At 41.8% G+C, this 72,089-nt stretch overlaps 1 protein-coding gene across 4 annotated transcripts; it reads right to left on the bottom strand.

Moving 5' to 3' along the window:
- Positions 1–19,171: 19,171 nt before the first annotated feature.
- Positions 19,172–59,433, bottom strand: NBDY (negative regulator of P-body association). Of its 4 annotated transcripts, none has more exons than XM_060087812.1 (3): positions 59,108–59,433; positions 57,281–57,408; positions 19,172–19,411 (listed from the first exon to the last, which is right to left on the bottom strand). In XM_060087812.1, the coding sequence occupies exon 1, from the start codon at positions 59,341–59,343 to the stop codon at positions 59,137–59,139; it is 207 nt and encodes a 68-aa protein (XP_059943795.1). In that variant the 5' UTR covers positions 59,344–59,433; the 3' UTR covers positions 19,172–19,411; positions 57,281–57,408; positions 59,108–59,136. The 4 variants fall into 4 exon arrangements, with proteins under 4 accessions (XP_059943795.1, XP_059943794.1, XP_059943797.1 ...); XM_060087811.1 differs by lacking the exon at positions 19,172–19,411 and adding an exon at positions 31,374–37,079; XM_060087814.1 differs by lacking the exon at positions 19,172–19,411 and adding an exon at positions 38,391–38,575.
- Positions 59,434–72,089: the final 12,656 nt, after the last annotated feature.

The following is a 72,089-nucleotide window of genomic DNA, read 5'->3' on the forward strand; positions in this document are numbered from 1 at the left end:
CAGCAGCCTGGGCCCACCTGCTGACAGAGGACTATCTAGTGGAACACAGAATGGCTGCGTGTCGCTTTTTGCGAGCCCCTCTGGGAATGCGTGTTTCAGCCATTCTCAGAGTACTTTGCTGCAGGCAGGGGGTGCGGGTGGGGTGGGGGGAGAGTGGTGCGAGGGTATATAGGGAAGCAGAGTTGACAGCACGTGCCAGTATGTTTCTGGTTGTGTGAGGGTGTGCTGTGTGTGGCGGTGTAGGAAGATAGAGTGTGCGCGTCTCTGTGTGTGTGTGTGTCTCTGTGGTGTGTGTGTCTCTGTGTGTTTGTGTACCCGAGCCCATGCTCTCTCACCTGCCTATGGAGCTTCCTGCCCGTGGGCATGTGTTGCCGTGGGTATCCGGCTATGGGTGCTTGATTGCCTGGTTTTGTGCGTGGTGGCCAGCACCAACCTGCCTGGGCTTGGGGACAGGGAGGCGACCGCTCGTAAGTATACAGTGAAATCTATACTCTTCGGATCACGCCATTGGATTGTGAACCAACGGCAAGCAGGGAGCACCTTGAGGAGGCTCCTACTGGCTCATGTCCGGACTTGAAGGGCTTCCATAAGGAGAACAACTGCTCGGAATGGAAAGTCAAGGGATAATTTTGCAAGCCTGGAGTTCGTCATGCTGTTTCATTGCGAAGCAACTCCTGGATCTTCCTTGGGTTGGTTGATGTTTAGTTCTCTGGGTTTTCCCGGAGGATGGCAATGACCTCCACCGCTGGAGAAGGGAAAAGGTGTCGAGGGGGAAGGGGAAGAGTCCAAACTGAACCACACGACTGCCTTCTCCTACACTTGTGCCTCCCCCTGGACCAAAGAGCAGACGTGAAAGGAGGCCGCTGAGGACACTGGGCCAGTGAAGGGAACAGAGGGAAGCAGTAACTGCCCACCACCACCACCACCGTCACCAGCACCAACACCTCAACCACCATGGCCCTGACAACCACCGCGTTGCCGTGGTTCCAGTGCAGGGGCGCTTCACTGTGTATCTCTTGCAACCTGCACAGGGAGTGACAGGGAGACACTAGCTGCCGGGAGACCAAAAGACAGGCAACAAGGTAGCCCCTTGATCTGGGCAGGGGGGCGGGGGCGGGGTGGTCCCTCCTGAGTGCCATCAAGGGCTCCGACTCAGCAGTAGGCCCGCCGGGCCTACACAATGCAAAAGGAGAGTCAAGGCCACGTCTGACACCCTGAGTATGTCATGGGTCCACTGCAAAGGGCCAAAGAGCCCTGGGATGCACTCAGGGCACAGAAAGGTTAGGAAGACCCCTGGGAACTCTAGGTTAATAGGGGGAGGTAAGGGCCATGAGAGGGTTGAGGTAACCCCTGATGGCAATTAAGAGATGGATGTGAGGGAATGCCCCTTACTCTCCCAGTCCAGGGGGGCATTTTCCCTTCCTAAGGGAGACTACATATATTGTCCAGGTTGAGCTTCCCAGGCACGCACCCAACCCTGCCTTTTGTCCAGAGGGAAGAACTGAAAGTAAGGCAGTGAGTGGAAGGCAGGAGCCGAACGTGGAGAGCAAGCTGAAATCAAAAGAAAGAACCATGATGGAGGCGAAGCAGGAAGGCCATCCCCAGGGCACTGTGTCCCAGGGTGGCAGATGGAACCAGCCGAAGCCTCCTGGGGCTTGCTGAGGGAAGAGCCATCAGCCAAGGCTGAGTCTCAGCCCCTCAGGCAAGGGGCAGAACCGTGTCCAGAGAGAGGTCTGTTTGGCGATGCTGCAGTGCCCACCTGGGAAGTGGAAGTACCGATAGAAAAGGGAAGGAAGAAGAACAGGGAACAAGGAAGGTAGGGCAACCGTCGGGTCCACGGAGACGGGCAGAGTGGGTACGAGTGCGAGGGCTTGCGCAGGCGTGCTGTCCTGAATGTAACCATGTGCGGGGTGGTGGGGGTGTGCGTGTGCGAGCCCGAGTGATTTCAGTAACATTAAACCCTGGCGAACACCGGCAAAGTGCGAAGCGATGCTGCGAGTAGGGATTCCACCACTTGCTGCTCCCAATCCCGGCCCTCCTTCCTCCCTGCATTTTTCCCAGATCAGTGACCCATGTACCCTGATGTTTCATGCCTGGGAAAGATGCCCCTTTAGGCCCTACCCGACAGGAAGGTGGTGACTTTTGTTGTCGCGGGATGTTTTCTGTGTGATTGTTTTTTCTCACCAATTTCAAAGGTGGGCTTACTTCCTGGGACAGCTTGGCCTACAAAAAGGGTTCCAAGCAGACAGTCCACTCCTCAATTCTAAGGGTCCTTATGATACTTCAGCGTGTGCGGAATCCCTGGGACGCGGATGGTCTTTCCTTTGGAGCGCCCTCCTGCTCCCTCTACACACCCAGGAAGACTTTAGAAGAACAAAGAAAAGAAACGCTGAGGAAACTGTAAAAGAGCCTCACGGTCACCTTCCACATTGGTCTCGCGCCAGGTTCTGGGTGGCACGGGCATGACATCATTGAACCCTCACGCCACGGTGACCGCCTGCTTTCCTTTGCATCTGCGGACACAGAATGTCACCAGCCTCTTCAGTAAGCAGAGTCTGTAGCCCTGCCATCAGGCCTCAGACACTGCAGCTGACCCCAAGGGTGGTCCCTGAGGGCAATTCAGGATGGAGAAAAGCAGGATACTCGCCCTGGAAAGTTCAGATGCATATCTAGGAATGATTTCAATGGACCAAGACTCTTGTGTCTTCCCATAATCAGAAACGCGCTCAGTTCTCTGAATTCAGATGTCTGGGTGAGGTTTTGGTGGTGGTGGTGGTGCTGCTGATGCTGGCGCTGGTGGTGATGGTGCTCTGTTGATTTCACTGTTTTGGTTTTTGTCTTTGTGATCAGCAGCAATCTTTTGGTATTCCCCAACATGTATCTATGTTTTCCATTTAATTCAACGAAAACTCCTAAACAGCCTGGCTCCTTCCTCCCGTACTTCTTCAGAACCCTTCCACAGCGCTTTGTGAATGGGTGTCGCCGAGTCTGTAGTCTTCAGTAAGATCCCCGAATAAAAGGTTCCTCTCGGCTTTTACGTTGTACCTTTTTCTTCTCTCCACACATCCTAGTAGGCTCTGGATAAAGGCCCAGATCCCTCGTTTTGAGGCTCTTCCTGGAAACGCATCATTCCCTGAAGGTGTTGAGTGGTTCTTCAGAAGTGGTTTCTGAGATGTGTGCATGTGCCTGTATGTGTTTCCGTGCATGAGTGTGTGTGTGTGTGTGTGTGTGTGTGTGTGTGTGTTTACCGGGGACCCATAATTTCCCCTGCAGGATCTCACGGGTCTTACAGGGGGAACACTAGGCTAGTGTCAGGGGTTAGGTTGACAAGCAGAGAGATCTCCATGCCAAGCCAACCCAAGCAGCTCCCTTCCTCCACGTGACCCTCCAAACCCCGAGACCCACTTCCCCTCCCCCTCTGCCCTGTACTCCACCTTCTCCCAAAGGATAAGAATTCACAGGGGCACCTGGAAAATATTGAGCGTGACATGTGCCCGGGCTTCTGGCGCACAACTGAAGCCTGAGAGCCTGGCTAGCGAGGCCTGCGGGAAGAAAGACCCCGGTGGTAGCGAATTTGTGGACAAATGTAGTCGAGGCCAAGTGGCCTTCCCCAAGTAGACCCACCAGTGCGACCCATGCCATCCCCAATAGTCCCAACCCTGCGCACAAAGGATGCTCAGGGGTTCCACGCAGGGTTGCAGTGCGGTGGCCACTTCCGGACCCTTGTGATTCAAGTAAAGAAGGGGTCACAACCTTCGGAACCTTCCCGGAGTGTGCCTGCCACTGACCCACCGGATCTTTGTCCCAGTGAAGCACTCCACTTGAGCAGGACAGAGGTTGCTCCCTAGGAAGAGATGCGGTGCAGACAAGCCACAGGCCAGCAAGAGTCAGAAGATACAAAGAAGGAACTCAAAGCTCACGGCTGGGATCTCTGCGGGTCGTCGGCAGCAGCGTTCACGCTGAACCAGGGCATCAAGGGAATCAAGCACTGCCTAGCTACACTTGCGGGTTTGGTGGAAAGTGGCCAAGTTGGTGAAGAGCCCAGCTGAAGATGAGATGGGTGGTCTGTGAGCTGGACTATGGATGGGGATGAGGATAATGGGATATTGGTGCCAATGTGGCTGCTGCTGTGGATGATGATGAGAATGATGATCATGAGGAGGAGGAGGAGGAGGAGGAAGAGGAGGAGGTTGAGGATGAGAAGGAGGAGGAGGAGGAGGAGGAGGAGGAGGAGGAGGAGGGTGATCTGAAAGTTTCACAGCCACCACTGCACACCGACCACTGTTTGCACGCCAAAGGCAGGCGCGGAAGGCTCGGTGGGGGCAGGGAAAAGGGTGACTGCCATTTCTGTAGCCACAGTGCCATCCAGCGGAAGGCGTTATGTGAAAAGCCCAGGCAGCCGAGCTGTGTCTTCTGCCCTGCGCAGGGAACAGCGAGGCTGTGTTGGGCCGAATGGGTTCTGCCCAAGGCGCAGGAGGTCTCCTCCACTGGGCTTCAGAGGCCTCTGAGGGCCGCGTGGCTGCCAGTGCGACCCTGTGGCGAAAGTCGTGCGCTCTGGGAAGGCCGGACACAGCAGGCAGCTCCCAGACTGTCCAGCCCAGGGAGCGCAGCTCCCCCCGTCAGCCATTTTGGGGGTGGGCCCAGAGGAATTCTGCAACTTCTCCTCCGGTGTCCCTGCTGGGGAGTGCCGGGGCGCCCTGCCTGCGGCTGCACTGGGGTCACGTGGCCCCCTTCCTCACCGGAAGCTGAGGGTCTTCGAGGTTCTGGGGCCGGGGCCATTTGCACCGGGCACTCCCAGGGGCGGCCATCTCGTGCTGCCCCTGGGGTTTCTGAGGGCCTTGCCCAGCTGCAGAACCAGGGTCCAGTCTCCCGCGGAGAGCACACAAGAAGGCACGGCCCGGAGCCCATTGCCCGTGTGCGCCCTCAGGACAACAAACCCACCCCAGCCCCACCCCGCGCCGTCCCCACTGGGCCAGTTGCTTCCAGCCCTGTGGCTGTCTCCATCCTCTTGAGACCTGGTAACGGGCTTTGAGCGAAACCATCTCCGCTTGGTGGCAGTATGGCTCCATCGATGCCAACTCAGCGCCTAACCCTGCCCCCACTACACCATCAGGCCTTAGCTCTCCTCCCCTTCTAATGTAAAACCGAAAGCAAAACCAGAGCAACACAGACAGTCCCGTGAAAGAGGAGAGAAAAGGAAAGGAAGCAACCACCCAGCGGCAACCACGTGGACCACCGAATGCACAGGACAAAAGGACCACTGGCCACGAGGCTGGAGCCCCTGCAGTCCTTTCCTCTTCCTTTCCTCCAGCCCCCTCTTTCTTGACTCCTGCTCTTGGGAGAAGTAAAAGGCAAAGGATACACCAAGCAACCTGCCTGGGTGACATTGCCTGAGGGTCTAAACCACAGGATTTCTCCTGGACCAGGTGGTGGCCACCATGCTGGTGGCGAAAACCTCGCTGGCTTGCAAGTCACTTTGTTGCAGGACTCCGCTTCCTTTTCAAGGCCTGGAGCTTCAGCTTGAGGCCGCCACCTCGGGCTGGCCCAACAGTGCAGCCAGAAGTGGCTGGCCCAACCTGGAGGCGCCCCTAACATGGGGTGCCATGGACTGACTCTGGGCAGGCTGGCCTTGCCCTCACACAGGAACCTTGCAAGGCTAACAAACATCGCCAGTCACAGAGCCCCACACAGGGCCGTGATTCTCTGTAGGATGGGCACAGACTCTGCTCCCACTTGGAGACCCCATTTCCCTGGCTAAACAAGGGAGGCTTCAGGTTTACACCAGCAGCCTGGGCCCACCTGCTGACAGAGGACTATCTAGTGGAACACAGAATGGCTGCGTGTCGCTTTTTGCGAGCCCCTCTGGGAATGCGTGTTTCAGCCATTCTCAGAGTACTTTGCTGCAGGCAGGGGGTGCGGGTGGGGTGGGGGGAGAGTGGTGCGAGGGTATATAGGGAAGCAGAGTTGACAGCACGTGCCAGTATGTTTCTGGTTGTGTGAGGGTGTGCTGTGTGTGGCGGTGTAGGAAGATAGAGTGTGCGCGTCTCTGTGTGTGTGTGTGTCTCTGTGGTGTGTGTGTCTCTGTGTGTTTGTGTACCCGAGCCCATGCTCTCTCACCTGCCTATGGAGCTTCCTGCCCGTGGGCATGTGTTGCCGTGGGTATCCGGCTATGGGTGCTTGATTGCCTGGTTTTGTGCGTGGTGGCCAGCACCAACCTGCCTGGGCTTGGGGACAGGGAGGCGACCGCTCGTAAGTATACAGTGAAATCTATACTCTTCGGATCACGCCATTGGATTGTGAACCAACGGCAAGCAGGGAGCACCTTGAGGAGGCTCCTACTGGCTCATGTCCGGACTTGAAGGGCTTCCATAAGGAGAACAACTGCTCGGAATGGAAAGTCAAGGGATAATTTTGCAAGCCTGGAGTTCGTCATGCTGTTTCATTGCGAAGCAACTCCTGGATCTTCCTTGGGTTGGTTGATGTTTAGTTCTCTGGGTTTTCCCGGAGGATGGCAATGACCTCCACCGCTGGAGAAGGGAAAAGGTGTCGAGGGGGAAGGGGAAGAGTCCAAACTGAACCACACGACTGCCTTCTCCTACACTTGTGCCTCCCCCTGGACCAAAGAGCAGACGTGAAAGGAGGCCGCTGAGGACACTGGGCCAGTGAAGGGAACAGAGGGAAGCAGTAACTGCCCACCACCACCACCACCGTCACCAGCACCAACACCTCAACCACCATGGCCCTGACAACCACCGCGTTGCCGTGGTTCCAGTGCAGGGGCGCTTCACTGTGTATCTCTTGCAACCTGCACAGGGAGTGACAGGGAGACACTAGCTGCCGGGAGACCAAAAGACAGGCAACAAGGTAGCCCCTTGATCTGGGCAGGGGGGCGGGGGCGGGGTGGTCCCTCCTGAGTGCCATCAAGGGCTCCGACTCAGCAGTAGGCCCGCCGGGCCTACACAATGCAAAAGGAGAGTCAAGGCCACGTCTGACACCCTGAGTATGTCATGGGTCCACTGCAAAGGGCCAAAGAGCCCTGGGATGCACTCAGGGCACAGAAAGGTTAGGAAGACCCCTGGGAACTCTAGGTTAATAGGGGGAGGTAAGGGCCATGAGAGGGTTGAGGTAACCCCTGATGGCAATTAAGAGATGGATGTGAGGGAATGCCCCTTACTCTCCCAGTCCAGGGGGGCATTTTCCCTTCCTAAGGGAGACTACATATATTGTCCAGGTTGAGCTTCCCAGGCACGCACCCTTTTGTCCAGAGGGAAGAACTGAAAGTAAGGCAGTGAGTGGAAGGCAGGAGCCGAACGTGGAGAGCAAGCTGAAATCAAAAGAAAGAACCATGATGGAGGCGAAGCAGTAAGGCCATCCCCAGGGCACTGTGTCCCAGGGTGGCAGATGGAACCAGCCGAAGCCTCCTGGGGCTTGCTGAGGGAAGAGCCATCAGCCAAGGCTGAGTCTCAGCCCCTCAGGCAAGGGGCAGAACCGTGTCCAGAGAGAGGTCTGTTTGGCGATGCTGCAGTGCCCACCTGGGAAGTGGAAGTACCGATAGAAAAGGGAAGGAAGAAGAACAGGGAACAAGGAAGGTAGGGCAACCGTCGGGTCCACGGAGACGGGCAGAGTGGGTACGAGTGCGAGGGCTTGCGCAGGCGTGCTGTCCTGAATGCAACCATGTGCGGGGTGGTGGGGGTGTGCGTGTGCGAGCCCGAGTGATTTCAGTAACATTAAACCCTGGCGAACACCGGCAAAGTGCGAAGCGATGCTGCGAGTAGGGATTCCACCACTTGCTGCTCCCAATCCCGGCCCTCCTTCCTCCCTGCATTTTTCCCAGATCAGTGACCCATGTACCCTGATGTTTCATGCCTGGGAAAGATGCCCCTTAGGCCCTACCCGACAGGAAGGTGGTGACTTTTGTTGTCGCGGGATGTTTTCTGTGTGATTGTTTTTTCTCACCAATTTCAAAGGTGGGCCTACTTCCTGGGACAGCTTGGCCTACGAAAAGGGTTCCAAGCAGACAGTCCACTCCTCAATTCTAAGGGTCCTTATGATACTTCAGCGTGTGCGGAATCCCTGGGACGCGGATGGTCTTTCCTTTGGAGCGCCCTCCTGCTCCCTCTACACACCCAGGAAGACTTTAGAAGAACAAAGAAAAGAAACGCTGAGGAAACTGTAAAAGAGCCTCACGGTCACCTTCCACATTGGTCTCGCGCCAGGTTCTGGGTGGCACGGGCATGACATCATTGAACCCTCACGCCACGGTGACCGCCTGCTTTCCTTTGCATCTGCGGACACAGAATGTCACCAGCCTCTTCAGTAAGCAGAGTCTGTAGCCCTGCCATCAGGCCTCAGACACTGCAGCTGACCCCAAGGGTGGTCCCTGAGGGCAATTCAGGATGGAGAAAAGCAGGATACTCGCCCTGGAAAGTTCAGATGCATATCTAGGAATGATTTCAATGGACCAAGACTCTTGTGTCTTCCCATAATCAGAAACGCGCTCAGTTCTCTGAATTCAGATGTCTGGGTGAGGTTTTGGTGGTGGTGGTGGTGCTGCTGATGCTGGCGCTGGTGGTGATGGTGCTCTGTTGATTTCACTGTTTTGGTTTTTGTCTTTGTGATCAGCAGCAATCTTTTGGTATTCCCCAACATGTATCTATGTTTTCCATTTAATTCAACGAAAACTCCTAAACAGCCTGGCTCCTTCCTCCCGTACTTCTTCAGAACCCTTCCACAGCGCTTTGTGAATGGGTGTCGCCGAGTCTGTAGTCTTCAGTAAGATCCCCGAATAAAAGGTTCCTCTCGGCTTTTACGTTGTACCTTTTTCTTCTCTCCACACATCCTAGTAGGCTCTGGATAAAGGCCCAGATCCCTCGTTTTGAGGCTCTTCCTGGAAACGCATCATTCCCTGAAGGTGTTGAGTGGTTCTTCAGAAGTGGTTTCTGAGATGTGTGCATGTGCCTGTATGTGTTTCCGTGCATGAGTGTGTGTGTGTGTGTGTGTGTGTGTGTGACTGTGTGACTGTGTGTGTGTGTGTGTGTGTGTTTACCGGGGACCCATAATTTCCCCTGCAGGATCTCACGGGTCTTACAGGGGGAACACTAGGCTAGTGTCAGGGGTTAGGTTGACAAGCAGAGAGATCTCCATGCCAAGCCAACCCAAGCAGCTCCCTTCCTCCACGTGACCCTCCAAACCCCGAGACCCACTTCCCCTCCCCCTCTGCCCTGTACTCCACCTTCTCCCAAAGGATAAGAATTCACAGGGGCACCTGGAAAATATTGAGCGTGACATGTGCCCGGGCTTCTGGCGCACAACTGAAGCCTGAGAGCCTGGCTAGCGAGGCCTGCGGGAAGAAAGACCCCGGTGGTAGCGAATTTGTGGACAAATGTAGTCGAGGCCAAGTGGCCTTCCCCAAGTAGACCCACCAGTGCGACCCATGCCATCCCCAATAGTCCTAACCCTGCGCACAAAGGATGCTCAGGGGTTCCACGCAGGGTTGCAGTGCGGTGGCCACTTCCGGACCCTTGTGATTCAAGTAAAGAAGGGGTCACAACCTTCGGAACCTTCCCGGAGTGTGCCTGCCACTGACCCACCGGATCTTTGTCCCAGTGAAGCACTCCACTTGAGCAGGACAGAGGTTGCTCCCTAGGAAGAGATGCGGTGCAGACAAGCCACAGGCCAGCAAGAGTCAGAAGATACAAAGAAGGAACTCAAAGCTCACGGCTGGGATCTCTGCGGGTCGTCGGCAGCAGCGTTCACGCTGAACCAGGGCATCAAGGGAATCAAGCACTGCCTAGCTACACTTGCGGGTTTGGTGGAAAGTGGCCAAGTTGGTGAAGAGCCCAGCTGAAGATGAGATGGGTGGTCTGTGAGCTGGACTATGGATGGGGATGAGGATAATGGGATATTGGTGCCAATGTGGCTGCTGCTGTGGATGATGATGAGAATGATGATCATGAGGAGGAGGAGGAGGAGGAGGAAGAGGAGGAGGTTGAGGATGAGAAGGAGGAGGAGGAGGAGGAGGAGGAGGAGGAGGAGGAGGGTGATCTGAAAGTTTCACAGCCACCACTGCACACCGACCACTGTTTGCACGCCAAAGGCAGGCGCGGAAGGCTCGGTGGGGGCAGGGAAAAGGGTGACTGCCATTTCTGTAGCCACAGTGCCATCCAGCGGAAGGCGTTATGTGAAAAGCCCAGGCAGCCGAGCTGTGTCTTCTGCCCTGCGCAGGGAACAGCGAGGCTGTGTTGGGCCGAATGGGTTCTGCCCAAGGCGCAGGAGGTCTCCTCCACTGGGCTTCAGAGGCCTCTGAGGGCCGCGTGGCTGCCAGTGCGACCCTGTGGCGAAAGTCGTGCGCTCTGGGAAGGCCGGACACAGCAGGCAGCTCCCAGACTGTCCAGCCCAGGGAGCGCAGCTCCCCCCGTCAGCCATTTTGGGGGTGGGCCCAGAGGAATTCTGCAACTTCTCCTCCGGTGTCCCTGCTGGGGAGTGCCGGGGCGCCCTGCCTGCGGCTGCACTGGGGTCACGTGGCCCCCTTCCTCACCGGAAGCTGAGGGTCTTCGAGGTTCTGGGGCCGGGGCCATTTGCACCGGGCACTCCCAGGGGCGGCCATCTCGTGCTGCCCCTGGGGTTTCTGAGGGCCTTGCCCAGCTGCAGAACCAGGGTCCAGTCTCCCGCGGAGAGCACACAAGAAGGCACGGCCCGGAGCCCATTGCCCGTGTGCGCCCTCAGGACAACAAACCCACCCCAGCCCCACCCCGCGCCGTCCCCACTGGGCCAGTTGCTTCCAGCCCTGTGGCTGTCTCCATCCTCTTGAGACCTGGTAACGGGCTTTGAGCGAAACCATCTCCGCTTGGTGGCAGTATGGCTCCATCGATGCCAACTCAGCGCCTAACCCTGCCCCCACTACACCATCAGGCCTTAGCTCTCCTCCCCTTCTAATGTAAAACCGAAAGCAAAACCAGAGCAACACAGACAGTCCCGTGAAAGAGGAGAGAAAAGGAAAGGAAGCAACCACCCAGCGGCAACCACGTGGACCACCGAATGCACAGGACAAAAGGACCACTGGCCACGAGGCTGGAGCCCCTGCAGTCCTTTCCTCTTCCTTTCCTCCAGCCCCCTCTTTCTTGACTCCTGCTCTTGGGAGAAGTAAAAGGCAAAGGATACACCAAGCAACCTGCCTGGGTGACATTGCCTGAGGGTCTAAACCACAGGATTTCTCCTGGACCAGGTGGTGGCCACCATGCTGGTGGCGAAAACCTCGCTGGCTTGCAAGTCACTTTGTTGCAGGACTCCGCTTCCTTTTCAAGGCCTGGAGCTTCAGCTTGAGGCCGCCACCTCGGGCTGGCCCAACAGTGCAGCCAGAAGTGGCTGGCCCAACCTGGAGGCGCCCCTAACATGGGGTGCCATGGACTGACTCTGGGCAGGCTGGCCTTGCCCTCACACAGGAACCTTGCAAGGCTAACAAACATCGCCAGTCACAGAGCCCCACACAGGGCCGTGATTCTCTGTAGGATGGGCACAGACTCTGCTCCCACTTGGAGACCCCATTTCCCTGGCTAAACAAGGGAGGCTTCAGGTTTACACCAGCAGCCTGGGCCCACCTGCTGACAGAGGACTATCTAGTGGAACACAGAATGGCTGCGTGTCGCTTTTTGCGAGCCCCTCTGGGAATGCGTGTTTCAGCCATTCTCAGAGTACTTTGCTGCAGGCAGGGGGTGCGGGTGGGGTGGGGGGAGAGTGGTGCGAGGGTATATAGGGAAGCAGAGTTGACAGCACGTGCCAGTATGTTTCTGGTTGTGTGAGGGTGTGCTGTGTGTGGCGGTGTAGGAAGATAGAGTGTGCGCGTCTCTGTGTGTGTGTGTGTCTCTGTGGTGTGTGTGTCTCTGTGTGTTTGTGTACCCGAGCCCATGCTCTCTCACCTGCCTATGGAGCTTCCTGCCCGTGGGCATGTGTTGCCGTGGGTATCCGGCTATGGGTGCTTGATTGCCTGGTTTTGTGCGTGGTGGCCAGCACCAACCTGCCTGGGCTTGGGGACAGGGAGGCGACCGCTCGTAAGTATACAGTGAAATCTATACTCTTCGGATCACGCCATTGGATTGTGAACCAACGGCAAGCAGGGAGCACCTTGAGGAGGCTCCTACTGGCTCATGTCCGGACTTGAAGGGCTTCCATAAGGAGAACAACTGCTCGGAATGGAAAGTCAAGGGATAATTTTGCAAGCCTGGAGTTCGTCATGCTGTTTCATTGCGAAGCAACTCCTGGATCTTCCTTGGGTTGGTTGATGTTTAGTTCTCTGGGTTTTCCCGGAGGATGGCAATGACCTCCACCGCTGGAGAAGGGAAAAGGTGTCGAGGGGGAAGGGGAAGAGTCCAAACTGAACCACACGACTGCCTTCTCCTACACTTGTGCCTCCCCCTGGACCAAAGAGCAGACGTGAAAGGAGGCCGCTGAGGACACTGGGCCAGTGAAGGGAACAGAGGGAAGCAGTAACTGCCCACCACCACCACCACCGTCACCAGCACCAACACCTCAACCACCATGGCCCTGACAACCACCGCGTTGCCGTGGTTCCAGTGCAGGGGCGCTTCACTGTGTATCTCTTGCAACCTGCACAGGGAGTGACAGGGAGACACTAGCTGCCGGGAGACCAAAAGACAGGCAACAAGGTAGCCCCTTGATCTGGGCAGGGGGGCGGGGGCGGGGTGGTCCCTCCTGAGTGCCATCAAGGGCTCCGACTCAGCAGTAGGCCCGCCGGGCCTACACAATGCAAAAGGAGAGTCAAGGCCACGTCTGACACCCTGAGTATGTCATGGGTCCACTGCAAAGGGCCAAAGAGCCCTGGGATGCACTCAGGGCACAGAAAGGTTAGGAAGACCCCTGGGAACTCTAGGTTAATAGGGGGAGGTAAGGGCCATGAGAGGGTTGAGGTAACCCCTGATGGCAATTAAGAGATGGATGTGAGGGAATGCCCCTTACTCTCCCAGTCCAGGGGGGCATTTTCCCTTCCTAAGGGAGACTACATATATTGTCCAGGTTGAGCTTCCCAGGCACGCACCCAACCCTGCCTTTTGTCCAGAGGGAAGAACTGAAAGTAAGGCAGTGAGTGGAAGGCAGGAGCCGAACGTGGAGAGCAAGCTGAAATCAAAAGAAAGAACCATGATGGAGGCGAAGCAGGAAGGCCATCCCCAGGGCACTGTGTCCCAGGGTGGCAGATGGAACCAGCCGAAGCCTCCTGGGGCTTGCTGAGGGAAGAGCCATCAGCCAAGGCTGAGTCTCAGCCCCTCAGGCAAGGGGCAGAACCGTGTCCAGAGAGAGGTCTGTTTGGCGATGCTGCAGTGCCCACCTGGGAAGTGGAAGTACCGATAGAAAAGGGAAGGAAGAAGAACAGGGAACAAGGAAGGTAGGGCAACCGTCGGGTCCACGGAGACGGGCAGAGTGGGTACGAGTGCGAGGGCTTGCGCAGGCGTGCTGTCCTGAATGTAACCATGTGCGGGGTGGTGGGGGTGTGCGTGTGCGAGCCCGAGTGATTTCAGTAACATTAAACCCTGGCGAACACCGGCAAAGTGCGAAGCGATGCTGCGAGTAGGGATTCCACCACTTGCTGCTCCCAATCCCGGCCCTCCTTCCTCCCTGCATTTTTCCCAGATCAGTGACCCATGTACCCTGATGTTTCATGCCTGGGAAAGATGCCCCTTTAGGCCCTACCCGACAGGAAGGTGGTGACTTTTGTTGTCGCGGGATGTTTTCTGTGTGATTGTTTTTTCTCACCAATTTCAAAGGTGGGCCTACTTCCTGGGACAGCTTGGCCTACAAAAAGGGTTCCAAGCAGACAGTCCACTCCTCAATTCTAAGGGTCCTTATGATACTTCAGCGTGTGCGGAATCCCTGGGACGCGGATGGTCTTTCCTTTGGAGCGCCCTCCTGCTCCCTCTACACACCCAGGAAGACTTTAGAAGAACAAAGAAAAGAAACGCTGAGGAAACTGTAAAAGAGCCTCACGGTCACCTTCCACATTGGTCTCGCGCCAGGTTCTGGGTGGCACGGGCATGACATCATTGAACCCTCACGCCACGGTGACCGCCTGCTTTCCTTTGCATCTGCGGACACAGAATGTCACCAGCCTCTTCAGTAAGCAGAGTCTGTAGCCCTGCCATCAGGCCTCAGACACTGCAGCTGACCCCAAGGGTGGTCCCTGAGGGCAATTCAGGATGGAGAAAAGCAGGATACTCGCCCTGGAAAGTTCAGATGCATATCTAGGAATGATTTCAATGGACCAAGACTCTTGTGTCTTCCCATAATCAGAAACGCGCTCAGTTCTCTGAATTCAGATGTCTGGGTGAGGTTTTGGTGGTGGTGGTGGTGCTGCTGATGCTGGCGCTGGTGGTGATGGTGCTCTGTTGATTTCACTGTTTTGGTTTTTGTCTTTGTGATCAGCAGCAATCTTTTGGTATTCCCCAACATGTATCTATGTTTTCCATTTAATTCAACGAAAACTCCTAAACAGCCTGGCTCCTTCCTCCCGTACTTCTTCAGAACCCTTCCACAGCGCTTTGTGAATGGGTGTCGCCGAGTCTGTAGTCTTCAGTAAGATCCCCGAATAAAAGGTTCCTCTCGGCTTTTACGTTGTACCTTTTTCTTCTCTCCACACATCCTAGTAGGCTCTGGATAAAGGCCCAGATCCCTCGTTTTGAGGCTCTTCCTGGAAACGCATCATTCCCTGAAGGTGTTGAGTGGTTCTTCAGAAGTGGTTTCTGAGATGTGTGCATGTGCCTGTATGTGTTTCCGTGCATGAGTGTGTGTGTGTGTGTGTGTGTGTGTGTGTGACTGTGTGACTGTGTGTGTGTGTGACTGTGTGTGTTTACCGGGGACCCATAATTTCCCCTGCAGGATCTCACGGGTCTTACAGGGGGAACACTAGGCTAGTGTCAGGGGTTAGGTTGACAAGCAGAGAGATCTCCATGCCAAGCCAACCCAAGCAGCTCCCTTCCTCCACGTGACCCTCCAAACCCCGAGACCCACTTCCCCTCCCCCTCTGCCCTGTACTCCACCTTCTCCCAAAGGATAAGAATTCACAGGGGCACCTGGAAAATATTGAGTGTGACATGTGCCCGGGCTTCTGGCGCACAACTGAAGCCTGAGAGCCTGGCTAGCGAGGCCTGCGGGAAGAAAGACCCCGGTGGTAGCGAATTTGTGGACAAATGTAGTCGAGGCCAAGTGGCCTTCCCCAAGTAGACCCACCAGTGCGACCCATGCCATCCCCAATAGTCCCAACCCTGCGCACAAAGGATGCTCAGGGGTTCCACGCAGGGTTGCAGTGCGGTGGCCACTTCCGGACCCTTGTGATTCAAGTAAAGAAGGGGTCACAACCTTCGGAACCTTCCCGGAGTGTGCCTGCCACTGACCCACCGGATCTTTGTCCCAGTGAAGCACTCCACTTGAGCAGGACAGAGGTTGCTCCCTAGGAAGAGATGCGGTGCAGACAAGCCACAGGCCAGCAAGAGTCAGAAGATACAAAGAAGGAACTCAAAGCTCACGGCTGGGATCTCTGCGGGTCGTCGGCAGCAGCGTTCACGCTGAACCAGGGCATCAAGGGAATCAAGCACTGCCTAGCTACACTTGCGGGTTTGGTGGAAAGTGGCCAAGTTGGTGAAGAGCCCAGCTGAAGATGAGATGGGTGGTCTGTGAGCTGGACTATGGATGGGGATGAGGATAATGGGATATTGGTGCCAATGTGGCTGCTGCTGTGGATGATGACGAGAATGATGATCATGAGGAGGAGGAGGAGGAGGAGGAAGAGGAGGAGGTTGAGGATGAGAAGGAGGAGGAGGAGGAGGAGGAGGAGGAGGAGGAGGGTGATCTGAAAGTTTCACAGCCACCACTGCACACCGACCACTGTTTGCACGCCAAAGGCAGGCGCGGAAGGCTCGGTGGGGGCAGGGAAAAGGGTGACTGCCATTTCTGTAGCCACAGTGCCATCCAGCGGAAGGCGTTATGTGAAAAGCCCAGGCAGCCGAGCTGTGTCTTCTGCCCTGCGCAGGGAACAGCGAGGCTGTGTTGGGCCGAATGGGTTCTGCCCAAGGGGCAGGAGGTCTCCTCCACTGGGCTTCAGAGGCCTCTGAGGGCCGCGTGGCTGCCAGTGCGACCCTGTGGCGAAAGTCGTGCGCTCTGGGAAGGCCGGACACAGCAGGCAGCTCCCAGACTGTCCAGCCCAGGGAGCGCAGCTCCCCCCGTCAGCCATTTTGGGGGTGGGCCCAGAGGAATTCTGCAACTTCTCCTCCGGTGTCCCTGCTGGGGAGTGCCCGGGTGCCCTGCCTGCGGCCACACTGGAGTCAAGTGACACGTTTTCTCGCTGGTAGTTGCATAGAATTGAAAGTCTATCAATATTTTCACTCATGAAACACAGAAGTGCTGTTGTTCACTTTTGAGCGCCCCTGTTGGAATATGTGTTTCCTATTTGTGCTTGTTTGTTTTGTTTATTGTTGTCTGTGAATTTGTGATACACCTTTTTTTGTGTGAATGGTTTTGTGGGTTTTCAAAAATTAATTTTTTGTTTTAGTTTTTTAGTGGTATGATATGTTTTGTTTTGTTTGTTTTTTTGAGTTCATGTGTTCCTGGTTCTTTTTTGAGAAATAGACTGTGTTTAATTGTGGTTCTTTCTGAATGTAGAGGTCTCATTATGAAATTTTTTCAATGCTTTTACAGTTCTTCATTTCTGGAATGTTCTTTGAATGTTCATAGTGTAAGTTATGTTTTTCTTTTTTTGTTTCTCCCTTATTTTTATCTCCTCACTCTCCTTTAGATGTAGGGAAAGAAAAGTTTGATAAAATATTGTGTTGGCTTAAAATTTGTTCTGGTTTTTCTTTAAGATATACCGGAAAATCTGAAGGAACATTTTGGCCAACCCTATAGCTCATATGTTGTTCAAACAGTTGAAAGAGAATTACCATATTATGCAATAATCCCACTTCTAAGTTTATATCGAAAACAAATTAAATTAGTGTGTATAAGATACATCTCAATTCCCAGGTTCATTGTAGTATTATTGACATTCGTCAAGTATGAAATAACGCATGTGTCAGTTGAATGATTGTTGGATGAAGAAAAGAAAAATTTATATACATTTATAAAATGGAAACTTATTTAGCCTTCAAATAAGGAAAATCCTGTCATCTCTGCTAATGTTGTTAATCTGGAACATGTTATGCTAATTGGAATAATCCAGATACAGAATTATAAATACTGCATGATTTCACTTGTATGTGGAATCAAAAAAAGCTGAACTTATAGATGCAGTGGGTAGAATGGTGGTCATCAGGCACCTTGGTTTTGGGGAAATGGGGATATGTCAGTCACAGGCTATAAGGTTTTCATCTGTAAGGTTAATGATTCTGTATATCTAATATATAGCACCATGACTGTAGTTAATAATCATTGAAATTAATATACTAATATATATATAGTATATTCTTGAAATTTGGTAAGAGAATAGAAGATAAACTTTAAATTAAGTCTGTGAGGTGAAGAATGTGTTAATTGTCTTGATTTTACAATGTATGGAATATTACTCTGCAGTCTTTAAATATATGCAACTTTGATTTGTCAAAATAAGGAAAACATCGAAAAAAATTAATGCAACATGAAATGTTATATACAGTCTTCCTTCGATATTTATAGGACCCCCCAGATGTATAGAAATATGGGGATGTTCACATCCCTTGTATAAAATGGTGTAGTATTTTTCTGTAACTTAAGCATAACCTCAGGAATACCTTATAACATCTCTTAATTACTTAGAATACCAAATACAGTGTAAATGCAATGTAAAAATTTGTTGGTGAGGTGTAAATACAAGTTTTACTTTTTGGAACTTTGTGGAAACTTTTCTCCCCAATATTTTCAGTCCTCAGCTGGTTGAATTCTTGGATGTGGAACCCACCGATACTGAGGGCCGACTGTATCCTAAGTGGACAACAAATTCTAATGTGGGAAAGTTTTAGCATATTACATCCAGTATTTCTTCACCAATGTATTCTCATACTACCCATGTGTGAGAGAGCTATTCTTACTGAAAATTGGTATCATTAATATTTAAAATAATAGTCAGTCTTACAGGGGTCATATGAGGATCTCCTTTTAAAATCATTTTTATCACCCAAGCACTAACATGTGTCTAGAGACAGTCTAGATTCTTTTAAATTTTAACACCTTACATATGGGCTTCCCTGGTGGCGCAGTGGTTAAGAATCTGCCTGCCAATGCAGGGGACACGGGTTCAATCCCTGGTCTGGGAAGATCAATCATGCCGCGGAGCAACTAAGTCCTTGTGCCACAACTACTGATCCTGCTCTCTAGAGCCTGCAAGCCACAACTACTGAAGCCCGCGTGCCTAGATACCATGTTCTGCAACAAGAGAAGCCACGACAACGAGAAGCCCGCGCACCGCAACGAAGAGTAGCTCCCGCTCACTGCAGCTAGAGAAAGCCCTTGCACAGCAACGAAGACCCAACACAGCAAAAAATAGAAACAAATAAATAAATTTATTTTAAAAAATCTTATATATATTTTAATTTTTCCACTTGTCTGTCGTTTTTTTTCACAAACTCCACTAATGTATTGGTTTCTCTTTCACTATGAGATTAATTTCGACATATTTTAACTTTTTTTTTTTTTTTTTTTTTTTGCGGTATGCGGGCCTCTCACTGCTGTGGTCCCCCCTGCCGCGGAGCACAGGCTCCGGACTCGCAGGCCCAGCGGCCAAGGCCCACAGGCCCAGCCGCTCCGCAGCATGTGGGATATTCCCGGACCGGGGCACGAACCCGCGTCCCCTGCATCGGCAGGTGGACTCCCAACCACTGCGCCACCAGGGAAGCCCCATATTTTAACTTTTGACATGACTTTAACTCTTTCCTATTAGTTGGCCTTTTCTTATGGCATTTTGCAGAATAAATATTCTCATATTTTATCTTGTTAATTATGTTATTTTTTGTCTTTTTTGACTTCTGATTTATGTATCAGACTTGAGAGTATTCTTTTCCAAATGAAGAGTTATTATTTTATTTCCTCTTTTATTCAACTGTGGTGAAATTCAAGTATTGTGAAATTAACTATTTTATTTTATTTAAAATATTTATTTATTTATTTATTTATTATTTATTTATTTTTTTTCTGTGTTAGGTCTTCATTGCTGCGTGTGGGCTTTCTCTAGTTGCCGCGAGCGGGGATTACTCTTCATTGCGGTGCACTGGCTTCTCACTGAGGTGCCTTCTCTTGTTGCAGAACACGGGATCTAGGCGCATGGGCTTCAGTAGTTGTGGCTCGCGGGCTCTAGAGTGAAGTCTCAGTAGTTGTGGAGCATGGGCTTAGTTGCCCCGCGGCATGTGGGATCTTCCCGGACCAGGGCTTGAAACCGTGTCCCCTGCATTGGTAGCCAGATTTTTTTTAAAACATCTTTATTGGAGTATAATTGCTTTACAATGGTGTGTTAGTTTCTGCTTTATAAGAAAGTGAATCAGCTATACATATACATATATCCCCATATCTCCTCCCTCTTGCATCTCCCTCCCTCCCATCCTCCCTATCCCACCCCTCTAGGTGGTCACAAAGCACAGAGCTGATCTCCCTGTGCTATGTGGCTGCTTCCCACTAGCTAGCTATTTTACATTTGGTAGTGTATATATGTCCATGCCACTCTCTCACTTCATCCCAGCATACCCTTACCCTTCCCTTGTCCTCAAGTCCGTTCTCTACTTCTGCATCTTTATTCCTGTCCTGCTCCTAGATTTATCAGAACCTTTTTTTTTAGATTCCATATATGTTAGCATATGGTATTTGTTTTTCTCTTTCTGACTTACTTCACTGTGTATTACAGACTCTGGGTCCATCCACTTCACTACAAATAGCTCAATTTCATTTGTTTTTATGGCTGAGTAATATTCCATTGTAAATATATGACACATCTTCCTTATCCTTTTATCTGTCGATGGACACTTAGGTTGCTTCCATGTCCTGGCTATTGTAAATATAGATGCAATGATCATTGCGGTACATGACTCTTTTTTTTTTTTTTTTTTACAGTACGCAGGCCTCTCACTGTTGTGGCCTCTCCCATCGCAGAGCACAGGCTCCGGACACACAGGCTCTGTGGCCATGGCTCACGGGCCCAGCCACTCCGCGGCACGTGGGATCTTCCCGGACCGGGGCACGAACCCGTGTCCCCTTCATCGGCAGGCGGACTCTCAACCACTGCACCACCAGGGAAGCCCCATGACTCTTTTTAAATTGTGGCTTTCTCAGGGTATATGCTCAGTAGTGGGATTGTTGGGTCATATGGTAGTTCTATTTTTAGTTTTTTAAGGAACCTCCATACTGTTCTCCATAGTGGCTGTATCAATTCACATTCCCACCAGCAGTGCAAGAGTGTTCCCTTTTCTCCACACCCTCTCCAGCATTTACTGTTTGCAGATTTTTTTTGATGATGTCCATTCTGACTGCTGTGAGGTTATACCTCCAAATTGACTATTTTAAAGTGAACAGTGGCATCTATCACTTTCACAGTGCTGTGCAACCTCCATCTCTATCAAATTTCAAGATATTTGCAGCAAGCAAAAGGAAATTCTCTACCCATTAAGCAGTTTTCCACTTCCCTACTAACTGCCTGCCTCTGGCTGCTTTTCACCTCTACAGATTTACCTATTCTGGACATCTCATATCAATGGAATTATATAGTATGTGACCTTTTCTGTCTACTTTCTTTCACTTAGAATGTTTTTGTGGTTCATCCATGTTTAGCATGTATCAGGACTTCATTGCTTTCTATGGCTGAATATTATAATAGTTGATTTTATATATATACCACAATTTCTTTATCAATTATTTCTTTGATTTGGGTTGTTTCCACATTTTAGCTATTGTTAAAAGTGCTGCTATGCATAGTAGTGTGTAAGAATTTGTTTCAGTGCCTGTTTCAATTGTTTTGGGTGTATATATAGGAATGGAATTTCTGGGTTGTATGGTAATTCTATGTTAACTTTTTGAGAAACAGCTAAACTCTTTCCATAGCAGCTGCACCGTTTCACATTTCTATCAGCAATTGTACCAGTATTCCAATTTCTCTACATCCTCACCAACACTTATTACCTTTATTTGCCCCCAATTATAGCCATCCTCGTGGGTTTGTAGAGTTCTGGTTAGATTTGCATTTCCTTTATGACCAATGATGTTCAGCATGTTTTCAAGTTCTTATTGACCATTTGTATATCTTCTTTAGAGAAATGTCTATTCAAGCTTCTCCATCCTTCATGGAAGCAACCTAAGCGTCCATCGACAGATGAATGGATAAAGAAGATGTGGCACATATATACAATGGAATATTACTCAGCCATAAAAAGAAACAAAATTGAGTTATTTCTAGTGAGGTAGATGGACTTAACGTCTGTCATACTGAGTGAAATAAGTCAGAAAGAGAAAAACAAATACCATATGCTAACACATATATATGGAATCTAAAAAAAAGTTTCTGAAGAACGTAGGGGCAGGACAGGAATAAAGACATAGATGTAGAGAATGGACTTCAGGACATGGAGAGGGGGAGGGGTGAGCTGGGATGAGGTGAGAGAGTGACATGGACATATATACACTACCAAATGTAGAATGGATGGCTGGTGGGAAGCAGCCGCATAGCACAGGGAGATCAGCTCAGTGCTTTGTGACCACCTAGAGGGGTGGGATACGGAGGTTGCAAGGGAGAAGCAAGAGGGAGGGGATATGGGGATATATGTATATGTGTGGCTGATTGACTTTGTTATACAGCCGGAGCTAATGCACCATTGTAGAGTAATTGTACTCCAATAAAGATGTTGAAAACAAAAACAAAAACAAAACAGTTTCTCTGTCCTTCTTAAATTTGGGCTGTTTGTCTCTTTGTTGTTGAGTTGTAAGAGTTTTTTTCATATTCTGGATATGGGCCCTTACCAGATATATGATTTGCAAATATTTTCTCCCATTCTGTAGGTTGTTTTCCCTTTCTTTATGTCCTTGCTACCCCAAAGTTCTCAATTTTGATGAAATCCACCTATTTTTTTTCTTTCATTGCTCCTGCTTTTGGTGTCATAATCAAACATTCACTATCAAATCCAAAGTAAAGAAGATTTACATTTGCTTCTAAGAGTTTTATGTTTTAGCTCTTGTAATTAGGTCATTGATTCATTTTGAGTTGAATTTCTTATATTATTTTGTGCACGTGGATATCCAGTTTTCCCAACACCATTTGTTGTAGAGACTGTCCTTACTCCATTGAGTGGTCTTGACACCTCTGTTGAAGTTCATTTGACCATATAGGTTTATTTCTGGGCTCACTTGTCTATGCTAGTAGTCTATTTGTCGTTATGCCAATACCACACTGTTTTGATTACTGTAGTTTTGTAATATGTTTTGAAATCAGGAAGTGTGAGTCTTACAATTTTGTTCTTTTCCAAAATTGTTCTATCTATTTGGGGTTCCTTAAGTATCCATATAAATTTTAGGATGAGTTTTTTCTATTTCTGCAAAAAAAAAAAGCCCAAGAATTTGGATAGGGACTGCATTGAATCTGTATATCATTTTCAGTAGTATGGACTTCTTAACAATATTAAGTTTTCCAATCCATGAACATGGAATGTCTTTCCGTTCATTTGTCTTCTTTAATTTCTTTCATCCATATTTTGTAGCTTTCAGTATACAGGTCTTTCACCTACTTGGTTAGATGTATTACTAGGTATTTATTTCTTTTGGATAGTCGTGTAAATAGGACTGTTTTCTTTTTTTAATTAAAAAATTGTTTATTTATTTTAACATATTTATTGGAGAATAATTGCTTTACAGTGGTGTGTTAGATATGGGGATATGTGTATATGTATAGCTGATTCACTTTGTTATAAAGCAGAAACTAGCAGTGAAGTAAGTCAGAAAGAAAAAAACAAATACCGTATGCTAACACATATATATGGAATCTAAAGAAAAAAAATTCTGAAGAACCTAGGGACAGGACAGGAATAAAGACGCAGGTGTAGAGAAGGGACTCTTTTCTTAATTTTCTTTTTGGATTATTCACTGCTGGTGTATAGAACCATAGCTGAATATTGTGTGTTGATTTTGTATCTTGCAACTTTACTGAATTCTTTTATTAGCTCTTGTAGGTTTTTTTGGTATGTGGATCCTTTGGGATTTTAATATATAGGGGATCATGTGATCTGCAAATGGAGATAGTCTTACTTCTTTCTTTCCAATTTGGATGCCTTTTATTTATTTATTTTTCTTCATAACTGCTCTTGTTAAAATTTCCAGTGCAACGTTGAACCACAGTGGTGAAAGAAGGCCTCCTTGCCTTCTTGGTCTCAAGAGGAATGCTTTAACTCAGTTATCATTAAGTATTGTGTTAGCTGTTTGTTGTTCATAGATGTCTTTTATTACATTGAGGAAATTCTCGCTATTCTTAGTTTTCTGATTTTTAAATCATGAAATAGTATTGGATTTTGTCAAATGCTTTTTCTGCATCAATTGAGATTATGTATTTCCTTCCTTCATTTTACTAGTGTGGTGTATTACATTGATTGATTTTCTTATATAGAACCACCATTTTTCATTTCTGAGATAAATCCTACTTGGTCATGGTGTATAATCAATCTATTTCTCCCCCCTCACCCCATATATATAATGCAGTGTTGGATTCACTTTGCTAGTATTTTGTTAAGGATATTTGTATTTATATTCATAAAAGATATTGGTCTGTATTTTTTTTTCCTGTGGTTTCTTGTCTGGCATTTACATCAGGGTAATTCTGGCCTCATAAGTTAACAGGCAGTGTTCCCTCCTCTTCTATTTTTGGAAGAGTTTGTGAAGGATTGGTGTTAATTCTTCTTTAAATATTTGGCAGAATCCATCAGTGAAGATCAGAGAGATTCTTGATTACTGATTCAGATTTTCTGTTTCTTCTTCTTCTTCTTCTTTTTTTTTTTTTTGCAGTACGTGGGCCTCTCACTGTTGTGACCTCTCCCGTTGCGGAGCACAGGCTCCGGATGCGCAGGCTCAGCGGCCATGGCTCACACGCCCAGCCACTCCGTGGCATGCGGGATCCTCCCGGACCGGGGCATGAACCCGCGCCCCCTGCATCAGCAGGCGGACTCCCAACCACTGCGCCACCAGGGAAGCCCCTCTGTTTCTTCTTAAGTAGGTTTCAGTAAGTTGTGTATGTTTAGGAATTTGCCCATTTCATTTAGGTTAACTAACCTGTTTGTATGCAATTATTCACAGTACTCTCTTTATAATCTTTTTTTTTTCTGCAAGGTAGTAATGTCCCCACTCATTTCTGATTTAGTTATTGTTTTAGTTATTTGTGTCTTATCCCTTTTTTCCTTGGTCCAGGGAATGTTTTCTCAATTTTGTTGACCTTTTCAAAGAACCAACTTTTGATTTTGTTTGTGCTATTGTTTTTCTATTCTCTATTTTATTTACACTCTAATTTTTATTATTTCCTTCCTTCTGCTAGCTTTGGGTTTGGTTTTTTTTTTTTCTTGGTTCCTTAAGTTATAAAGTCAGGTTTTGAGATCTTTCTTCTTTTTTAATGTTGACATTTACCAAATGTATACATTTGGTATATTGTGTTTTCATTTTAATTTATCTCACAGTATTATATTATATTTCCCTCATGATTTCTTCTTTGACCCATTTGCTGTTTAAGGATGTGCTATTTAATTCCATCTATTTGTAAATTTTCCAGTTTTCCTGTAATTAATTTCTAACTTCAGTCCATTTTGGTGGGAGAAGATACACTGTATGATTTAAATTTGTGGACTAACACATGGCCTATCCTAGAGAATGTTCCTGGCAGTTGAGAGAAATGTGTACACTACTATATTTGGACGGAGTGTGGTATACTTGTCTGTTAGGTCTACTTGTTTATAGTGTTGTTTAAGTCTGCTATTTCTTTATTGGCCTTCTGTCTACATGTCCTATCCATTATTGAAAGTACAGTATTTGTCTCCAACTATTATTGTCTATTCCTCCCTTCAGTTTCTTCGAAATTCTTGATATTTCATTTTGCATTGTCATAGATAATATATGTGCTACAACATTTTATTTTATTGTGAGGATAACCATCGAAATGGGCATAGACTTTCTGATTTTTCTGACTGAAGAGTTGTTGAAGTCTTTGTTTCCCTCTTGGAACATTACCTTCATGGGCTATTTCAGTATCTTATTTCCTCATAGGCACCATTAGGGTGCCCAAGAGTTCTAAGGTTTTTATAAGGGTTCATACAAAAACCTGTCAGTCAAAAGAGCACATACTCTGTGATTCCATTTATACAAAGTTCAAGAACAGGCCAAATTAACCAATGGTGATAGAAATCACAATAGTGGTTACTTCTTGAGGGTACTGACTTGGAAGGGGCACAAATGGGTCTTTTGAGTTACTGGAAATGTTCTATATTTTGTTTTAAGTGGTGGTAGTTACACAAGTGTATAAATACATATACAAATTCACCGAGCTATATACTTAAGATTTATTACTTTACTATGAGTTATATCTCAATTAATAAGCAAAACAAAGAAAACAAACCAATGAACTTCTGTTGTGTACTTTATTCCTTTTTTTAACAATCCTAATCAACCAGATGGAAAGACACTACACTGAGAATTCAACTCAAATCAATGTGCATCTACCAAGTGTGTATATGATATGTGCAGTAATAGACAAATACCAGGCAGAGAAGAAGCAAAGTGGAAGTAGTCACATCTAGAGACTGAGGACAGGAAATGAGGGAATATTTTTCTGAGACTAGGACAACTGAGAAGGGCTTTGAAGAACAAAATTCATGAGGTAGACAAGGGCCTAAAGATATTAGAGGGAGCCAACTGTACAAAGAAATGGGAATGAAATAACAAAGTTCAAGGAAAGCCTAGTGGAATATAAAATACAAGAACAGGGTTGTAGAAGTCTGGGATGGGGGGTAGGAATTAGAGGCAACAAGCAAGGCTTGAGTAAGAGGATTATCATAGAGAATCTTTTAGGTCATGCTAACATTTTAACATAGAAAACAGGAAGTCATGAAAGGATTTTAAGTAGGTAAAAATATGGTTAGATACTAATTCTAGAGGCTGTACCAAGGGTCAACAGCAGTAGTGGAACAAGCTGGAGATCAGTTAGAAAACTATTATTGTCATTTAGGAGAAAAATGGTAAGGGTCCAAACCAGGGTATGGGAATGGAGATTTGGGAATGGGAAAGAAAACAAATTCATGAGATATTTTGAAGGAATAATAATTGTGATTTTGTGACAGATTAAACTGTGGAAGTGAGAAAGGAGAAATATGACATGGTGACCTAGTTTTTGCCTTGGGAGTATTAATACCAACAAGAAAAAGGTTTGTGGTGCTGCTGGTGGAGCCATGAAAAGTTCAGTTTTAGCTGTGTTCAGTTTGAGGTGCTGGTAAGGCATCTACATAGAAAAAGCCAGCAGGCAGTTGGCTTCATGAGTCTGAAGCCCAGCATAACGACTTGTGTTGGAGATACAGATTTGGGAGTCATTTGCATGTTTAATTTAACTCAAAGAAGTGAGTGACGGCTTCCCTGGTGGCGCAGTGGTTGAGAGTCCGCCTGCCGATGCAGGGGACGCGGGTTCGTGCCCCTGTCCGGGAAGATCCCACATGCCGCGGAGCAGCTAGGCGTGTGAGCCATGGCCGCTGAGCCTGCGCATCCGGAGCCTGTGCTCCGCAACGGGAGAGGTCACAACAGTGAGAGGCCCGTGTACGGCAAAAAAAAAAAAAAAAAAAAAAAAAGGAAGTGAATGAGATTGCCAAGGAGATTCAGGAACCACCAAATCTAAGGATCCAGATAGAGTATTCAGAAAAGGAAAGTGAGAAAACAATGAAAGAGGAGAACTGGAAGAGAAGGGTGTCATAGAAAGGAAGAGAGGAGATAATTTTAAATGTCACAGAAGGTCAAGATAAGGACTGAAAACAGTTCACTAGATTTGTCAATTAGAGTTATGGTAACCTCTACCACAAAGCATAATGCATGGCCATTCTCACAAATTCCTGCATCTCTACATAAAGTTTATTAACATTCTCACCCATTTTTATCTTCTTTCCTCTGGTTAGTTTTCTCAATCCTATCTAGCCCACTTTCTTAAATATTTTAATGCCTATTCTAATATCATGAAATTAAATACACAAAATTTCAAAAATTTGTTATCAATAATATGAAAGAGAAATCCAAATAAAGTAGTTTATAAAGAAATAAGATGTATTTCAATATGTAAATGCTGGGACATAACATTAAAAGACATGCAGAAAAATATACAGAAAATGCCTGTAAATGTGGCAACTACAAATGATGACTGATACAGGTGTGTTATTACTATTATTTCAAATATCCAAGAGCAGCATTTTTGTATGTGACATGATTTTCCAAAATTATGAACATTCTTGGTAACATCATGAACAAAACAAAGTAAGATCTTAAGTTGGTTTACATGGTAGTTGTATACTGGGAAAAGTCAGTGTATATTAAAACTTTCTTCTTTGTATATAAAATGGAGTTCAATTCAAGGCCTAGATCAACATAAACATACTTTTCACCTATATGAATATCCAATGGGATATTCAAGTTGTATGGGATATAGAAAAATTAATTTTTGTGCAGTCTGTCCTGCATATTGCAGGACATTTAGGAATCTTGACCCTGCCCACGATATGCCAGGAAGCCCTCCATCATTATGATATTCTTTTTTTTTTTTTTTTTTTTTTGGCCATGCCACGTGGCATGTGGGATCTTAGTTCCCCGACCAGGGATTGAATCTGCGCCCCCCTACAGTGGAAGCACGGAGTGTTAACCACTGGACTGTTAGGGAAGTCCCCATTATGATATTCTAAAATGCTTCTCACAAATTTTCAAACCATCCTTTGGGTTTATACTACCTTCATTGAGAGTCATTACTCTATTCTTGTCCAAAGAAGAAAACAAGTGCTTCCCCTGGCACTGCATCACCCTCTAACAACTAGGCCTATTTCTTTTCCTTCTCAGTTATTATGAATTGTCTTCTCTCCTAGATCATCAATCTCTCCCTCTTTTCTTGTTACTTTCAGCCAATACACTTTCTCAAATTTCTACCATTTTCTATATCATCTAATTTTTATCTTCCCCTTCTCATCTAAACATCTCCTATGAGTGGTCTACACCAACTAGCTTCAATTTGGCACCTCCTAGTCATTCCTTAACCCGCTGCAATATGACTTTTGTTCTAACAACAACATTGAAACCATTCATGTTAAATTCACTAATGAACTTAATTCACAAATTAATGTTTATATTTCAGCACTAAACTTACTGAACCCTCTACTGCTGTTCACTACATGTTTTCTTAAAACTGGGCATCAAAAACTTCTGGATCCTCCTCTCATCCTGTTTATACTTTAGCTTTTCATCTTTTTCTAGATAATCCCTTAATGTTGGTGGTCCCCAGAATTTCCTCCTCAGCTAGTAACTTTTCCCTATATACACCCTCTACTAGATTATCTATCTTACTCACCTGGTTCAACTATCACCTTTATGCTGATGGTTTCCAAATGTATTTACCTGCTAGTTCTGCAATCTCATAACTTTACAGATATATCTTATTCAAAACGTCCAAAACTTGCTCCTCTTGTATTCTATATCTCGGTTAGAGATTTCACCTAATACTCAAGCCAGAAACTTAAGAATCATTCTTTATTATTCTGTCTCCACTGGCCCCCATCCCATTTGTGATGGTCTTTTAATGTGTAAACTTGGCTAGGTTAGATTTTCCAGTGGTTCAATCAAGCACAGATTTAGGTATTGCTGTGAAACCATTTTGTACAAGTGATTAATGTCTGTAATCTCCTTTAAGTAAAGGAGATTATCCTAGATAATCTGGGTGTACCTGATTCAATCAGTTGATAGGCCTTAAGAGCAGACCTGAGACTTTCCTGGAGAAGAAATATCTCCTATGAACACCAACTTCAGTTTGTGCCAGAGGTCCAGCCTGAAATTCCTGAGAGACTGCTCTGTGGATTTCAGACTTACCTAGCCAGTCCCCAAAATCACATAGGTCAATTCTTTGCAATAAATTTCTTAATATGTATCTCTTACTGTTCTGTTTCTGTTCTGTTTCTGTTTCTCTAGTTTAACCTTGATTGATATGCCATGTATTTAGTAATACTTCATCAACCTTTCTCAAATCAGTTCCTCTGTTATTCATCTCAACTATGATTTTTTTCTTTTTGCGGTACGCGGGCCTCTCACTGTTGTGGCCTCTCCCATTGTGGAGCACAGGCTCCGGATGCGCAGGTTCAGCGGCCATGGCTCACGGGCCCAGTCGCTCCACGGCATGTGGGATCTTCCCAGACCGGGGCACAAACCCGTGTCCCCTGCATCGGCAGGCGGACTCTCAACCACTGCACCACCAGGGAAGCCCATCTCAACTATGATTGACTGAGTTCAGGCCCTCATCATTTCTTGTTAGGATTATCACAAAAGCATCTTAAATGGTCTTCTCACCCCAATCTTTACACCATCCTCCATATGACCACTAGTATGATCTCTATAAAATATAAATGGGAACATAGTACCCTCTTTAAAAATCTTCAATAACTTCTCATTTCCTACAGATTTATCTTAAAACTATCTAGCATGGCACATAAGGTCTTCACGTTCATGCTCTAGCTTGCTAATCTAGTTTCATCTCTCCACTCTAGGAAACCTATTTGACTTGTAGATATGCTTACCATCCACCTCCATCCCCCAACAAGAACAGGCTATATCAAACTTCTGTACCTTTGGTATTCTATTCTCATTGCTTAAAGTTCTTCCATCTATTTGTCTCTCTACCATCCCCCATCCTAACTTAATACTTCTACTCATTTTATTAAGACTCTGCTTAGATATTGATTCACACAGGAGGTCATCCCAGACCTCACTAGTATACGCCCTCCTCTTTTCACTTATAACACTCTATTCCAATTTCTACTTACAGCACTTACCAAATCAGTTTATGAACTCCTTGGGTAAGTTAGGTGTCTTATTTTTGTAACCCTAGCATCTAGAAAAATACCTAGAATTAAAAAGATGCTCAATATATTTTTATTGATTGAATGAAAGGATAGATGGATCATGCTCTGGATATCAGGTTGGTTCCTATGAATTATGGCTATCCAAAGATATTCACAGCCTAGTTCCATGGCAAAAGGAACTTTGCTGATGTGATTAAGAACCTTGAGGTGGGGGAGAATATTCTGGATTACCTAGGTGGTCACACTGTATTTGCATGAGTCCCTTAAAGCAGATAATTTTTCCTCAGGAGAATCAGATAGAGATGGGAAGATAAAAGAAAATGGAGAATTCTGCATATATATCCAAAAGAAATAAAAACAGGACATTGAAAAGATAGCTACACTCCCATATTCATTACAACGTTATTCACAAGAGCCAAGATATGGAAACAACCTAAGTGTCTATCAATGGCTGATATAATAAAGAAGTTATTATATATATATTCTATATATATATTCTAGATATATATATATATATATATATATAGAATATATATATATACTCAGCCATGAAAAAGAAGGAAATTCTGACATTTCTGACATTCTGACATAAGGGATAAATTTTGACATTATGCTGAGTGAAATAAGCCAGAGAGAGAAAGACAAACACTGCATGTTATCAATTATATGTGGAATCTAAAAAAAAAAAAAGTCAAACTATTAGTAACAGAGAGTAGAAAAATAGTTGCTAGGAGCTAGGGTTTAGAGGAAATAGAGAGAGGTTTGTAAAAGGTTACAAATTTTCAACTATAAGATGAAGAAAGTTTGAGGATCAAATGTAAAACATGTTAACTATAGTTGATAACACTGTATTACATAATTGAAATTTGCTAAGAGACTAGAACGTAAATGCTCTCACCAAAAAAAAAAAATGCGAGGTGATAAATGTGCAGATTAACTAGATGATTGGAATCCTTGCACAATGTGTATGTATAACAAATCACCACGACTTACTCTTCAAATATCTTACAATTTTAGTTTTCAATTATACCACAACAGGGAAATCCCTGGCAGTCCAGTGGTTAGGACTCCCTGCCTTCACTGCCAAGGGCCTAGGGTTTGATCCCTGGTCAGGGAAATAAGATCCAACAAGCTGCACAGTTTGGCCAATAAATAAATAAATAAATAACAACAAACATTTTTTTATGACTTCAGATTTTTTTTATTAGTTTCTGCTTTATAACAAAATGAATCAGTTATACATATACATCTGTTCCCATATCGCTTCCCTCTTGCGTCTCCCTCCTGCCCACCCTCCCTATCCCACCCCTCCAGGCGGTCACAAAGCACCGAGCTGATCTCCCTGTGCTATGAGGCTGCTTCCCACTAGCTATCTACCACACGTTTGGTAGTGTATATATGTCCATGCCTCTCTCTCACTTTGTCACAGCTTACCATTCCCCCTCCCCATATCCTCAAGTCCATTCTCAAGTAGGTCTGTGTCTTTATTCCTGTCTTACCCCTAAGTTCTTCATGACATTTTTTCCCTTAAATTCCATATATATGTGTCAGCATATGGTATTTGTCTTTCTCTTTCTGACTTACTTCACTCTGTATGACATACTCTAGGTCCATCCACCTCATTACAAATAGCTCAATTTCGTTTCTTTTTATGGCTGAGTAATATTCCATTGTATATATGTGCCACATCTTCTTTATCCATTCATCCGATGATGGACACTTAGGTTGGTTCCATCTCCTGGCCATTGTAAATAGAGCTGCAATGAACATTTTGTTACATGACTCTTTTTGAATTATGGTTTTCTCAGGGTATATGCCGAGTAGTGGGATTGGTGGGTCATATGGCAGTTCTATTTGTACTTTTTAAAGGAACCTCCATACTGTTCTCCATAGTGGCTGTACCAATTCACATTCCCACCAGCAGTGCAAGAGTGTTCCATTTTCTCCACACCCTCTCCAGCATTTATTGTTTCTAGATTTTTTGATGATGGCCATTCTGACCTGTGTGAGATGATACCTCATTGTAGTTTTGATTTGCATTTCTCTAATGAATAATGATGCTGAGCATTCTTTCATGTGCTTGTTGGCAGTCTGTATATCTACTTTGGAGAAATGTCTATTTAGGTCTTCAGCCCATTTTTGGATTGGGCTGTTTGGTTTTTTGTTATTGAGCTGCATGCACTGCTTATAAATTTTGGAGATTAATTTTTAGTCAGTTGCTTAAGTTGCAAATAATTTCTCCCATCCTGAGGGTTCTCTTTTGGTGTTGTGTATGGTTCCTTTGCTGTATAAAAGCTTTGAAGTTTCATTAGGTCCCATTTGTTTATTTTTGTTTTTATTTCCATTTCTCTAGGACGTGGGTCCAAAAGGATCTTGCTGTGATTTATGTCATAGAGTGTTCTGCCTATGTTTTACTCTAAGACTTTGATAGTTTCTGGCCTTATATTTAGGTCTTTAATCCATTTTGAGCTTACTTTTGTGTATGGTGTTAGGGAGTGATCTAATCTCACACTTTTACATGTAGCTGTCCAGTTTTCCCAGCACCACTTATTGAAGAGGCTGTCCTTTCTCCACTGTACATTCCTGCCTCCTTTATCAAAGATAAGGTGACCATATGTGCGTGAGTTTATCTCTGGGCTTTCTATCCTGTTCCATTGACCTATATTTCTGTTTTTGTGCAAGTACCGTACTGTCTTGATTACTGTAATTTTGTAGTATAGTGTGAAGTCAGGGAGCCTGATTCCTCCAGCTCCGTTTTTTGTTCTCAAATTGCTTTGGCTATTCGGGGTCTTTTGTGTTCCCATACAAATTGTGAAATTTTTTGTTCTAGTTCTGTGAAAAGTGCCAGTGGTAGTTTGATAGGGATTGCATTGAATCTGTAGATTGATTTGGGTGGTAGAGTCATATTCACAATGTTGATTCTTCCAATCCAGGAACATGGTATATCTCTCCATCTATTTGTATTATCTTTAATTTCTTTCATCAGTGTCTTATAATTTTCTGCATACAGTTCTTTTGTCTCCTTAGGTATGTTTATTCCCAGATATTTTATTCTTTTGTTGCAATGGTAAATGGGAGTGTTTTCTTGATTTCACTTTCAGATTTTTCATCATTAGTGTATAGGCCTGCCAGAGATTTCTGTGCATTAATTTTGTTTCCTGCTACTTTACCAAATTCATTGATTAGTTCTAGTAGTTTTCTGGTAGCATCTTTAGGATTCTCCATGTATAGTATCATGTCATCTGCAAACAGTGACAGCTTTACTTCTTCTTTTCCGATTTGGATTCCTTTTATTTCCTTTTCTTCTCTGATTGCTGTGGGTAAAACTTCCAAAACTATGTTGAATAGGAGTGGTGAGAGTGGGCGACCTTTTGCTGTCCCTGATCTTAGTGGAAATTCTTTCAGTTTTTCACCATTGAGGATGATGCTGGCTGTGGATTTGTACTATATGCCCTTTATTATGTTGAGGAATGTTCCCGCTACGCCTACTTTCTGGAGGGTTTTTATCATAAATGGGTGTTGAATTTTGTCAAAAACTTTCTCTGCATCTATTGATATGATCATATGGTTTTTCTCCTTCAATTTGTTAATATGGTGTTTCACAACGATTGATTTGCATATATTGAAGAATCCTTGCATTCCTGGAATAAACCCCACTTGATCATGGTGTATGATCCTTTTAATGTGCTGTTGGATTCTGTTTGCTAGTATTTTGTTGAGGATTTTTGCATCTATGTTCATCAGTGATATTGGCCTGTAGTTTTCTTTCTTTGTGACATCATTTTCTCATTTTGGTATCAGGGTGATGGTGGCCTTGTTGAATGAGTTTGGGAGTGTTCCTCCCTCTGCCATATTTTGGAAGAGTTTGAGAAGGATAGGTGTTAGCTCTTCTCTAAATGTTTGACAGAATTTGCCTGTGAAGCCAACGGGTTCTTGGGTTTTGTTGGAAGATTTTTTTTTTGCGATACGCGGGCCTCTCACTGTTGTGGCCACTCCCGTTGCGGAGCACAGGCTCCGGATGCGCAGGCTTAATGACCATGGCTCACGGGCCCAGCCTCACAGGTCCAGCCACTCCGCGGCATGTGGGATCCTCCCGGACCAGGGCACGAACCCACGTCCCCTGCATCGGCAGGTGGACTCTCAACCACTGCGCCACCAGGGAAGCCCTTGTTGGAAGATTTTTAACCACAGTTTCAATTTTAGTCCTTGTGATTGGTCTGTTCAAATTTTCTATTTCTTCCTGATTCAGTTTTGGCAGGTTGTGCATTTCTAAGAATTTGTCCATTTCTTCCAGGTTGTCCATTTTATTGGCATAGAGTTGCTTGTAGTAACCTCTCATGATCTTTGTATTTCTGCAGTATCTGTTGTTACTTCTCCTTTTTCTTTTGTAATTCTATTGATTTCGGTCTTCTCCCTTTTTTTCTTGATGAGTCTGGCTAATGGTTTATCAATTTTGTTTATCTTCTCAAGGAACCAGCTTTTAGTTTTATTGATCTTTGCTATCGTTTGGTTCATTTCTTTTTCATTTATTTCGAATCTGATTTTTATGATTTCTTTCCTTCTGCTAACTTTGGGTCTTTTTGTTCTTCTTTCTCTAATTGCTTTAGGTGCAAGGTCAGGTTGTTTATTCGAGTTGTTTCATGTTTCTTAAGGTAGTATTGTATTGCTATAAACTTCCCTCTTAGAACTGTTTTGTTGCATCCCATAGGTTTTGGGTCTTCGTGTCTCCATTGTCATTTGTTTCTAGGGATTTTTTGATTTCCTCTTTGATTTCTTCAGTGATCACATAGTTAATAAGTAGTGTATTGTTTAGCCTCCATGTGTTTTTATTTTTTACATATATTTTCCTGTAATTGATATCTAGTCTCATAGCGTTGTGGTCAGAAAAGATACTTGATACAACTTCAATTTTCTTAAATTTACCAAGACTGGATTTGTGACCCAAGATATGATCTATCCTGGAGAATATTCCATGAGCACTTGAGAAAAATGTGTGTTCTGTTGTTTTTGGATGGAATGTCCTATAAATGTCAATTAAGTCCATCTTGTTTAATGTATCATTTAAAGCTTGTGTTTCCTTTTTCATTTTCATTTTGGATGATCTGTCCTTTGGTGAAAGTGGGGTGTTAAAGTCCCCTACTATGAATGTGTTACTGTTGATTTCCCCTTTTATGGCTGTGTTTGCCTTATGTATTGAAGTGCTCCTATGTTGGTTTCATAAATATTTTCAATTAGTATATCTTCTTCTTGGATTGATCCCTTGAACATTATGTATTGTCCTTCTTTATCTCTTCTAATAGTCTTTATTTTAAAGTCTATTTAGTGTGATATGAGAATTGCTACTCCAGCTTTCCTTTGATGTCCATTTGCATGGAATATCTTTTTCCATCCCCTCTCTTTCAGTCTGTACGTGTCCCTAGGTCTTAAGTGGGTCTCTTGTAGACAGCATATACATGAGTCTTGTTTTTGTATCCATTCAGCCAGTCTGTGTCTTTTGGTGGGATCATTTAATCCATTTACATTTAAGGTAATTATTATTTTTTTAAGGTAATTATTGATATGTATGTTCTTATTCCCATTTTCTTAATTGTTTTGTGTTTGTTATTGTAGGTATTTTCCTTCTCTTGTATTTCTTGCCTAGAGAAGTTTCTTTAGCATTTGTTGTAAAGCTAGTTTGGTGGTGCTGATCTCTCTCAGCTTTTCCTTGTCTGTAAAGTTTTTAATTTCTCCATCAAATCTGAATGAGATCCTTGCTGGGTAGAGTATTCTTGGTTGTAGGTTTTTCTCCTTCATCACTTTAAATATGTCTTGCCACTCCTTTCTGGCTTGCAGAGTTTCTGCTGAAAGATCAGCTGTTAACCTTATGGGGATTCCCTTCTGTGTTTTTTGTTGTTTTTCCCTTGCTGCTTTTAATATGTTTTCCTTGTATTTAAGTGTTGATAGTTTGATTAATATGTGTCTTGTCGTGTTTCTCCTTGGATTGATCCTGTATGGGACATTCTGTCCTTCCTGGACTTGATGAACTATTTCTTTTCGCATATTAGGGAAGTTTTCAACTATAATCTCTTCAAATATTTTCTCAGTCCCTTTGTTTTTCTCTTCTTCTTCTGTTATCCCTATAATTTGAATGTTGGTGCATTTAATGTTGTCCCATAGGTCTCTGATACTGTCCTCAGTTGTTTTCATTATTTTTTCTTTATCCGGCTCTGCAGTAGTTATTTCCACTATTTACCTTCCAGGTCACTTATCCGTTCTTCTGCCTCCATTATTCTGCTACTGATCCCTTCTAGAGTATTTTAAATTTCATTTATTGTGTTGTTCATCATTGCTTGTTTCCTCTTTAGTTCTTTTAGGTCCTTGTTAAATGTTTCTTGCATTTTCTCTATTATATTTCCAAGATTTTGGATCATCTTTACTTTCATTATTTTGAATTCTTTTTGAGGTAGACTGCCTATTTCCTCTTCATTTGTTAGGTCTGGTGGGTTTTTATCTTACTCCTTCCTCTGCTGTGTGTTTTTCTGTTTTCTCATTTTGCTTCTCTTCCTGTGTTTGGGGTCGCCTTTTGGCAGCCTGCAGTAGTTCCCTTTGTTTTTGGTGTCTGCTCCCAGTCGCTATGTTTGGTTCAGTGGGTTATGTAGGCTTTCTGGTGGAGGGGACTAGTGCCTGTGTTCTGTTGGATGAGGCAGAATCTTGTCTTTCTTGTGGGCTGGTCCACGTCTGGTGGTGTGATTTGGGGTGTCTGTGGCCTTATTATGATTTTAGGCAGCCTCTCTGCTAATGGGTGGATTTGTGTCCCTGTCTTGCTAGTTGTTTGTCATAGGGTGTACAGCACTGTAGCTTGCCTTTCTTTGAATGAAGCTGGGTGTTGGTGTTGAGATGCAGATCTCTGGGAGATTTTTGCCATTTGATATGTGGAGCTGAGAGGTCTCTTGTGGACCAGTGTCTTGAAGTTGGCTCTCCCACGTCCGAGGCACAGCACTGACTCCTGGCTGCAGCACCTAGAGTCTTTCATCCACATGGCTCAGAATAAAAGAGAGAAAACATAGAAAGAAAGAAAGAGAGAAAGAGGATAAAATAAAATAAAATAAAATAAAATAAAAATAAAATAAAGTTATTAATATAAAACATAATTATTAAGAAAAAATAGTTTTTAAGTAAACAAACAAGGAAAAAAACGGATGGACATAACCCTAGGACAAATGGTGAAGGCAAAGCTATACAGAAAAAATCTCACACAGAAACATACACATACACACTCACAAAAAGTGGAAAAGGGGAAAAAATAATATATCTTGCTCTCAAAGTCCGCCTCCTCAATTTGGGATGATTCTTTGTCTATTCAGGTATTCCACCGATGCCGCGTACATCAAGTTGTTTGTGGGGAGTTAATCCGCTGCTCTTGAGGTTGCTGGGAAAAATTTTCCTCTCTCTTCTTTGTTCGCACAGCCTCCGGTGTTCAGCTTTGGATTTGGCCCCGCGTCTGCCTGTAGGTCGCTGGAGGACGTCTCTTCTTTGCTCAGACAGGACGGTTTTAAAGGAGCAGCTGATTCGGGGGCTCTGGCTCACTGAGGCCGGTGGAAGGGAGGGTCACGGAGTGCGGGGCGAGCCTGGGGCATTAGAGGCCTGCGTGATGTTGCAACAGCCTGAGGCGTGCTGTGCGTTCTCCCGGGGAAATTGTCCCTGGATCCCGGGACCCTGGTAGTTATGGGCTGCACCAGCTCCCAGGAGAGAAGGTGTGGTTATTGACATGTGCTTGCACACAAGCTTCTTGGTGGCTGCAGCAGTGGCCTTAGCATCTCATGCCCGTCTCTGTGTTCCACGGTGATAGCTCTGGCTTGTGCCCATCTCTGGAACTCCTTTAAGCAGCTCTCTTAATCCCCTCTCCTCATGCACCGGGAAGCAAAGAGGGAAGAAAAAGTCTCTTGCCTCTTCGGTAGGTCCAGACTTTTTCCCGGACTCCCTCCTGGCTAGCTGTGGCGCACTAGCCCCTTCAGGCAGTGTTCACACCGCCAACCCCAGTCCTCTCCCTGCACTCCAACCGAAGCCCGAGCCTCAGCTCCCAGCCCCTGCCCGCCCCGCCGAGTGAGGAGAAAAGCCTCTCGGGCTGGTGAGTTCCGGTCGGCACTGATCCTCTGTGCGGGAATCTCTTCACTTTGCCCTCCGCACCCCTGTTGCTGCGCTCTCCTCCGTGGCTCCGAAGCTTCCCCCTCCGCCACCCACCGTCTCCACCTGTGAAGGGGCTTCCTAGTGTGTGGAAACCTTTCCTCCTTCACAGCTCCCTCCTACTGGTGCAGGTCCCATCCCTATTCTTTTTTCTCTGTTTATTCTCTTTCCTTTTGCCCTACCCAGGTAAGTGGGGAGTTTCTTGCCTTTTGGGAGGTCTGAGGTCTTCTGCCAGTGTTCAGTGGGTGTTCTGTAGGAGTTGTTTCACGTGTAGATGTATTTCTGATGTATATGTGGGGAGGAAGGTGATCTCTGTGTCTTTCTCTTCCACCATCTTCCCCAATCTGGATGAACTTTTTAGGAATAATTATGTTTTAGGAATGTGTACTTAAAAATAATATGTCCAGGACTTCCCTGGTGGCGCAGTGGTTGGGAGTCTGCCTGCCGATGCAGGGGACACGAGTTTGTGCCCCGGTCCGGGAAGATCCCACATGCCGTGGAGCGGCTGGGTCCGTGAGCCATGGCTGCTGAGCCTGCACATCTGGAGCTTGTGCTCCACAATGGGAGAGGCCACAACAGTGAGAGGCCTGCGTACCATAAAAAAAAAAATCTGTATAGGGTGTGGAGAAAAGGGAACCCTCCTACACTGTTGGTGGGAATGTAAATTGGTACAGCCACTATGGAGAACAAAACTAAAAACAGAGTTACCATATGATCCAGTCATCCCCTTCTGGGGCATATATTTGGAGAAAAACATAATTCAGAAAGATACATGCACCCCAAGGTTCACTGCAGCACTATTTACAATAGCCAGGACAAGGAAGCAACCTAAGTATCCATCAACAGAGGAATGGGTAAAGAAGACATGGTACATATATACAATGGAATATTACTCAGCCATAAAACGGAATGAAGTAATGCCATTTGCAGCAACATGGGTGGACCTAGAGATTGTCATACTGAGTGAAGTGAGACAGAGAAAGACAAATATCATATGCTATTGCTTATATGTGGAATCTAAAAATATGGTACAAATGAACTTACTTACAAAATAGAAATAGAGTCACAGATATAGAAAACAGATTTATGGTTAACCAGGGGGATGGGGGAGGGATAAATTGGAAGATTGGGATTGACATATACACACTATTATATATGATAGATAACCACCAAGGACGTACTGCATAGCACAGGGAACTCTACTTAATTATCTGTAATTACCTATATGGGAAAAGAATCTAAAAAAGAATGGATATATGTATATGTATACAACTGATCCATTTTGCTGTACAGCAGAAACTAACACAACATTTTAAATCAACTATACTCCATTAAAAATTAATTTAAAAAATCTCTCCAGATATTTGGAAATTTACTTGATATTTAGAGTTATTCTAAATTAAGTGATGGAAGTTTATTGGATAGCTAGGTTATTCCCAAATAAAATAAGATACTGAGATATAAATTACTGAACAGAGAAACTAAAGGTATTTAGCACTAATGATAAATGTTTGGTGCCACCCTGAGATATTCTCTATAAGAAAGCATATGTTTTTAGAAATAATTAGTATTTATGTTTACCAATCTACAAAGTCCTGGTGTAGAACACAGTTTATGGTTGCTTAAGGAAAGTAGGGTGTGTGTTTTAAACAAAGGAATGTATGAGGAAGGGCATTACATTCTCTTAAGCAAAAGAGTAATTTTTGTCCTACAGCTGGTTGCTCCTAAATGGAAAGAAAAGGGACAAAGTAACATTGATACAAAAAGTTATAAAAGGTTTGTGGAAAAGGAAAAGGAAATTTAGTTGGGTAAATGGATTTCTTGGGGGATTGGCCTGGGCAAGAATGGATTTGTATTCTCCCCTCAAAGTTTTCTTAAAATGCTGCTTTCAATAACAGATTGTATGAGTTTCTTTGCCTTTAAGTGATCTGTATTGGCTTTTGAGATCTCTTTTAACTTTGGTTAAGGGATAAGTATTGTCTCTCAGTGACCTATGATCTTATTTGACCAAGTGTTTTGAAAGGTTTTCACAAACTTCCCAAGTAACAAATTTTAATTAAATTTCTTTTGACTTCCAGCTAACTTTGGGATGCTTTAGAGGGCCCCTGAGGTATCTTAACGAAAAATATTTAACTAGTATTATTTGGTATGTTAAAGTACATGGAGAACCTTATCACATGAGCAATAAACCTACTTAAAATACATTGTATGGATGAATGGCATTAATATAGACATTCTAAAAATTATATAAAATTCCTGAAATTTGGATATGTCCTGGTATAATGCTATAGTTCTAGTTGTTATCTTAAAATGTTGTATGTCACAACAGTAACCAAGTTTCTTTATCAATTTCACTGTAATCAGATGTTTAACCATGCATGTTAAAGTCTTTTGTCATTTATAAACAATTATTGTTGTACTGATGCTGTTGCAAAAAGTGCTTCATCTTCAAGAAGATTGATAGGAAGGCTACAGAAGCAGTTACAACAGTTCCACCTCAAGATGTTGGCTACATGAGGATTCCAGGATTCCACTCCTTACTACCCTCTGGCTCAAAACAAGAAGCCACCCTGCCACTGGGGTCCCTAGATCAGGCATCCAGAGAGTTTTACTCCCTGACAGGCAGGGTTTACACCCCTAATCAGCTCTGAAGCAGCTACAGAAGAGGGACCATCACCCCTCTGCTTCCCAGAAGATTATGGGAGTAAAATCTCTGAGGGGGGGAAGGAAACAGGAGAGAAGGAGGCATGGCATAACCTCTAAAAGAATGACATAGCCCTTGAGGATATGACATAAACTGGTTAGAACCACCTAGGTCCAAGATGGCAGAAGATTCAACTTCCAGTAGACCTTGAGCCTCATTATATGCTCATTGTAATACACTAGCATGTTAAAGACACACCCACAGGTGCTATGGCAGTTCTGAGGCTGACCATAAAAGGTGAAAAGTGGGCAGTGGCGCAATTCTTGGAAATCCCCGCCCCTTTGCCAAAATAGTTGGAATAATCCTCCCACTCATTAGCCTATGAAATTATCCAGCCCATAAAAACTAACCACCCCGGGCCTCCCTGGTGGCGCAGTGATTGAGAGTCCGCCTGCCGATGCAGGGGATACGGGTTCGTGCCCCGGTCTGGGAGGATCCCATATGCCGCGGAGCAGCTGGGCCCGTGAGCCATGGCCGCTGAGCCTGCGCATCCGGAGCCTGTGCTCCACAACGGGAGAGGCCACAACAGTGAGAGGCCCGCGTACGGCAAAACAAACAAACAAACAAACAAACAAAAAAAACTAATCACCCCATATTTCGTGGCCTCTTGCCTTCTGAAATGGCCCAAACTCTGTTTATGGAGTGTGCATCTCCTTGAATAAACCTTCTTTCACTTAAAAAACGAAAACGAAAACAAAAAAACAACAGAAAACAAACTAACCTCTTCTGGGAGAGAGAAATGGAAAAACCAACCTCTTCTGGGAGAGAAATGGACAGACAACCAACCAGGCTACTAGATAAATGCTCTGAGGAAGGAAAATATTATGGCAGAATAGACATGAGAACTCCCTTTAATGCTGAGCACTTCTATAAACGTAGACAAGGAATACGATGCTATTTATAAACTATAATTCCACCTGTGTCCAAAAAAGTGTGACTATTTCCCAAGGAGAAAGTAAAAAGTACCCAGATAGCTATTCATAAAGTCACTGAAGGGCATCAAAGCCTTACATTCTGAAGTCTCCTGAACAGCATTCTGTAACAAGAAATTGAAAGTTAAAGAACAATTTGACATTGTGCACCACCTAATATAAAACACTGAGAAGAAAAAAAACCTCATTTCAGTGGTATTCCTTGACAAACGTACATAAGCTGAACTTAACCATGAGGAAACATCAGAAAACTGAAATCGAAGGAAATTCTATAAAATAACTGTGTTATATCTTCAAAAACATTTTTTTCTTAGACAAAGAAAGTCTAAGAAATTATTGCAGATTAAAGAAAACCAAACAGACATGACAACTAAATGCAACATATGATTCTGGAGTGGACCCTGGACCAGATTTTCTTTTCTTTCTCTTTATCTAAAGGACATTTATTGGCATAATTGGTAAAAAATAAATAAGGTCTTTAGGAAACACATACTGAAGTGTTTTTGAGTCATGAGGCAACTTATTGTCTAATGTTTCAAAAAATATGTGTACATATAAAAGAAGAAATAAATGTATAAATATAACTATAAATATAAAATATAAAAAATCATGATTCTTGATGTTTATCCAAAGGAGTTGAAAACTTATATCCACACAAAAACCTGCACATGGCTGTTTATAGCAGCCTCATTCATACTTGCCAAAACTTGGATGCAGGCTTCAGTAGATGAATGGATAAATAAATTGGAACATCCAGACAATGGAATGTTATTCAGCATTGAAAATAAATGAGCTATCAGGTCATGAAAAGACATGGAGGAAGCATAAATGCATATTAGTAAGGGAAAGAGGCCAATCTGAAAAGGCTACATACTGTATGATTCGAACTACATGACATTCTGGCAAAGGTAAAACCATGGAGTCTCTAAAAAAATCAGTGGTTGCCAGGGGTTGAGGGGGTGGGATGAAAAGGTGGAGCACAGAAAATATTCAAGGCACTGAAAATACTCTGTACGATGAATACATGTCATTATACATTTGTGCAAACTCATAAAATGTATAACAGCGAGAATATATATTGTTCAAGAGTAAAAATATAACTACGGACTTTGAAATATAATGATATGTCAATGCACGTTCATCAAATGTGACAAATGTACCACCCTGGTACGAGATGTTAATAATGGAGAAGGCTCTATGCATGTGTAGGGGCAGTGGGCATATGGGAAATCACTGTTCCTTCCTCTCAATTTTGTTGTGAACTTAAAACTGCTCTTAAAAAGTCTTTAAACAAGGTCAACAAACTTTGCATCGTCAATAATGAATGGGACCAAATGACATTTTCTGCCTCCTGATGTGATGCAATAACAAGGACACAGCATCACCTATGTAGACTTCTTACTAAAAATGCTCAAATTAATCTTGGGAAAGCAGACAAGTTTGGATTGTGGGATGACTGTAGGAGAACTGCCTGGACTCATCCAAAATGCCAATGTAATGAAAAATTAAAAGAAAAGGATGGGAAGGTGAGATTTGAGATTTTAAAAGACTAAAGGGGCATGACAGATAAATACAGTGCATGATTCTTGACTGGATCCTGGATCAAAACAAATAAAAAGATATAAAGGATATTGTTAGGACAACTGGAGAACATTGACATGAATAGTATATTAGATAATTGCATCAATGTTGAATTTTTCTGAGTGTGATAATAGTAATGCACTCGTTCCTAGGAGATACACATCAAAGTGTTTAAGGTTGGAGTGTCACAATAGCTGCAAGTTACTTCCAAAAGGTTCAGCAAAAAAAGTGTATATATATATATATATCTACAAAGAGAAAAAAAATATGTAGAAAAATAAACAATTGATGTATCTACATGAAGCATGGCTTTTGATGTTCCTGAAGAGTTGAAGTTTCATAAAATAAAAAATTGGTGAAGAAAATAATGTTTGGAGCTATGAAGTTTATCCTTAATTCTAATTATAAATCCTACTGGTAAATTCAGAAGTAAACCAATGCATTCAATTTTTTTGGCAAAAATTTTTCTGAAAAATAAAAGAAAGGGAAAAAAGAAATTAAGTAAGTAAAACAAATATCATCCAAAACAAAGTCTATCAAACAAAATAGACTTTAAATGCAAAAACGTCAAATGAGTCACTAAAAAAGATAAAAGGTGTATCTATTTTAGACTAGTGTGCACATAATAATAAAGCCTTGAATATATAAAGCAAAAACTTACAGAACTACAAGAATTTGACAAATCTACAATTACAGTGGGATATTTTTAATTGCTTTCAATAATGGATAGATGTGGCAAACAAATAGAATTAATAGTAATATAGAAGACAAACAATACAATTAACAAGTTTAATGGACTTTTATAGAATGCTACATGAAACAATTAGAATATACAAAATATTTTCAGGCACAAATGAAACATTTATAAATTCATCATGTTCTCTAGAATGTAAAGCAAATCTCAACATATACTAACAATCAGTATTATGTAAACCGTGTTGTCTGTACTAAGTGCAATTAAATGGAAAAGAGTAACAAAATATGAAGCTAAAAAATATCCATGTGACCTTCAAGATGGCAGAGCAGTAAGACGTGGAGACCACTTTTCTCCCCAGAAATACATCAGAAATACATCTACACGTGGAACGACTCCTATAAAACACCTACTGAATGCTGGCAGAAGAACTCAGACTTCCTAAAAGGCAAGAAACTCCCCATGTACCTGTGTAGGGCAAAAGAAAAAAGAAAAAACAGAGACAAAAGAATAGGGAACAGACCTGCACCTCTGGGAGGGAGCTGTGAAGGATGAAAAGTTTCCACACACTAGGAAGCCCCTTCACTGGCGGAGAAGGGGGGTGGCAGGGGGAAGCTTCAGAGCCATGGAGGAAAACACAGCAACAAGGGTGCAGAAGGCAAAGCAGAGATTCCCACACAGACGATCAGTGCCGACTAGCACTCATCAGCCTGAGAAAGCCCACCGGGGCGGGTGGAGGCTGGGAGGTGAGGCTCCAGCTTCAGAGGTCAGATCTCAGGGAGAGGACTGGGGTTGGCTGCGTGAACACAGCCTGAAGGGGACTAGTGTGCCACAGCTAGCCAGGAAGGAGTCCGGGGAGAATGTCTGGAACAGCCTATGAGGAAGGAGACCATTATTTCAGGGTGCGCGAGGAGAGGGGATTCAGAGCACCACGTAAATGAGCCCCAGAGACAGGTGTGAGCTGTGGCTATCAGTGCAGACACCAGAGATGGGCATGAAATGCTAAGTCTGCTTGTGCAGCCACCAAGAAGTCTGTGTGCAAGCACAGGTCACTATCCACACCACCCCTCCCAAGAGGCTCTGCAGTCCGCCACTGTCAGGGTCCCGTGATCCAGGGACAAATTCCCTAGGAGAACACATGGCATACCTCAGGCTGTTGCAAGCTCACACCGCCACCTCTGCTGACACAGGCTCGTCCCATATTCCGTACCCCTCCCCCCACCCCCACCCTGAGTGAGCCAGAGCCTCCTAGTCAGCTGTTGCTTTAACCCCATCCTGTCTGAGTGAAGAAAAGACACCCTCAGGCAACCTATACACAGAGATGGTGTCAAATCCAAAGCTGAACCCAAGCAGTGGTGCAAACAAAGAAGAGAAGGGGAAATTTTTCCCAGCAGCCTCAGGAGCAGCAGATTAAATTATCACAATCAACTAAATGTACCCTGCATCTCTGGAATTCCTGAATAGACAACGAATCATCCCAAAGTTGAGGCAGTGGATTTTGGGATCACCTGTAGACTTCGGGTTTGCTTTCTGTATCTAATTTGTTTCTCGTTTTATGTTTATCTTAGTTTATTATTTAGAGTTTATTATCATTGGTAGATTTGTTTATTGATTTGGTTTCTCTCTTCCTTTCTTTTCTTTTCTTTTAATATATATATATTATTTTTTTATTCGTTTTTCTCTTGTTGTGAGTGTGTATGTGTATGCTTCTTGGTGTGATTTTGTCTGTATAGATTTGCTGTTACCATTTGTCCTAGAGTTCTGTCTGTTTTTATTTTTGTTTTTCTTAGTATAGTTTTCAGTGTTTGTTATCATTGGTGGATTTGTTTTTCGGTTTGGTTGCTCTCTACTTCCTTTCCTTTTTTTCATAACTTTTAAATATTTTAAATTGTAATATTAAAAAATATTTTAATAACTTTATTTATTTTTCTTTCTTTCTTTCATTTTTTCTCTTTTCTTCTGAGACGTGTGGCTGGCAGGGTCTTGGTACTCCATCTGGGTGACAGGACTGTGCCTCTGAAGGTGGGAGAGCTGAGTTCAGGACACAGGTCCACCAGAACTTCCGGGCTCCACGTACTATCAAACAGCGAAAGATCTCCCAGAGATCTGCATCTCAACGTGAAGACCCAGATCCACTCAACGACCAGCAAGCTACAGTGCTGGACACCCTATGCTAAACAACTAGCAAGACAAGAATGCAACCCCACTTATTAGCAGAGAGGCTGCCTAAAATCATAATAATGTCACAGACACGCCAAAACACACCACCAGACATGGTCCTGCCCACCAGAAAAAGAGGATCCAGGCTCAGCCACCAGAACACAGGCACCAGTTCCCTCCACCAGGAAGCCTACACAACCTAATGAACCAACCTTAGTCACAGGGGGCAGACACCAAAAACAATGGGAACTATGAATATGCAGCCTGTGAAAAGGAGATCCAAAACACAGTAAGTTAAGTAAGATGAGAAGACAGAGAAACACACAGCAGATGAAGGAGGAAGGTAAAAACACACCACACCAAACATATGAGGAAATAGGCAGACTACCTGAAAAAGAATTCAGAGTAATGATAGTAAAGATGATCCAGAATCTCAGAAATAGAATGGAGAAAATACAAGAAATGCTTCACAAAGACCTAGAAGAAATACAGAGCAAACAAACAATGGTGAACAACACAATAAATGAAATTAAAAATTCCCTAGAAGGAATCAATAGCAGAATAACTGAGGCAGAATAATGGCTAAGTGACCTGGAAGATAATATAGTGGAAAAACTACCATGGAGCAGAATAAAGAGAAAAGAATGAAAAGAATTGAGTCTCAGAGATTCTGGTACAACATTAAACGCACCAACATTCGAATTATAGGGGTCTATGAAGAAGAAGAAAGAAAGGGTGTGAGAAAATATTTGAACAGATTATAGTTGAAAACTTCCTTAATATGGGAAAGGAAATGGTCAGTCAAGAACAGGAAGCACAGAGAGTCCCATATAGGTTAAATCCAAGGAGAAACACACCAAGACAAAAATTAATCAAACTATCAAAAATTAAATACAAAGAAAAAGTATTAAAAGCAGCAAGGGAAAAACAACAAATAACATACAACAGAATCCCCAGAAGGTTAACAGCTGATCTTTCAGCAGAAGCTCTGCAAGACACAAGGGAGTGACAGGACATATTTAAAGTGAGGAAAGGGAAAAACCTACAATCAAGATTACACTAACCAGCAAGGATCTCATTCAGATTTGATGGAGAAATTAAAAGATTTACAGGCAAGCAAAAGCTAAGAGAATTCAGCACCACCAAACCAGCTTTACAACACATGCTAAAGGAACTTCTCCAGGCAGGAAACACAAGAGAAGGAAAAGACCTACAATAACAAACCCAAAACAATTAAGAAAATTTTAATAGGAACATACATATTGATAATTACCTTAAATGCAAATAGGTTAAAGGCTCCTACCAAAAGATATAGACTGGCTGAATGGATACAAAAACAAGATCCATATATATGTTGTCCACAAGAGACCCACTTCAGATGTAAGGACACATATAGACTGAAAGTGAGTGTATGGAAAAAGATATTCCGTGGAAATGGAAATCAAAACAAAATTGGAGTAGCTATTCTCATATCAGACAATAGATTTTAAAATATAGATTATTACAACCCTCAGAATGGGAGAAAATATTTTCAAATGAAGCAACTGACAAAGGATTAATCTCCAAAATTTATAAGCAGCTCATGAAGGTCAATAGCAAAAAAACAAACAACCCAATCCAAAAATGGGCAGAAGACCTAAATAGACATTTCTCCAAAGAAGATATACAGCCTGCCAACAAACACATGAAAGAAAGCTCAACATCATTAATCATCAGAGAAATGCAAATCAAAACTACAATGAGATATCATCTCACACCAGTCAGAATGGCTATCATCAAAAAATCATGGAGGTTCCTTAAAAAACTACAAATAGAATTACCATATGACCCAGCAATCCCACTACTGGGCATATACCCTGAGAAAACCGTAATTCAAAAAGAGTCATGTACCAAAATGTTCATAGCAGCCCTATTTACAATGGCCAGGAGATGGAACCAACCTAAGTGTCCATCATCGGATGAATGGATAAAGAAGATGTGGCACATATATACAATGGAATATTACTCAGCCATAAAAAGAGACGAAACTGAGCTATTTGTAATGAGGTGGATAGACCTAGAGTCTGTCATACAGAGTGAAGTAAGTCAGAAAGAGAAAGACAAATACCGTATGCTAACACATATATACGGAATTAAAAAAAAATGTCATGAAGAACCTAGGGGTAAAACGGGAATAAAGACACAGACCTACTTGAGAATGGACTTGAGGATATGGGGAGGGGGAAGGGTAAGCTGTGACAAAGCGAAAGAGAGGCATGGACATATATACACTACCAAACGTAAGGGAGATAGATAGTGGGAAGCAGCCGCAGAGCACAGGGAGATCAGCTCGGTGCTTTGTGACCGCCTGGAGGGGTGGGATGGGGAGGGTGGGAGGGAGGGAGATGCATGAGGGAAGGGATGTGGGAACAGATGTATATGTATGACTGATTCACTTTGTTATAAAGCAGAAAGTAATGCACCATTGTAAAGCAATTATACTCCAATAAAGATTAAAAAAAAAAAGAGGATGTGGTACATATATACAGTGGAATATTACTCAGCCATATAAAGGAACAAAATTGGGTCACTTGCAGAGACATGGATGGATCGAGAGACTGACATACAGAGTGAAGTAAGTCATAAAGAAGAAAACAAATATCATATATTAATGTGTATATGAGGGACCTAGAAAAATGATACAGATGAAGCATTTTGCAGGGCAGAAATAGAGACAGAGATGTAGAGAAAAAACGTATGGACATCAAAGGGGGAAAGTGGCGGGTGGTGGGATGTTGGTGTGACAAATTGGGAGATTGGGATTGACAAATATACACTAATATGTATAAAATGGATAACTAATAAGAACCTGCTGTATAAAAAAATAAACAAAATAAAATTCAAGAAAAGTGTGAAAAAAGGAAAATAAGTAAGGAAACACAATCTTTAAATGATACGTTAAAGAAGATGGAGTTAATTGATATTTATAGGAGATTCCTCCAAAAATGACAGAATACAGTGTCTTCTCAAGTGCTCATGGAACATTCTCCACAACTGATCATATCCTGGGTCACAAATCAAGCCTCGGTAAATTTAAGAAAATTGAAATCATATCAAGTATCTTTTCCTACTACACCACTATGAAAGTAGATATCAATTACAGGAACAAATCTTTAAAAAATACAAGCACATGGAGGTTAAACAATACATTACTAAATATCCAAGGGATAACTGAAGAAATCAAAGAGGCAATCAGAAAAATACTTAGAAACTAATTACAATGAAAATATGACAACCCAAAACCTATGGGATGCAGCAAAACATTTCTAAGAGGGAAGATCATAGCAATACAATCCTACCTCAGGAAACCAGAAACATCTTAAATACACAACCTAAGCTTATACCTAAAGTATTAGAGAAAGAAGAACAACCCCCCCCCCAAAGTTGGCAGTAGGAAATAAATCATGAAGATCATAACAGAAATAAATGTAAACAAAATGAAGGAAACAGTAACAAAGATCAATGAAATAAAAGGTGGTTCACTGAGAAGATAAGCAAAACTGATAAACCAGTAGCCAGACTCATCAAGAAAAAAAAGGGAGAAGGCTCATATCAATAGAATTATAAATGAAAAAGGGGAAGTAACACATGATACTGAAGAAACACAAAGGATCATGAGAGATTACTACAATCAACTATATGCCAATAAATTGGACAACCTGGAAGAAATGGAAATATTCTTAGAAAAGCACAACTTTCCAAGACTGAATCAGGAAGAAATAGAAAGTATAAACAGAGCAATTCAAGCACTGAAATTGAGACTGTGATTCAGAATCGTCCAACAAACAAAAGCCGAGGACCAGATGGCTTCACAGGTGAATTCTATCAAACATATAGAGAAGAGCTACCACCCATCCTTCTCAAACTCTTCTAAAATATAGCAGATGGAAGAATACTCGCAAACTAATCCTACGAGGTCATATCACCCTGACATCCAAACCAGACAAAGATGTCACAAAGAAAGAAACTGCAGGCCAATATCACTGATGAACATAGATGCAAAAATCCTCAACAGAATACTAGCAAACAGAAACCAAAAACACATGAAAAGTTCATGCACCATGATCAACTGGGGTTTATCTCAGTAATGCAAGAGTTCTTCAATATACGCAAATCAATCAATGTGATAAACCACATTAACAAACTGAAGGAGAAAATCCATATTATCATCTCAATAGATGCAGAAAAAGCTTTTGACACAGTTCAACACCCATTTATGATAAGAACCCTTCAGAAAGTAGGTATAGAGGGAGCTTACATCAACATAATAAAGGCCATATATGACAAACACACAGCCAACATCATTCTCAATGGTGAAAAACTGAAACCATTTCCTCTAAGATCAGGGACATGACAAGGTTTTCCATTCTCACCACTATTATTCAACATAGTTTTGGAAGTTTTAGCCACAGCAATCAGAGATGAAAGAAATAAAAGGAATTCAAATCAGAAGAGAAGAAGTAAAGCTGTCACTGCAAATGACACGATACTGCACATAGAGAATCCTAAAAATGTTACCAGAAAAATAGTAGAGCTAATCAGTGAATTTGGTCAAGTAATTAATGCACAGAAATCTCTTGCATTCCTATACACTAATGATGAAAAATCTGAAAGAGAACTTAAGGAAATACTCCCATTTACCATTGCAACAAAAAGAATAAAATACCTAGGACTAAACCTAGTTAGGGAGGCAAAAGACCTGTACTCCAAAAACTGTAAGACACTAACGAAAGAAATTGAAGACATAAAAACATGGAAAGATATACCATGTTCTTGGATTGGAAAAATCAATATTGTTAAAATGGCCATACTACCCAAGGCAATCTGCAGATTCATTGCATTCCCTATGAAAGTACCAGTGGCATTTTTCACAGAACCTGAAGAAAAAATCATAAAATTTGTATAGAAACACAAAAGACCTCTAATAGCCAAAACATTCTCCAGAAAAAAGAACAGAGGTAGAGGAATCATTCTCCCTGACTTCAGACTATACTACAAAGCTACACTAATCCAAATCATATTGTACTAGAACAAAACAGACATGTAGATCAATGCAACAGGATAGAAAGCCCAGAAATAAACCTACACACTCACAGTCAATTAATCAATGACAAAGGAGGCAAGAATACACAGTGGAGAAAAGACAGTCTCTTCAGTAAGTAGTGCTAGGAAATCTAGACAGCTACATGTAAAAGAATGAAATTACAACATTCTCAAACACCATATACAAAAACAAACTCAAAATGGATTAAAGACCTAAATGTAAGATTGGATACTATAAAACTCCTAGAGGAAAACACAAGAAGAATACTCTTTGACATAAATCACAGCAATATTTTTTTGGATCTGTCTCCTAAAGTAAAGGAAATAAAAGCAAAAATAAACAAATGGGACCTAATCACGTTTAAAAGCTTTTGAAGAACCAAGGAAACCATCGACAAAATGAAAAGACAGCTTAGTGAATGGGAGAAAATATTTGCAAATGGTATGACCTATGAGGGATTAACAACCAAAATATATAAACAGCTCATACAGTTGAACACCATAAAAACAGCCCATCTAAAAAATGGGCAGAAGAACTAAATAGACATTTATTCAAAGAGGAAATGCAGATGGCCAACAGGCACATGAAAACGTGCTCAACATCACTAATCACCAGGGAAATGCAAATCAAAACCACAAGATATCACTTCACACCTATCAGAATGGCTATCATTGTAAAGGGCACAAATAAAAAATGTTGGTGAGCATGCAGAAAAAAGGGACCATTTTATACTCTTGTTGGGGATGTAAATTGGTGCAGCCACTGTGGAAAACAGTATGGAGGTTTCTCAAAAAACTAAAAATAGAACTACCATATGACCCAGCAATTCCACTCTTGGTTATATATCCAACAAAAACAAAAAAACAGTCATTCGAAAAGATACATGCAATCCCAATGTTCCTAGCAGCATTATAATTGCCAAGATATGGAAGCAACCTAAGTGTCCATCAACAGATGAATGGATAAAATTGGGTACACACACACACACACACACACACACACACACACACACACACTGGAATATGACTCAGCCATAAAAAAGAATGAAATTTTGCCATCTACAGCAATATGGATGGACTTGGAGGGCATTATGCTAAGTGAAATAAGTCAGACAGAGAAAGACAAATACTGTATGATATCACTTATATGTGGAATCTAAAAAATACAACAAACTAGTGAATATAACAAAAAAGGAGCAGACTCACAGATATGGAGAACAAACTAGTGGTTACCAGTGGGGAGAAGGGGGAGGGGCAGCATAGGGGTGGAGGAGGGGGAGGTACAAACCACTGGGTATAACATAGGCTCAAAGATGTGTTGTACAACATGGGGAATATAGCCAATATTTTGTAATAACTGTAAATGGAAAGTAACCTTTACAATTATATGAAAACATTTTTTAAAAGTAAAAAAAAAATCCATGTACCCATGTATTGGTTTCCAAATACTGTCTTCCACTAAATGGTACCAGAGACCCATAGAGAAATGGTCAATGAGTCAGGAAATACCAGACAAACGTGAAAGTAAAAAAGTAAGGAAATGTTGAAGTCAAAGTATATATCAAAGAATGATGGGAATATGTCAAATAAACAGAGAATCCAGGTTGAATGGTCTGCCACTGGGACTATTTGAGCATTAAAATAAATTATGATAGCAATAACGTATTCATGAAATAAAGTAAAAAAATCTGTGTGCCAAACTAAGATAAATAAATAAATAGATGGAGGGGGAAAAAAGCTCTTCCTTGAAGTAGAATACAAACTAATGTAGTAAAAATGATGATGTTTGAAAATGAGCATTTTGCAGCCTTCATAGTAATAACTGATTTGGTCAAGAATTATCAATGGATATTAAGGCCAGTGGATTTTAGTTTGATGAGGAATAGGATATCTACACAGTTTCAAAGTACCCCCAGCAAAATTATTAACTACAAAGAGGAAAATGGAACTTTAGAGTGGATTAATCTAGCAAACAACATCTGAACCAAGTAATCAAGGTTAACACTTCTTCTAAGGGGTCAAATCAACATTATGAGCCACTGATATGCTACCTTAAGAACAATATATTACTTCTCTGACATTCCTGCCAAAATGCATAATCTATACATAATAATGAGGAACTGACATGCAAATTTAAACTTAGGAACAATCTACAAAATAATTGTTCTGTAATCTTTTAAATTGTCAATGTCATGAGAGACAAAGAAATGTTGAACTGTTCCAGGTTAATAAAAAAACAAAAACAAAAACTGAAGAGACATGAGAACTAAATGCAATGCATCATCTTGGATTGAAACTTTGATCAGGAAAAGAAAATAGCTATAAAAGACATTATTGGGATAAATAGGTGAAATTGGAATATGGCCTAGATAATAATATTGGAACACCAATTTCATATACTACAAAGCTATAGTAATCAAAAGAGTATGATGCTGGCATAAAAATAGACATACAGACCTTGGAACAGAATCAGGAGCCCAGAATAAAATGCTGCATATACAGTCCACTAATATTTGACAAGATATCTGAGAGTACTTAATGGAGAAAAGATAGTCTATTTCATAAATAATGCTGAGGAAACTGAATATTCACATGAAAAAGAATAAAACTGGAGCCTAATCTTATACCACTTGCAAAAATTAATTCAAAATAGATTAAAGACTTAAAGGTAAGGATCTGAAACCATGAAATTCCTAGAAGAAAACAGAGAAAAATCTTCTTGATATTTGTCTTTGCAATGATTTTATGGATATGACACGCAAAGCATAAGCAACAAAAGCAAAAAATAAACAAATGGGACTATACCAAACTAAAAAGCTTCTGCACAGCACAAGAAATGATTGACAAAATGAAAAAGCAAACTATGGAATGTGAGAAAATATTTTTAAAACACATATCTGATAAGAAATTAATATCCAGAATATATAAGGAACTCATACAACTCAATACCAGAAAAACAAGTAATCTAATTCAAAAATGTGCAAAAGACCTAAATAGACATTTTTCCAAAGAAGACATATCTGGCTAACAGGCATATGAAAAGGTACTCAACATCACTAATCATCAGGGAAATACAAATGAAAACCACAATGAGATATCTCACACTTTTTAGAATGGCTATTAATAAAAGCAGGAGATAACAAATGCTGGTGATGATATAGAGAAAAGTGAACCCTTGCACATCCCTTGATGGGAATGTGAACTGAAATATCTACTATGGAAAGCAGTATGGAGGTTCCTCAAAGAATTAAAAATAGAGCTACCATATGATCCAGCAATTCCACTCCTGGGTATATCTAAAGGAAATGAAATCACGATCTCGAGATATCTACAACCCCTATGTTTACTGCATCATTATTTACAGTAACTAAGATGTGGAAACAAACTAAGTGTCCATTGACAGATGAATGGACAAAGAAAAATATATATATATATACACATTGGAACATTACTCAGCTATAAAAAAAAAAGGAAATCTTGTCATTTCTGACATAGTGGATAAACCTTGAGGGCATCAGGCTAAGTGAAATAATTCAGACAGAAAAAGATAAATACTGTATGCTCTCACTTATGCATGGAATCTAAAAAGAACCCTGAACTCATAGAAACAGAGAGTATATTGGTGGTTTCCAGGGGTGGTAGGTTAGGGGAAACGGGTGAAGGTGGTCAAAGGATATAAACTTTCAGTTGTAACATGAATAAGTCCTGGGGATCTAATATAAAGCATGATGTATATTATACTGTAATTAATACTATAGTTATAGTATATATAGTTATATAACTATAGTTATAGTAGAGTTAATACCATAGTATAATGACTATAGTTAACAATTGTATACTTAAAAGTTGCTAGGAGAGTAGATCTTAAAAGTTCTCACCACACACAAAATTTAGTAACTATATGAGGTGATTGATGTGTTAACTAATCTTATCGTGAGTAATCATTTTGTAATATATACATGTAGCAAATCATCACACTGTACACTTTAAACTTACAATGTTATATGTCAAATATAACAGTATGGAGGTTCCTTAAAAAAACTAAAAATAGAACTACCATATGAGCCAGCAATCCCACTACTGGGCATATACCCTGAGAAAGCCATAATTCAAAAGGACACATGTACCACAATGTTCATTGCAGCGCTATTCAGAATAGCCATGATATGGAAACAAATGTCCAATGACAGATGAATGGATAAAGAAGATGTGGTACATATATACAATGGAATTTTACTCAGCCATAAAAAGGAATGAAATTGGGTCTTTTGTTGAGATGTGGATGGACCTAGAGTCTGTCATATAGAGTGAAGTAAGCCAGAAAGAAAAAAGAAATATCGTATATTAACACATATATTTGGAACCTAGAAAAATGGTACAGATTAACCTATTTGCAGGGCAGGAATAGAGACGTAGACATAGAGAAAGGACATGTGGACATGGTGGGGGAAAGGGAGGGTAGAACGAATTGGGAGATTAGGTTTGACATAAATACACTACCATGTGTAAAATAGCTAGTGGGAACCTGCTATATAGCACAGGGAGCTCAGCTCAGTGCTCTGTGACGACCTAGATGGGGCGAGGGGTGGGAGGGAGGTTTAAGAGGGAGGGAATATTGGTATACATATAGCTGATTCTGATTCACTTCACTTCACTGAATAGCGTAATCACAGTTTCCCTATGTGTTTAATGAAAGAAAAAGTTTTATATTGCTGAACTCTATTGGGATGAGGAGCCAGTGTATAATTTTGCTTTTTGCTACCAGAAGAATAATAAAGATGAAGCTTAACTGTAACTGGATTAATGATTTCACAATATGATTTCTAAAAAAGAGATCATATGTATGTAAATTAAAAAAACCCAAATAACTCATGAGTCAAAAAAGAAATCATAAGAGCAATTAGATAATAATAATTGAATAATAATAAAAATACACATAAAAACCTGTGAAATTCTTCTAAAGTGGTATGTAGTGGAAAACTTCATTATAAATTCTTATTTTAGGAAAGAAGATTTAAAATTACTGAGCTAATGGTCCAAATAAATAAATTAGAAAAAGAGCAAACAAAAAGAAAGTAAAGAAAAAAATAAAGATAAAAGGAAAAATTATAAAAATAGGGGACACAATATTCAATGGTGAGGCCTGATGAAACCAAAAGCAGGAAATACATTAGAAAACTGAATACTGTAATTTATCACACAGTCACAGTGTCATATTAATGGAGGAAAAAACCCCCATATGGTCATGGCAGTAGATACAAAGTATTTGGAGAAAAAACTTCATACTCATTCAGAATAAAAGCTCTCAGCAAACTAAGAATACAAAGGAATTTCTTTAACCCAAAAAAGAAAATCTACTAAAAATGGTGAAACACGTATAGAATTTCCTTGTAAATTCAGGAGCAAGACAAGGAAATCCTCTATCACTGCCACTATTTCTCATTGTACCAAAGATCCTAGCTAGCCCAGTAAGACAAATTAAAAAATAAATATTGGAAAGGAAGAAACTGCCATTATTCACAATATAATAAATTAACAGATAATACAGAGAACCTGCAAATTATTAGAACAGATATAAATCAGAAAGGTTACAGTGTATAAAATCAGTATGTAAAAATGTCAATCATGTTCCCATTTACAGACAATAATCTGAAAATGTGGTTTAAAAGATACATTTCACAGTAATAGCAGGAACTATAAGGTAATTAGGAATGAATATAGCAAAACAGCTTATAGATAACATTATTATTATATGGTATATATGCTTTCATATAACGTAGAAAATGGTTTCAATTTATCATTTGGTGCTAGCTTTTTGTTTTTTGTTTGGCTAGTTATATTTAATGTGTCATAATCAACTCTTATTCCTCCTCCTTCCTTAAAAAGTTTTTGGTAAAGAGATTACCTTAAAAATCACAACTTCCTGAAGCAGGACATCAGAAAAGCAGGGTAGCGTTGTCAATAATCTTCATTGTCTTCACTGAATAACTATTGTATGGATGCACCAAGTAAATGGAGTCATACCCTCAAAGACTGAAAAATAATAAAATAACATTAAATCATTTCTTCTGTTACTGTTCATCTCTTTCTCCTGGGCTCCTCAAGTCCTTATGCTTTACCATACCCCCATTGCAGTTATATATTCGTGAAAAACAGTTATATAGACAGTATTAGAAGGGATCTATTGCATAGCAATTATGAGCAGAGACTCTAGGAAGCTTTGTAGAACAGTGTCTGGCACATAAAGATGTTCAGTAAATATCTGCTATTATTATAATTTTCAATGATTTGAGTCACTGGAGGAAATTATGTAGCTCTTGCACTTTTTGCCCAGTACAACCTTCTTTGTTTTCTGTTTGAGCATTGCTATCCCTATGGTGCCTCCCAGCCCCAACTCTACCCCTTTGAACAAAGAGGTAAAGTTGAGGGAAATCAGGCAGTAAGGAATGACTGGGTGATGCTTTCAAACACAATAGAGCTCATTCTTTTTCTATGCACTACCACCAAGCCCCAAGTCCAGACCTCCCTTAGTTGCCGCTGTTATCCCATCATTCATTGACCTATTTATTCAAATATCTGTTTCAGTCCTATGTGCTTTGTTTATCCATCCCCTACGGCTCCCAGCATAATGCCTAGTCCATTGCAAGGGCTTCTTAAAGGTTTGTTGCATGAATGAAGAAAGGATGCCCTGTCTCCTTTGGATTACAAGAATCTGTGAGGTTTGGGTCAGAGTTTATTTTTTGCATTCTATAAGCTCATCTAAATAGAAGATCGTTTTCCTGATAGCAAAAACTGGACTGCTAAAATAAATACTTCCTTGAAAATCTTCAGTGGTTTCCACTGCTTATGGATTAAACTGCATACTCCTTAGCATAACATTTAAGGCCCTGCAGCACTCTATCTCACCTCCTAGTTCTTCTCATACATTCAGAGTTATAGCCAAGTTTTCCTAGAACAAGCCTGCCTTGGGAAAGGTAAGCCAGAAAAGCATTATCTCCCCCTCCACATGGCAGATGTCACTCACCCTTTAAGGCCCACCCAGTTACCCCTTCTTCTTTGATGGCTCAAGATTACTACCAGGCAGAATGATTTGGTCCATCTTGCCCCCCTCCCACCCCCCGTGCTTCCTAAATACCTTGAACAAGCAAACATTATGGCACTTGGGTTTGAGTTACCATATTGTAACTTTTTTTTTTTTACTAATTAAATTCTCCTGTCATAGACAGAGAAACACACACCTCTGAAGTCTCACCTTACAATACTGTTAGCACAGTGCTAGCCATAGGAATTAGGCCTTCAATATAATGTTGTTATTGATCTTGAACCAATCGTTTTTTGAATGGAAAAGTTTCAAATATACACAAAAGTAGCAAGAACAGTTTAATGAATCCCCATGTATACATCACTCAGCTTTAACAATGATCAACTCATTTTTTTTGTACCCTTCACCTGGGCCCTACTAAATTACTTTCAAGCATATCAAAAGATTAAGTCTACTTCTTAAAAATATAACCACGATTGTCATAGCTAATATATTAAAATAATTACTTAATGTTATTAAATATCCATAAATTCACCCCCATATATTTTGTGAAAGAGCTATTTAATGCCTGCATGTTCTTTCTTCAACTTTGAAATCGTGGAGAGAATAGGGGAAGGGAGAAGGAGATCTGGGAAAATATATAATTAAGTTTCAGAGAGCCTGGATATCCCAAATGCGAAAGAATCTGACCTGGTTTGGGTTGAGAGAAGTATATTGTACTATTTCTCTGGAGAAGGTGGGTGCGACTTCAGGCCCGGTGATGCTGGAGGAGGTGTGGAAGGGAGAGGGGTACTACCTCCGTTGGGGGTTCCTTCTGGATAATCCCAACGTGGAGCTAGGCGGCAGCGCTTTTTTGGAGGCTTGATTTCCCGCGTGTTTCCAGGCTGGAGCGTGGATCTCCCGGAGGCACAAGGTTGGTCCCCCATAAGGATTATAGGACCCGGGTGTCAGCTCTCTCCGGTGGGCCCTGGCGAAGCCAAGAAACCGGAGATGGCGGCGGGTCCCCTCCAGGCACAGAGCTTCCTCCCGGTTTCGCTTTTTCCGTATTTCCTGTATCCTGAGACGTATATCCCCTCTCCGCCTCCACCCTCGCTCGCTACCCCACCACATTTTAACGTTTCTACAAGGATGGGTCTTAAAAAAAACGATGCTCATATTTAATATAATGTTTTCCCTATCCCGCCCCCCAGTGTAACTAAATCTGTGGACAGTCTTATACTATCTATGAAATTCGAAGTTACAAGAAATTCAGGTTTACTCCTAAGTGGTAAACTCTGCATAGACTGTTGAAAGGCGCTTGGTATGGGGGTGGGGGTGGGGAATGAGAACAAAGAGGTGATTGAAGACCTAAGAGCTTTACGACCTAGTTGCAGAAGCACAACATAGAGCCATGAAACAATCTACGACCATTTAGAAAGCAATATACAAACGTCTTAGTTGACTAAAGTGCAGAATAGCACACCAGCCACCAGCACTGACCGTGGAAATTGAATGTAGAAAACAAATTCATCGTACGTCACAGAATCTAAGATCACTTTCTTCTTCATATTTTAACAAATTAAAAATCTCTGAAGGCTTATCTTTTAAAAAATATTTCAACATCTAGGAAATCTCTGACAATTGATGGTATGTCATACTTTCGTTGTCAATTTTTTATCTTTTCTAGAGGTAAGGAAAACAATGATTCATCCTCCTATAGCTGGTGTATTATATTCTGGGATATACGGTAAGCAACCGGAAGAGGGTGCACTGTGGCTTAGAATAAAAGGCTATTGGAACTTCTTAGACCTTCATCATTCACATCCATCTCCCTTTGGCTATGGACACACTTTTCCAGCACTGTCTCCAGTGTTTTTTTAATGTAGAGAGTTCAATCCTTAATGTCAAAATAGAAGTAACTTTTAAAATACTCTGCTATTTACAAGCTCTGTGATATTTAAGTAGTTGATTAAACACTTGAAGCTTTCGTCCAGGAGATAATAATTTCTTCCTTGTAAAACTATTGCTATAATCAGGGATAATGCATTTAAGGCACTTACTATGATTACCTCTCATCTCCAACATCACCATCTTCTTCCAAATACTAGTGCTGCCCTTTACACAAACTAGATACTCAGTAAATGTTTGGGAAATAAATGACCCTGTGGTTTTCTACCAGATGCTACTTATAAAGACAAGAAACGTAGCAGTAAGTCAATGAAAAGATGTGAAGGGAAATACAAAGAAAAAATGCTCTAGAGCTAGAAGAACAGTTGGGACTAGGCATAAAGATGTGGGAGTTAGCAACATAGATGTGGTAGTTGAAGTCATGAGTGATGTTCCCAAGAGAAAATGTAGAGGAAAAGAGAAGTGGGCTGTTAAAGGCAGACTATTGAGCAATTAGAGTGAGAAGAGGAGAAGCCTGCTGCAAAGGCTGAGAAAGAGTGGCCAGATTCAGAAGAGAGGATGCCAACCCAAGATTTCTCACTCTTGGCACTATTGACATTTGAGGACAGATCACTCTTTCTGGTGGGAGCCTGTCCTGTGCACTGCAGGATGTTTAACAGTATCCCAACCCAGGCCAATAGCATGCCCCCACATCCCGCAACTGCCTCCAGGTGCTAACCAGAAATGTCTTCAGGTACTCTCAAATGTCCCCTGAGGGGGAAATCATACCTTTTGAGAACAGTTGGTCTAGCCCTAATCCTCCAAACTTGCTCCGTTCCTACTCTTCATTTCAGTGAATGTCACACTTCTACCCAGTTGTACAAGTCAAACCTTGGAGTTGTGTGTGTGTGTGTGTGTGTGTGTGTGTGTGTGTATATATATATATATATATATATATATATATATATATCAGACTATTTTATTATTTCCCAAAGTAAATGTAGTAATATTTTCACAATCTTTTTACAGGGGTCTCTAAATCTTGCAAGATGAAAGACTTTAAGAGTAAAAGTGGAAATTAAGTTGTTTTATAGCTATAGATATAGTTTTAGTAAATTAAGAGAAATATGTGCCTATTTTAGTAAAATGACTGGAATTAAAAATTGTACCAAATCCAGGTGGGTTTGATTTATGGGAAACATTTGACTTGAGTTGAAAACAATCCCAGCTTACAGTGCTGACATCAACCCGAACCATTTATACTTTAAATGGATTTATTTATTTTTATTTTAAATTGCATTAAAATGCATATAACGTAAAATTGACCATCTTAACCTTTTTTAAGTGTACAGGTCAGTCATGTTAAGTATATTCACAGAGTTGTACAACCAAAGTCCAGCATTTTTTATACCCATTAAACAACTTCACATTTTCCCCTCTCCCCAGCCCTGTCAACCACCATTATACTCAGAACTGGATTTTCGTTTATTTTTGTTATACTAGAATGGAAAACTAAAGCCTTTTACTTCTAGGTTTCAAAATGATTTTTCCCCATCATTTTTTCCAAGTTCGACCTTTTTTTTTATAATTTTTTTTTAACGTTGATGAACTAGCTGCATGTGAAACATGGAACAAGAAGAGGGCACTGCTAAGGTGAAGGACTATAGATCTGAATTTCTTTCATAATTTCAAGTGCTCAAAGGATGACAACAGAGAACAAAACTGAACCCTCTGGGCGATCGTAATCTGTTTTCATTTAGGGTTTTTTAATTGAGGAGTTCGTTGATTCCTTGTGTTTCTTCTGGAAATTAGCTTTCATCTTAAGGCCAAGAATTTTTCTCTTCCTTGAACAAATATAAAGGACTTCTCTGTTAATTTTTTTTAGGTACAAATCTAAGGATAAGAACCATGGAGTCCCTGTAACATTCTCATAAAATGAAAAATAAGAATGATTTGGAGGGAGACTACATGTATTTTTGTGTGTGTGTTTTACTTCAGGTTTTTTTTTTTCGGCACGCAGACCTGTCACTGCTGCGACCCCTCCCGCTGTGGAACACAGGCTCTGGATGTGCAGGCTCAGCGGCCACGGCTCATGGGCCCAGCTGCTCCGTGGCATGCGGTATCCTCCCGGACCGGGGCACGAACCCACATCCCCTGCATTGGCAGGAGGACTCCCAACCACTGCGCCACCAGGGAAGCCCTTACTTCAGGTTTTTAATGTAATATTTCACTAAGAATTTTTTAGAATTCTATGAAACACAAAGAAGAAAGTAAGAAGATCTATTATCTCTCTATCTAGATTAACTCTATAAACACTCAAAATATTAAATAAGTAAAAGAGATAAAATAGTGTAAGGTTAGAAAAAAATAATACTGCAGAAAGATCAAATGAAAAGTAAAAATGTCCAAAGTTGGCCATTATAGTCATGATTCAATAGTAGTGTGGAGAAGAGCAGAATATAAATTTGTATATGTTTACACAAACACACACATACACACAGATATGTGTGTGAGAGTTGCATCTACCTGCATATGTGTTGCTTTTCATTTCACAAAGGTGATCATACATTCACCATTTTGGTAGGGTGTCTTTTTAAAGTTAACCATGTAACTTGGTGATTTTTCCATGTAACATGTTCTTTATTCTCATTTTTAAAAGTCCTTTTAATGGCTGCACACAAACCCATTGTATGGACTTACCATAATTTTTTTATTTAAATAATTATCTATTCATGGATGTTTGTGGATACTTCGGTTGTTTCCAGTTTTTAAAATTGAAAATTAATCCATATATCATAAATTCACCTTTTTATAGTATACAATTCAGCATTTTAAAGTATACACAAAATTGTGCATCCATTACCACTATCTAATTCCAGAATATCTTCATCACTTCAAAAAGAAAACATGTACCCATTAGCAGTCACTCCCAATCCTCCATCCCACAGCCCCTAGAAACCACTAATCTATTTTCTGTCTCAATGGATTTGACTATACTGGATATTTCATATAAATGGAATCATAGAAATAACAAGATGGCGGAGTAGAAGGACGTGCGCTTACTCCCTCTTATGAGAGCACCAGAATCACAACTAACTGCTGAACAGTCATCAACAGGAAGACACTGGAACTCATCAAAAAGATACCCTACATCCAGAGACAAAGGAGGAGCCACAGTGAGATGGTAGGAGGGGCGCAATCACAATAAAATCAACTCTCATAACTACTGGGTGGGTGACTCACAAAGAACACATATAGCACAGAAGTCCACCCACTGGAATGAAAGTTCTGAGCCCCACATCAGGCTTCCCAACCTGGGGGTCCAGCAACGGGAGGAGGAATTCCTAGAGAATCAGACTTTGAAGGCTAGTGGGATTTGATTGCACGACTTTGACAGGACTGAGGGAAACAGGGACTCCACTATTGAAGGGCACACACAAAGTTTTGTGTTCATTGGGACCAGGGGAAGGAACAGTGACCCCATAGAGACTGAACCAGACCTACCTGCTAGTGTTGGAGGGTCTCCTGCAGAGGCTGAGGGTGGCTGTGGCTCAACGTGAGGACAAGAACACTGGCAGCAGAAGTTCTGGGAAGTACTCCTTGGCATGAGCCCTCCCAGAGTCGGCCATTAGCCCCACTGAGGAGTCCGGGTAGGTTCCAGTGTTGGGTCGACTCAGGCTAAACGACCAACAGGGAGAGAACCCAGCCCCACCCATTAGCAGACAAGCAGATTAAAGTTTTACTGAGCTCTGCCCACCAGAGCAACACCCAGCTCTACCCACCACCAGTCCCTCCCATCAGGAAACTTGCACAAGCCTCTTAGATAGCCTCATACACCAGAGGGAAGAGTGCAGAAGCAAGAAAAACTAGAATCCTGCAGCCCGTGGAACGAAAACCACATTCACAGAAAGATAGACAAGATGAAAAGGCAGAGAGCTATGTACCAGATGAAGGAACAAGATAAAACCCCAGAAAAACAACTAAATGCAGAGGATATAGGCAACTTTCCAGAAAAAGAATTCAGAATAATGAGAGTGAAGATGATCCAGGACATCAGAACAAGAATGGAGGCAAAGATCGAGAAGATGCAAAAAGGTTTAACAAACACCCAGAAGAATTAAAGAACAAACAAACAGGGATCAATAATACAATAACTGAAGTGAAAAATAAACTAGAAGGAATCAATAGCAGAATAACTGAGGCAGAAGAATGGAAAAATGACCTGGAAGACAGATGGTGGAATTCACTGCCACGGAATAGAATAAAGAAAAAAGAATGAAAAGAAATGAAGACAGCCTTCAGAATTCTGGCACAACATTAAAAGCAACAACACCCACATTATAGGGGTCCCAGAAGGAGAAGAGAGAGAGAAAGGACCCGAGAAAATATTTGAAGAGATTATAGTAAAAGATTCCTTAACATGGGAAAAGAAATAGTTAATCAAGTCCAGGAAGTACAGAGTGTCCCAGGCAGGATAAACTCAAGGAGAAACATGCCAAGACACATAGTAATCAAATTGACAAAAATTAAAGACAAAGAAAAATTACTGATAGCAACAAGGGAAAAACTACAAAAATCATACAAAGGAACTCCCATAAGGGTAACAGCTGATTTTTCAGCAGAAACTCTACAAGCCAGAAGGGAGTGACATGACATATTTAAAGTGATGAAAGGGAAGAACCTACAACCAAGATTATTCTACCCAACACGGATCTCATTCAGATTTGATGTAGAAATCAAAAGCTTTACAGACAAGCAAAAGCTAAGAGAATTCAGCACCACCAAACCAGCTCTACAACAAATGCTAAGGGAACTTATCTAATTTGGAAACACAAGAGATGAACAGAACCTACAAAAAAAACCCCATAACAATTAGGAAAATAGTAATAGAAACATACATATGGGTAATTACCTTAAACGTGAATGGAATAAATGCTCCAACCAAAAGACACAGGCTTGCCGAATGGATACAAAAACAAGACCCATATATATGCTGTCTACAAGAGACCCACTTCAGACCTAGGGACACTTAGAGACTGAAAATGAGAGGATGTGAAAAGATATTCCATGCAAATGGAAATCAAAAGAAAGCTGGAATAGCAATACTTATATCAGATAAAATGAGTTTAAAATAAAGACTGTTGGGCTTCCCTGGTAGCACAGTGGTTGGGAGTCCGCCTGCTGATGCAGGGGACGTGGGTTCATGCCCTGGTCTAGGAGGATCCCGCATGCCGCGGAGTGGCTGGGCCCGTGGGCCATGGCCGCTGGGCCTGTGCATCCGGAGCCTGTGCTCCGTGGCAGGAGAGGCCACAGCAGTGAGAGGCACCACACACAAAAAATAAATAAAAATAAAATAAAATAAAATAAAGACTGTTAAAAGACACAAGGAAGGACACTACATAATGATCAAGGGATCAATCCAAGAAGAAAATATAAAAATTATAATTATATATGCACCCAACATAGGAACACCTCAATACATAAGGCAACTGCTAACAGCTATAAAAGAGGGAATCAACAGTAACACAATAATAGTGGGGGACATCTAACACCTCACTTACACCAATGGACAGATTATCCAAAAGGAAATTAGTAAGGAAAAACAGGCTTTAAATGACACAGTAGACCAGATAGATTTAATTGTTATTTATAGAAAATTCCATCCAAAACAGCAGATTACACTTTCTTCTCAAGGGCGCACGGAACATTCTCTAGGACAGATCACATCTTGGGTCACAAATCAAGCCTCAGTAAATTGAAATCATATTAAGATACTTTTCCGACCACAATGTTATGAGATTAGAAATCAATTACAGGAAAAAACATAAAAAACACAAACACATGGCAGCTAAACAATACATTACTAAATAACCAAGATATCGCTAAAGAAATCAGAGGAAATCAATAAAATACCTACAGACAAATTTCAATGAAAACACAACGATCCTAAACCTAAGGGATGCAGCAAAAGCAGTTTGGTATAAAGAGGCAAGTTTATAGCAATACAAGCCTACATCAAGAAAAAAGAAAAAAATAAAAATTCTAACATTTCACCTTAAGGAACTAGAGAAAGAAGAACAAACAAAACCCAAAGTTAGTAGAAGGAAAGAAATCATAAATATCGAGCAGAAATAAATGAAATAGAAACAAAGAAAACAATAACAAAGATTAATAATACTAAAAGCTGGTTCTTTGAGAAGATAAACAAAATTAATAAACCATTAGTCAGGCACACCAAGAAAAAGAGGAAGAGGACTCAAATCAATAAAATGAGAAAGGAAAAAGAAGTTACAACGGACACCACAGAAATACAAAGAATCATAAGGGACTACTACAAGCAAATCTATGCCAAAAAAATGGACAACCTGGAAGAAATGGACAAATTCTTCGAAAAGCACAACTTTCCAGGACTGAACTAGGAAGAAACAGAATATATGAACCGACAAATCCCAAGTAATGAAATTGAAACTGTGAATAAAAATCTTCCAGGGCTTCCCTGGTGGCAGAGTGGTTGAGAGACCGCCGGCCAATGCAGGGGAGACAGGTTCATGCCTCAGTCTGGGAGGATCCCACATGCCGCGGAGTGGCTGGGCATGTGAGCCATGGTCACTGAGCCTGTGCGTCTGGAGCCTGTGCTTCGCAACGGGAGAGGCCACAACAGTGAGAGGACCACGTACCACACACACACAAAAATCTTCCAACAAACAGAAGTCCAGGACCAGATGGCTTCACATGTGAAGTCTATCAAATCTTTAGAGAAGAGCTAACACTCATTCTTCTCAAACTCGTCCAAACAATTTTAGAGGAAGGAACACTCCCAAACTCAATCTATGAAGCCACCATCACCCTGATACCAAAATCAGACAAAGGTACTACAAAAAAAGTAAATTACAGACCAATATCACTGATGAACATAGACGCAAAAATCCTAAACAAAATACTAGCAAACAGAATCCAACAACACATTAAAAGGATTATACACCATGATCAAGTGGGATTTATCCCATGGATGCAAGGATCCTTAAATATATGCAAAACAATCAATGTGATACACAATATTAACAAATTGAAGGAGAAAAAAAATATATGATCATCTCAATAAATGCAGAGAAAGCTTTCGACAAAATTCAACACTCATTTATTATAAAAACCCTCCAGAAAGTAGGCATAGAGGGAACTTTCCACAGCATAATAAGGGCTATATATGACAAATCCAAAGCCAACATCATCCTCAATAGTGAAAAACTGAAACCATTTCCACTAAGATCAGGAAAAAGACAAGGTTGCCCACTCTCACCACTATTATTCAACATAGATATTTTAGCCAACAGCAATCAGAGAAGAAAAAGAAATAAAAGGAATCCAAATCAGAAAAGGAGAAGTAAAGCTGTCACTGTTTACAGATGACATGATACTATACATAGAGAATCCCAAAGATGCTACCAGAAAACTAGTAGAGCAAAGAGTGAATCTGTTAAAGTAGCAGGATACAAAATTAATGCACAGAAATCTCTGGCACTCCTATACACTAATGATAAAAAATCTGAAAGTGAAATCAAGAAAACACTCCCATTTACCATTGCAACAAAAATAATAAAATATCTAGGAATAAACCTACCTAAGGAGACAAAACCTGTATGCAGAAAACTGTAAGACACTGATGAAAGAAATTTTAGATGACAGAAACAGATGGAAAGACATACCATGTTCTTGGATTGGAAGAATCAACACTGTGAAATGACTGTGCTACCCAAAGTAATCTACAGATTCAATGTAATTCCTATAAAACTACCAATGACACTTATCACAGAACTAGAACAAAAATTTCACAATTTGTATGTAAACATAAAAGAACCTGAATAGCCATAACAATCTTGAGAATGAAAAACGCAGTTGGAGGAATCAGACTCCCTGACTTCTGACGATACTACAAAGCTATGGTAATCGAGACAATATGGTACTGGAACAAAAACAGAAAATAAGATAAATGGCACAGGATAGAAAGCACAGAGATAAACCCACGCACATATGGTCACCTTATCTTTGATAAAGGAAGCAAGAATATACAGTGGGGAAAACACAGTCTCTTCAATAAGTGGTGCTGGGAGAATTGGACAGCTGCATGTAAAAGTATGAAATTAGAACACTCCCTAACACAATATACAAAAATAAACTCAAAATGGATTAAAGACCTAAATGTAAGGCCAGGCATTATAAAACTCTTAAAGGAAAGCATAGTCAGAACACTGTATAATATAAATCACAGAAAGATCCTTTTTGTTCCACCTCCTAGAGAAATGGACAGAAAAACAAATGGGACCTAAAGAAATTAAAAGCTTTTGCACAGGAATGGAAACCATAAACGAGGCGAAAAGAGAGAATTGGAGAAAACATTTGCAAATGAAACAAGTGACAAAGGATTAATCTCCAAAATTTACAAGCATCTCATGCAGCTCAATATATATATAAAAAAACAAACAATCCAATCCAAAATCAGAAGAAAACCGAAATAGACATTTCTTCAAAGATAAATATATTGCTTTCAATCATATGAAAGAATGCTCAACATGACTAATCATTTGAGAAATTCAAATAAAAAATACAGTGAGGTATCACCTCACAGCAGTCAGAATGGCCACCATAGAAAAATCTACAAAACAATAAATGCTGCAGACGGTGTGCAGAAAAGGGAAACCTCATTTTCTTTTTTTACATCTTTATTGGAGTATAATTGCTTTACAATGGTGTGTTAGTTTCTGCTTTATAACAAAGTGAAGCAGTTATACATACACATATGTTCCCATATCTCATCCCTCTTGTATCTCCCTCCCTCCCACCCTCCCCATCCCAACCCTCTAGTTGGTCAAAAAGCACCGAGCTGATATCTCTGTGCTATGCGGCTGTGTCCCACTAGCTATCTATTTTACGTTTGGTAGTGTATATATGTCCATGACACACACTCACTTTGTCACAGCTTACCCTTCCCACTCCCCATATTCTCAAGTCGATTCTCTAGTAGGTCTGTGTCTTTACTCCTGTCTTACCCCTAGGTTCTTCATGACATTTTTTTCTGAAATTCCATACATATGTGTTAGCATACAGTATTTGACTTTCTCCACTCTGTACGACAGACTCTAGGTCCATCCACCTCATTAAAAATAGCTCAATTTCGTTTCTGTACATGGCTGAGTAATATTCCATTGTATATATGTGCCATATCTTCTTTATCCATTCATCTGATGATGGACACATAGGTTGTTTCCATCTCCTGGCTATTGTAAATAGAGCTAAATGAATATTTTGGTACATGACAATTTTTGAATTATGGTTTTCTCAGGGTATATGCCCAGTAGTGGGATTGCTGGGTCATATGGTAGTTATATTTGTAGTATTTTAAGGAACCTCCATACTGTTAGCCATAGTGGCTGTACCAATTCACATTCCCACCAGCAGTGCAAGAGGGTTCCCTTTTCTCAACACCCTCTCCAGCATTTATGGTTTCTAGATTTTTTGATGATGGCCATTCTGACTGGTGTGAGATGATATCTCACTGTAGTTTTGATTTGCATTTCTCTAATGATTAATGATGTTGAGCATTCCTTCATGTGTTTGCTGGCAATCTGTATATCTCCTTTGGAGAAATGTCTGTTTAGGTCTTCTGCCCATTTTTGGATTGGGTTGTTTGTGTGTTTGTTTTTCTTATTGAGCTGTATTAGCTGCTCATAAATTTTGGAGATTAATCCTTTGTCAATTTCTTCATTTGCAAACATTTCCCCCCTTTCTGAGGGTTGTCTTTTCGTTTTGTTTATGGTTTTCTTTGCTGTGCAAAAGGATTGAAGTTTCATTAGGTCCCATTTGTTTATTTTTGTTTTTATTTCCATTTCTATGGGACGTGGGTCAAAAAGGATCTTGCTGTAATTTAAGTCATAGAGTGTTCTACCTATGTTTTCCTCTAAGACTTTGAAAGTTTCTGGCCTTACATTTAGGTCTTTAATCCATTTTGAGCTTATTTTTGTGTATGGTGTTAGAGAGTGATCTAATCTCATACATTTACATGTACCTGTCCAGTTTTCCCAGCACCAATTATTGAAGGGGCTGTCCTTTCTCCACTGTACATTCCTGCCCCCTTTATCAAAGATAAGGTGACCATATGTGTGTGGGTTTATCTCTGGGATTTCTATCCTGTTCCATTGATCTATCTTTCTGTTTTTGTGTCAGTACCATACTCTCTTGATTTCTGTAGCTTTGTAGTATCATCTGAAGACAGGGAGGCTGATTCCCCCAGCTCCGTTTTTCGTTCTCAAGATTGTTTTGGCTATTCAGGGTCTTTTGTGTTTCCATACAAATTGTGAAATTTTTTGTTCAAGTTCTGTGGAAAATGCCAGTGGTAGTTTGATAGGGATTGCATTGAATATGTAGATTGCTTTGGGTATAGAGTCATTTTCACAATGTTGATTATTCCAATCCAAAAACATGGTATATCAATCCATCTTTTTGTATTATCTTTAATTTTTTTCATCATTGTCTTATAATTTTCTTCGTACAGGTCTTTTGTCTCCTTAGGTAGGTTTATTCCTAGATATTTTCTTGTTTTTGTTTCAATGGTAAATGGGAGTGTTTTCTAGATTTCACTTTCAGATATTTCATCATTACTGTATAGGAATGCCAGAGATTTCTGGGCATTAATATTGTATCCTGCTACTTTACCAAATTCATTGATTAGCTCTAGTAGTTTTCTGGTAGCATATTTAGGATTCTCTATGTATAGAATCATGTGGTCTGCAAACAATGACCACTTTACTTCTTTTCTGATTTGGATTCCTTTTATTTCCTTTTCTTCTCTGACTGCTGTGGCTAAAACTTCCAAAACTATGTTGAATAAGAGTGGTGAGAGTGGACAACCTTGTGTTGTTCCTGATCTTAGTGAAAATGATTTCAGTTTTTCACCATTGAGGACAATGTTGGCTGTGGGTTTGTCATATATGGCCTTTATTATGTTGAGGAAAGTTCCCTCTATGCCTACTTTCTGGAGGGGTTTTTATCATAAATGGGTGTTGAATTTTGTTGAAAGCTTTCTCTGCATCTATTGAGATGATCATATAGTTTTTCTTCTTCAACTTGTAAATATGGTGTATCATGTTGATTTATTTGCATATATTGAAGAACCTTGCATTCCTGGAATAAACCGCACTTGATCATGGTGTATGATCCTTTTAATGTGCTGTTGGATTCTGTTTGCTAGTATTTTGTTGAGGAGTTTTGCATCTATGTTCATCAGTGATACTGGCCTGTAGTTTTCTTTCTTTGTGACATCCTTGTCTGGTTTTGGTATCAAGGTGATGGTGGCCTCATAGAATGAGTTTTGGAGTATTCCTCCCTCTGTTATATTTTGGAAGAGTTTGAGAAGGATAGGTGTTAGCTCTTCTTTAAATGTTTGGTAAAATTCGCCTGTGAAGCCATCTGGTCTTTGGCTTTTGTTTGTTGGAAGATTTTTAATCACAGTTTCAGTTTCAGTGCTTGTGATTGTTCTGTTCATATTTTCTATTTCTTCCTGATTCAATATTGGCAGGTTGTGCATTTCTAAGAATTTGTCCATTTCTTCCAGCTTTTCCATTTTATGGGCATAGAGTTGCTTGTAGTAATCTCTCATGATCTTTTGTGTTTCTGCAGTGTCAGTTGTTACTTCTCCTTTTTCCTTTCTAATTCTTTTAATTTGAGTTTTCTCCCTTTTTTTCTTGATGAGTCTGGCTAATGGTTTATCAATTTTGTTTATCTTCTCAAAGAACAAGCTCTTAGTTTTATTGAT

Source organism: Mesoplodon densirostris, chromosome X (assembly GCF_025265405.1).
Source record: "Mesoplodon densirostris isolate mMesDen1 chromosome X, mMesDen1 primary haplotype, whole genome shotgun sequence".
NCBI classification, from domain to species: Eukaryota; Metazoa; Chordata; class Mammalia; order Artiodactyla; family Ziphiidae; genus Mesoplodon; species Mesoplodon densirostris.

Coding starts and splice junctions, on each gene's coding strand:
- NBDY (XM_060087812.1), bottom strand. CDS start 59,343: ATGGGGGACCAACCTTGTGCCTCCGGGAGATCCACGCTCCAGCCTGGA.